The 72,089-nt window shown below is 39.5% G+C and overlaps 2 protein-coding genes across 2 annotated transcripts in view; both read left to right on the top strand.

The window, feature by feature from the left end:
• Positions 1-20,084, top strand: part of SLC47A1 (solute carrier family 47 member 1) — a 47,078-nt gene extending 26,994 nt beyond the window's left edge. The window contains exons 11-17 of the mRNA XM_074189249.1: positions 4,910-5,018; positions 5,203-5,278; positions 6,845-6,914; positions 8,078-8,210; positions 14,626-14,720; positions 17,088-17,175; positions 18,346-20,084. Coding sequence (XP_074045350.1) covers positions 4,910-5,018; positions 5,203-5,278; positions 6,845-6,914; positions 8,078-8,210; positions 14,626-14,720; positions 17,088-17,175; positions 18,346-18,578 — 804 coding nt within the window. The 3' untranslated portion in view covers positions 18,579-20,084. The remainder of the gene's footprint in view (positions 1-4,909; positions 5,019-5,202; positions 5,279-6,844; positions 6,915-8,077; positions 8,211-14,625; positions 14,721-17,087; positions 17,176-18,345) is intronic.
• A 6,560-nt stretch (positions 20,085-26,644) lies between these two features.
• Positions 26,645-71,775, top strand: LOC141488844 (multidrug and toxin extrusion protein 2-like). The gene is made up of 17 exons (XM_074189248.1): positions 26,645-26,894; positions 27,950-28,051; positions 30,039-30,107; positions 42,703-42,851; positions 44,055-44,097; positions 44,633-44,677; positions 45,556-45,653; positions 47,218-47,315; positions 49,607-49,720; positions 50,541-50,608; positions 58,509-58,617; positions 61,595-61,670; positions 62,897-62,966; positions 63,895-64,027; positions 67,157-67,251; positions 69,738-69,786; positions 71,081-71,775. The coding sequence occupies exons 1-17, from the start codon at positions 26,721-26,723 to the stop codon at positions 71,317-71,319; spliced, it is 1,731 nt and encodes a 576-aa protein (XP_074045349.1). The 5' UTR covers positions 26,645-26,720; the 3' UTR covers positions 71,320-71,775.
• The last annotated feature ends 314 nt before the right edge of the window (positions 71,776-72,089 follow it).

The following is a 72,089-nucleotide window of genomic DNA, read 5'->3' as shown; positions in this document are numbered from 1 at the left end:
TCTTGGGCAAGTCACTTAACCCCAATGCCTTGTAAAAAACAAACAAAAAAAAAAAGACAGGAGGCCTATACATGCGACTGGGGTCAGACTAAAATGTAAATGGGAAATATTTGACAAAATAAATATAAAAAATAAATTAAAATACATTGGAATGTAACGGCTATTAATATGTGATTTTCTAAGTCAATCTTCACCTATATAGGGATCCTTTGAAAGGTTCAGTGGCCCAGTTTCTATTTGAATTTACTATCACTGGGGAGAGGACCAAAGGCTGGTCTAGAGATAGGAAGACCACTGCAGATGCTTCCTAGTTACATAGTCCTAGGCAAATCATTTCACCTCTCAGCCTCAGTTTCCCCATTTGTAAAATGAGAATACCAATAACACCCAATTCATGGATCATTTGGAGGATCAAATGAGGTAACATGTACAGCCTTTGGAAAACTTTAAAGCATTATAGAAATGTCAGCCATAATTATTATTGTTACTACTACAAATTATTCTCAATATTGTTGAGATTTTAAGGAACATACTTATATACTTGAGAACAAACTATTTTCTAGAATTTTGTTGTCTGTAACTGCACTGGTAATGATAAACCAGTAGAAAGTCAGAACTGGTTAAGCAGGTATTTTGGAATGCTAGACACAAATCCTTTCCACCCCTAAGACTGTGAGTGTTGAGTATGGGGGTGAAGTGCTAGCCAGACCTGGAGAAAACTGAGTTTAAACCTTACCTCTGACACTTTCCTTATGACCTTAAGAAAGTCACTTAATTTCTCCAAGCTTCAATTTCTTCCTCTGTAAAATGAGGATGATAATAACACTTACTGAGACCAGAGTAGCTTCCAAAATGGCCTGAGTGAGTGGTGGAATAGGATGGGAAAAGGAGAAATGGCTAAATCTAGGGGCCAGCTCATTACTCAGCAATATCTTGACTAGAGAATTTAGCAAGATGGTAAACCATGTATAGCTAGACTTGTGAACCTATTAACTTGGCATCAAAATCTTCTATTCCTCTTATCTTGCTTTTTGCCATCTTTTAGGCATTGTATTTTAGAATATATAATTTATTATATTTTTAAATTTTATTTTATTTTAAATTTATTTTACATTTTAATTAGTTTTAAATTAATTTAATTTTTAGAGTATAGATTAGCGATACAATTAGAGAATTTTATTTTGTTTTGTTTTTTAAAATTATATATTTTATTTTCCAATTAAATACAATAATAGTTTCTACTAATCATTTTTTGCAAGTTTTTGAATTTTACAGTTTTTCCTTTCCCTCCTTTCCCTCTCCCCTCCCCTAACAGAAAGCAATCTAATATAGTCTTTACATTTGTTTCCATAATATGCGAAGATCAAAATTGAATGTGTTGAGAGAAAATATATATATCCAGTAGGAAGAAAGAAAATATTAGAGATAGCAAAATTATGTAATACATAGACAACCTTTTAAAAATTGAAGATAATCTTTGGTTTAAACTCCACAGTTCGTTCCCTGGATACAGGTGGTATTCTCCATCACAGATCCCCTAAAATTGTCCCTGATCATTGCACTGATGGAATGAGCAAGTCCATCAAGGTTGATCATCATCCCATGTTGTTGCTAAGGTATACAGTGTTCTTCTGGTTCTGTTTGTCTCCCTCAGCATCCATTCATTCAAAATTTTCCAGACTTTTCTGAAATCCCATCCCTCCTGATTTCTAATAGAACAACAGATCTAATAAAATAATTATTCTAATAGAATTATAGTTCCATCACACACATGTACCACAATTTGTTCAGCCATTCCTCAATTGATGGTTGTCCCCTTGATTTCCAATTCTTCTTTGTTACTACAAACAGAATTGCTATGAATATTTTTGAACATGTGGGGTTTTTACCCTTTTTCATGATCTCTTCAGGATCCAGACCGAGTAGTAGTATTGCTGGATCAAAGGGGATGCAATTTTTATTGTCCTTTTGGTATAATTCTCCAATTCCCCATAATAATTTTTGTAGAGAATTATATTTAGAGAAATTGTAGAGAATTATATTTTTCTATACTTCAAGGACATGTGATTTTATCAATGTGAATAGCTCCCTTCTTTAGCTCAGATGTGAATCTGTACCTTCTCATGCTCTACAATTCTTGTCCATGTCTTTCTGTGTTTCTATAGAACTTTTTTCTTTCTTTAATTTTTTTATTAAAGATATTATTTGAGTTTTACATTTTTCCCCCCAATCTTACTTCCCTCCTCCCACCCACCCCCATGGAAAGCAATCTGTCAGTTTTTACTCTCTATAGACCTCTTGATATTCTTAGGGTACCAGTGCAGCCCATGAGCTATCTCTCACCCTATGTTTTGGATGCTTGACCAGCCTACCCACTTTTCCTCATTTTGTACTTTCTAAGCATTATCAGAGTGTTTAATGAACTGATCCATTCTCTACCCATCTAGTCTTATCTGTCAGTGCTCCCACATATGGAGATCTGCTACAACATAGAATACCCTTTCTACTAATTTTTCAGCAATTCAAAGGCTTTTTAGAAAATAATTTTGTTAATATCTTTTGTTTGTTGTTGTATGGTTGTTTCTGACTCTTTGTGACCACATTTAGGGTTTTCTTGACAAAGATATTGAAGTGGTTTGCCATTTCCTTCTCCAGTTCATTTTACAGATGAGAAAACTGAGGTTTAAAATATTAAAAAAAAAGAACCCAAAAAACTAACACAGCTGAATTTGCTAAGTCTGACAAGAGTATATACTGCACTCCACATCCATATTTCCCCATCTAGGCAAGGGGAAGAGAATGCCTTTTTCTTATCTTCAGATGCTTCAGAAGCCCAGTGCTGTTTAATTTTGTGTTTATTCTATCCATTTACATTGCTGTGGTCATCATATATATTGTTTTCCTATTTCTATTTACTTTGCATCAATTCACATATCTTCCCATGCTTCTCTTAATTCTTCATATACATCATTTCTTAAAATGATTTAGTATGCCATCATATTCATTCCATTATAATACCACAATTTCCTTAATCATTCTCCAATCTATCCCCATATGCTTTGTTTCTTTTTCTTTGATAACACTAAAAAAAGTGCTTCTTAATGAGATAAAAATATTTATTTGGGGATCCAAGAATCAGCTTTATACAAAATGAACTAAGATTATCAACTTTCCCCATAAGAACAGAGATAAAACTTGTTCATTCCCAGCATGATTATTTAACAAAATTTTAGAAATGTTATCCACAAAAATAAGACAAGAAATAAAGGGAATGATGACAGGAAAATAAGCAACTAACATATCTATTTCAGATGACATAGATGTAAGAATAAACTAAAATAATTTTTTAAAATTTTATTGAAAACTTTTAACACTTAAAAAATTTTTGTTTTCCAAATTCCTCCTCCTCCCCTCCTCCTTAAAAAGGTAAGCAATTTGATATAGATTATATACGTGCAGTCATGCAAAACATTAACCATTGAAGTCCAACAAAATAAGGATAACAAGAAAAGTTTTTTTAAAAAGTATGCTACAATAAGTATTGAGATCCCATCAGTTCTTTCTCTGGAGTTAGACAGCATTTTTTCCATCCTAAGTCCTTTGGAATTGTCTTGGATCATTACATTGCTGACAATAGCTAAGTTATTTACAGTTGGCCATTGTACAGTATTGTTTTTACTGTGCACAATATTCTGGTTCTGCTCATTACGCTTTGCATCAGTTTGTATAAGTCTTTCCAGATTTTTCTGAAAGCATCCTGCTTATCATAATAAAGTAATTTTGATGATAAAACAAAAATTTATTCAATGTCTTCAGAATAAGAGTGTCAATATAAGCACAAAAATTCTCTAACTCACCAAATAGTTTTGTGAACCAATACTGCCAGAGCCAGCAGAATCCATTTATTTAAGAAAATTAGGCTAAGAATAAGGATGTGAATGTGGTCATAAATCTAAGATTTGATGATTATCAATAGACTGGTTAGTTCCAAAACATAATATATCTTTAATAGACAGGATACAAATACAGCTTCTCTTGGGTTTGAGATGATTATGTTGTACAGCATTACCCACTTAATTTCAAAGAAAACTACAAAAGTGAACAAAGGTTCACCATTGATTCTATATTTTGCATACTTTTTTTCATTTAGTCCTCCCAGTTACCCTGCAAGGTAGGTAGTGCAGGTTCTATTATATATGAGGAAGGTGAGAGTTTGTGTGTAAAGTGACTTGTGCCAGGGTCATATGGCCAGAAGGCAGCAGAGCTAAGATAGGAACCCAGATTTTTTTATTTTAGATATCAATTGAGAGCTGTAAGGGAGTAAGGAAGCCAAGGTGGCTGTGACTTTTGTCCAAGGTCACACAGGTTGTGGATTTAGAACTGGAAGAGACTTTGGAAACCATCAAATCCCCTTCTCATTTTACAGATGAGGTAACTGAGGTGTATATTCATTGAAGATGTTCATTGTCTTGTTCAGGATCCCAAAGACAGTCTCTGTCAGAGACATGACTCAAATTCAGATTTTCCTGCCTCTTTTTTTTCCCCCTATGCCATACCAGAGGGAGGGGATATTTGAGAAGAATTTCTTGTAGGATTGTTTCTGCTTCTACAAGTCCTCCAAAAATAACTATTTCCAACTTTTGTCATCTTCTCTGGTTACTAGGCTGTGCTTCCCAAGAACCCAGAATCCTCTTGCTTATGCTTAAGGCTGATATGCTAGCCTCTCATCTATCCTCTGGGTTTATTCATTCAGATTTGGGAGATTAGTGGTTCTCCTGTTGTCCAACTTTTAACTCACCAAATGAAACTCTGCTGGGGGGGATGTCAAAATTGCTTTAAAAAGTTTTTGGGTATTTTGACTCTTTTTTTACTTTTTTTTTTGGTGGGTGAGTGAATTTCTATTTTTCAGATCCCCGCAGGATTCAGTGTGGCCGCCAGTGTCCATGTCGGAAATGCACTGGGAGCAGGGGATATTGAGCATGCCAAGATATCATCAGCTATTTCTCTACTGATCACAGGTGCTGGGTGTTGCGTGTCTGTAGAATGTCATCTCTTTCTCTCATACTGATTCCTTCTTGGAATTTTTTGGGAATTACTAGAGAGAAATGCAATCAGTGCATGCTTGTCCTCTCTCCTCTCTGGGAAAACACCTTGCTGTTCTCATGCATTGGGTGATTTATTTTATTCCCTTTTTTTCTGTAGAAATGTTTGCTATCACCTTGTGCATCATACTTGCAAGCTGCAAAGACATCGTTGGATATATTTTCACCAGTGACAGGTGAGTATATGGACTCCCAATAGTGTGGTTCTTAACCCAAGTTCAGGTTGAGATTTTGGGGGGGTGGGGGCGGGGGTCCATGAACTTGATTTTAAAAGATATATTCACTTTAATAATAATATTTCAATCTAATTGGTTTTCTTTTCAATTTACTATACTTTATACAATTAAAAACATAATTAACGAGAAGGGGTCCATAGACTTTGTTGGGCTGTCAGCAGGGCCTTTGACACAAAAGAGGGAAAGAGACCCTGCCTTCTATGATATTACTGTTTATTCAAGTCTTTAAAAAAACAATTCTTGATACCTTTTGTTTCAGCAAAACAGCTATCTCCTGACAAATAGGCAATTAACACTTTCCTTTCTCCTCCAAGTATATCCCCCCAAATGTGCCAGAATACAATTAAGAACCTGATGTATTTTCCTTTGGTATTTCTTAGCATTTTCTTGCTGCCTTTACTAGAGGCTGAGTGATATGGTTGAGAGTTCTGATTTGAGAATCAGGAAGATCTGGGTTCAAGTCCAGCCTCTTGACACATCTTGGCTGTGTGACCCTGAGTAAGCTTCAATGTCCCCAAGCAACCCTCTAAGACCATAAGTCACAGCTCTGCATTGATAGAGACTTCCCAGAAAATCAGATTGTCCTGACTATTAAATCCAGTCCACTCCCACCAGTACTCTTTGCCTCTCCTGAATTCTCCACTTAGGAAAGCACTTCTTATTGGCCTGGACATTGGTTATTTGTTTGTGTGCATCAGATTTTTACTTTTATCATCAGAAGTATGAGGAGCTCCCAGCATGGAAATCCCTCTCCTAGGACAGATCAACACCTACTCCGATAGTTAGATGACAGGCAGGAAAAGTCAGAAGTGGAACTTGAACCCAGCTCAGCCAGCCAACAAACATTTATTATGCATTTGTGATGCCAAGCATCAGAGATATAAAGAAAGGCTTCCTGCTCTCAGGAAGCTCAAAATCTGAGGGTGGAGCCTTAGAAAGGAAGGGAAGACTAGGACTGGGAGGGATCTTTGGAGGGAGCCCCTTCAGTTGAATGATGAGGTCAGAAACCAGGAAGGAAGTGGAGGTACTATAATGACCCCCCCCAAAAAAAATCCCCTAAGGACCTTGTAACCAATTCCAAAATACAAAATTTTCTTTCTCAAAGGGATAGGTTCACTGGGTGGAACTATTTTGTCATTTAGTCGTTTTCAGTCACATTCCCCATTCGGAGTTTTATTGGCAAACAAACTAGAGTGGTTCACCATTTTCTTCTCCAACCCATTTTACAGACGAGAAAACTGAAGCAAGCAAGGTTAAGTGGCTTACCCAGATCACCCATTTAGTAAGTCCCTGAGGCTGGATTTGAACTTCCTAACTTAAAGCCTGGTGCTCTTTCCACTGGACCACTTGGGTACTGCTTGGAAAGGTAGAGAAGGTGGAATTTTTTTTAAAGAGAATAAATAAAAAGAGTGCACTTTTATAGTACACTCTAATCCTGAGAAGTTAGTATGGACCTGGGAGTTTGTGGTTTTTCACTAATTCCTTTGCTTTTTCTTTTCTTAACAGAGATATCATCACACTGGTCTCCAAGGTCATTCCCATCTATGCCTCCTCCCATCTCTTTGATGGCTTTGCTGTGAGTAGGCCTCCTGACCTTTTTTTTTATGGTTTATTTTTATTCTGATTGCATCAAGGAGAAAAGGGCTAGGAGATACCATCCATGCAGAAGGTTTTCATTCTGCTTAGATCAATGGGTGTTCTGAATTCAGTACTGAATCTTGGTGTTGGTTTGAGCTTAGGAGTTAAAACTTGGAGAGATTTAGAATCATAGATCTGGGCTGGGAAGGGACCTTGTTTAAGTTAAGTGGTGTTCCTAACAGAAACCAGGCTGGAACTAGAAGAAACCCTGGAAGTCATCCTTTTTGGCCCCTTCATCTTGCAGATGGGGAAATAGGCTTACCAGTTAAATGACTTGCTTAAGGTCGCATAGGTAGTAAGCATCTGAAACTTGATGTAAACAGATTTTAATGAGTCTGAGGATTGCTTTTCATATACATTTATAGAAAATAATATTTACAAGTATTTTTACTTTTATTTTGGTTTTTATGTATTTTTATTCACTCATTCATTCATTTTATTTATTCATTCATTTACCTGTTGATCTATTTGTTCATTGTTCATTTATTTATTACAGTGTCTTTATTCACTCCCTCAGCAAAGTATACTCTACTCAGCTGCTTGGTTGCTTCCCCTGACCTTTCCCCTAGCTCTGGATCTGTATAATTTCCAAGGTCCTAGCCATTGCTAATAAGCTATGACTTTCTCCCTTTTTTGGGGGGGGTTAATACCTGCAATTTCATAGAAGGGAGCTTCTTTCTACCAACATATATCTACCTGTTGTGTAATTTTTAGCATCAAGAAAATTACCTGGGGCATTGAGCAAGTAACTTAATTTGCCCAGGATTGCACAGGCAGTCTGGGGGGTGGGGGGGTGAGGAGGCAGGATTTGAACTCAGGACTTTTTTTTGATTCTGAACCTAGTTCTCTAAGCCATGGTTGCTCTCCCGAAGGCAGCATGATACAGTGAACAGAGAACTGGTCTCAGGTTCCATCTCTGATCCTGGACAAGCTATTTAATCTCTCAGGGTGCTGGGCAATACCAAGAACTGCAATCTGCATTACTGAAGGGAGTTTCCTCTGGTGAGAGTTCCCCATGCCAACGACCTCACAGCTCCAGCCCCTATCTCAACACATGCTAATTATAAGCAGTACTTGCTAAAATATCATCCTGCCTGACAGTGTACCTGCGGTGGGATTCTAAGAGGATCGGGAAATCAGAAGGTTGGGGCCATCTTGAACGCCATTGGCTACTATGTCATTGGTCTCCCCATTGGAATCTCGCTGATGTTTGCGGCCAACCTTGGGGTGATAGGTAAGTGACAACTTCCTGTGCCTCAGAATTATCATGATTGGTGAGTAGTAAAACATCACCAAAGAGATAACAGCATCTCGGGGATAACAATTGGGGGATAAAAGTAAATTCGTTGAAGATGTTTGCCAAGAGAGCTAGCATTCATAGGGCACATTAAGATTTGCAGAACACTTTACAAATATTACCTGATGCTATCCCTCACAACAACCTGGAAGGCAGGTGCTATTATTATTCTTATTGATGAAGAAACTGAGGCAGGCAGAGATTGAGCCTCAATTTGCCCAGGATCACCCAGCTAGTAGTGCAAGAGGTTGGATTTGAATCCAGGTCCTCCTGACTCCAGCACTCTATTCACTTCACCACTAACTGCCTCTGGATGAGGTGGTCATTGAAGACTGTGGTGTCTCTAAATAAGAATAGCTCACATCTTTGCAAGGGTGAGCCAACTACAGGTTTGTAATGTTGCAGTAACCCTTTTATTGGGGTGGGGTTGCAAGGCAATGGGGTTAAGTGGCTTGCCCAAGGTCACACAGCTAGGTAGTAAGTGTCTGAGGGCAGATTTGAACTCAGGTCCTCTTGATTCCAGGGCCAGTGTTCTATCCACTGCACCACCTAGCTGCCCTGCAATAAGCCTTTGAGGTAGGAAGTGCAACTATTACATTGGGGCTTCTAGGTGGTGCCATAGCACAGAACTTAAAAGTGACCTTCCAGTTGTATGACCCTGGGCAAGCCAATTCTGATTGCCTCAGTTTCCACTTCTGTAAAATAGTGCCTATAATAATAAATCATAAAGAATAAAATAATAGTACCTATCTCCAGAATCAAATAAGATATGAAAAGCACTCAGCACAGTAGCTCTTTTTATTTTTTTATTATTATGATCATCATTTCCCAAAAGCTGAGGCTCAAGGAGATTAAACAACTTATCCCCACATTAACCCTAAGTGTTAGAAGCAAGATTGCTGGAGGAGCTGAGGCTCCTGGTTCCCAGTCCTCTGCTCGTTTCCTCTCTCCCACATAAATTCTTCCACATTTGGTCTGTGTTAGAACAATTTCCTCCAGTTTTTGAATCTCAGATCTAGGAACTTCAGAAACTGTATGTGAGCACATACAGTTCTTGGGGTTTCTCAGGGGACCCCAGAGGAAATTGTCCAGTTTTCTCCAGGAATCCTAGGACCTAGTATTACTTCTCCTTCACCCAGAGAATTGTGCTGTTGTCTCCAAGATCATAATTTATTCAATAGTTTATTAGGGCCTGCCTGCCTGGGCCAGGCACTCACCAGGCCCTAGAAATATAGAGAGAAAAATGAAACATTCCCTGCCCTCAAGTCTACTTTGGAGGAAAGGGATGGAAAAGGGGGGTGGGGGGGAAACTGTTTATAGACAAATGAGTACAAAACATCAAAAAGATACAAGGAAATTCTCAATATTGAACCATTTTTGCTGTTCAATGATTGCTGGGATGAATTTGTTGTTGGTTTTTAACTTTCATTCATGCCTTTTTTTTTCCCCCATCACATTCACTTTTATTTCTGAATAAATTCCACCCTCCTTCCCTATGGTGAACCTTAATCTAAATTTTTTTTTTCAAGTGAAGTATCCTCACAATTAGAGGTATTCAAAAGTGGCTGCGTTGGGTGGTAGCGAGTCCCCCTTACTAGAAGTCTACAAGTGAGGACTGGCTGGCAATCTTAAGAAACAGGATTCTTGTTTGAGAGGAAGAACAATGTATTGGGGGCTCAATCTATATCTGATGTTCACTTCCTTGGTCACTTCGACCAAATTACCGAACCTCTCTGGGTCACCAATTTCTCAACTAAAATGAAGATGCTAGGCTCTGAGGTCCCAGTTCTTTTGCTGCTTCTTAGCTTCCCCCCAGGCAGGTTAAAAGGTCCCAATGCTCTAGCTATTGGTCTTGCTCTCCACTTTTGAGATGGCAAAGATTGATGTCAGTCAATAAACACTTATTAATCACCTACTATGTGCTACTCAACCTGCTGATTGCTGAGAAAACAAAGACAAACCAAAGTCCCTGAATCTCAAGCATTCGCAGCTACAGTGTAAAATAAGAAGGGTGAGGTCCAAGGAGACTGGGATTGGGTTTGAGTTCTGAGCTTGCAGAGTCTGGGCCAGCCAGAGCTAATAAAAAATATTGGATGAAGCAATACCTGAACAACTCCTTTTCCTAAAATAATAGCCCTGGGATATGCCATGGATAAGTTTATTTGTGATGGGGATGATAAAGAGGGTGTACTTCTGTTTCAGAGCAAATGAGCTGATAAAAGCTTAGCTTGTGCTTAGCCATTCATCTTCACTTACACCCCAGAACTGGGGAAAGAACATTTGATATCTAGAGTCAACGAAAGTCTGATTTGACCTAGCCTCCCCTGTAGATGAAGAATAATATTTTCATGAAAGGCTGTGAGTTATTCAAATAGTAAAGCAGCCAACCTAAAGGATGGTAGGATCCCAAAAATTCAGGGCAAGGCAGGACAGGACTTGAGAATGGGAGACTGAAGGAGCCTGAGTTCAACATCCCACATTTTACGTATGAGAAGACTGAGGCCCAGAGAAGTAAGTGAGAATCACACATGTAGTGTCTGGAGGCAGCATCCTGACTCAGGGGTCCTCTGAAGTAGGAAGTAGCAGAAGAGACTTCCTCAGGAGTTGATGCCACATCACTTTAAGAAAGTGGCAGGATGCCCACTTGCCAGAGAGAGACTAGTGTGAATTAAATGACCACTGAGGTCCCTTCTCTGCATGATCAGCCTGGAAGGGTAGCTGAGAGTCAGATGGTAAAGAGCCTTGAATGTCTGGCTACTCAATAGCCTTTTCATTTGGCAAGCTGGAGAACCCCCTCTAGATTATATAAACAAAGTTGTGACCCAGGACCACGGCCAGGCAATGGGGTGAAGGGTGAACTGAAGATTATGGAATCTCAAGGTCCTAGCTCTAGCACTGAAAGGGATCATTTACAGATGAGAAATAAAGTCATTTATTTTCTCAAGGACATACAAGAACTAAGCAACAGAACCAGAATTCAAACTCGATGTCACTGACCCTAAATTCATTGACCTTCGGAGACCAGGTAGGAGGCCAGTGGTTCATCAATAGCAGCTAATATAGGCAGCTGGAGGTTAGAGCATTGGACCTGGAGTCAGAAAGGCCCAAGTTCAAATCCAGTCTTTGACACATTCTAGCTGTGTGACCCTAGGCAAGTCACTTTAGTTCTGTTTGCTTCAGTTTTCTCGGTTTCCCGATGGAGGACTCTCTGTGTCCAGCTCTCTATCTACTCCCTAGAGCAGAAAGGGACCTTTGAGGTCATTAGCTTCCTTTTAGGTTTTTGGTTTTTGTTTTTTTTTGCAAGGCAATGGGGTTAAGTGGCTTGCCCAAGGCTACACAGCTAGGTCATTATTAAGTGTCTGAGGGCAAATTTGAACTCAGGTCCTCCTGACTCCAGGGTGGTGCTCTATTCACTGCACCACCTAGCCACCCAGAGGTCATTAGCCTCCAACCCCCTTGTTGAACAGATGAGAAAAATGTGGTCTAGAGAGCTTTGGCTGAATTACCAGTCTGGCTTCTGGATCATCCCACCACCTTGACTGTGAGGTAAGATCACAGCTTGGATATCTGCTCTGGGGCTTCCTGGATGTTGTTTCAGAAATGACAGAATGGAGAGCCAGAGATAGTAGTATCAGTATCTGCCTAAGGCAAGAATCAGACCCCAGCCTCCCTGACTCCAGTCCAGAGATGACCTTCCCCAGGTTCTATTTCTATTTACAGAATAGGTAAATCTTTCTTCTGTAAACCCAAAGATCTTTCAGCAGATATGTATTAGATGCCTGTTGCCTGCTAGGAACAGTGCTGGGTGCCAAGGAGCTTCAGAGACAAAAATGGGACTATTACACGGCTCTGGGGGACCCCCCAATTTGGGACTGACTCAAGAAACCTCAGGCTGAGAAGACAGAAGCTAAGGTTGGATGCTGTGATGGAAGGGTGTCATTGCTCCCTTTCTGGTCTTACTTCCATCTACCTCTACCCCGCTTGTAGGAAGACAGAGTGATCACCAGCTCTTCTTGTTAGAATTGTTTACCCCTGGAAACCTTGTTATTCCTGCCCTCACACTGTCTTGGGTTTGCTGTTGGTCACCTCTGGCAGATACCATGGCCAGCAAAGCCAAAAATGTCTCTGTTTGCTGAAATCAGAGCTGACTGGCCCCAAGCCAGGCTGCTTCTTGGCTGCTTCTAACCATGCATGAGTGATGGCCCAGCTGGTAACTGAGCTCCTTTTGGAGTATCCTCTCTTTTATACTTCTTATCTTCTATGTTATATTATTCTTGATAAGAATGATAGACTATTTATAAAGCTCTTTCCAAATAGCATCCCTTTAGGTCCTCATAACAACTCTGTTAGGCAGATACTCATATGGTTCCCTTTTACAGATGAAGGAAACTGAGGCAGACAGAAGTCAAATTGACTTGCCCAAGGTCACACAGCTAGTAGGGATCTGAGGTCTTTGAACTCAGGTCTTCCTGTCTCCAGGTGCATAATTCTCTCCACTGAGTCGCCTCTCTGCCTTACTGGAACATGTTTTACCTCCCCTACAAAGCTATATTGAATGAATGGGCATTAAGAGCTTGTTCCATGCCAGACTCTGGGCTGGACGCTAGAGACATAGAAACAAAAAATGAGACAGTCACTTCTCTTGAGGAAGTCACATTTCCCCCTTGCTCTGCAACAACTACAGATCAACTGCCATCAGCTGTCAGGTGGGCACAGAACAACACCTATGCCCATCAGATGACCAGTCCTGCTTCTGGCTCAGCCCTCATAGCCAGCATCTTGGAAACCAACTCCTAGAGACAGGGTCAGCTTTCCTCAACTACTAAACAGAGGACAGGAAGGCCAGCCTAGCTAAGGCAGCAAAGTATAGTGGGGAAGAGACGGTATCCAGCACAGGCCGGGCAAGCCAAAACACCTCCAACCATCTTAATCATCATCTGACCCCAGACCCTGATGGAGACAGTCCAAGACCCTGAACCCAAGAACCCTGGGAATAACCATGCTTCCAGCCCATTGTCCACAGCCATACTCCTGGGAAGCTGCCCCTGTGAAAATGCAGCTGGTCACTGCCACAGTCAACAAAGTCCTTTTCAAATGGCTAGACATCAGGAACCAAAAAGAATTTATCAGTGGAATTGGATGTTGAAAAAGACGCTTGATGTTGCCCCCTAAGAACCCTGGAATTTTTTCCATTTGCAACTGAAACCTTTCATGTATCGCCTATTAGAATATGAGGACAGGGATATTTTGCTTCCCTACTTGCACCTCCAGCTTAGCACAATACTTTACTCATGAAAGTTTTCATTTATTAATTCATTCTCAAAGGGAATATAGTATATGAACAATAAGGAAAGGTCCAAAGAATCACAGGGATGATGACCCAACAGTCAGCTGTCATGACCTTTCCACTAACAACTATAGTGTTGATTTGATTACTGTGCTCTAAGATGTAGAAAGTAAGGAAACTGAGAAGATAGTAAGGTTAGTCTTGGTGGATGATTAGAGGAAATATGAAGCATGATCTCTCAAGTCTGTTACAGTAGGCTCAGCCCTAGGGCAGGTGTTCCAAATCTCAGCAGATTAATTTCCCAGTGGGGGAAAACGGAGCATAATTTCTAGAAGTCCATTCCAGAAGTAGAAATTTCCTCCTAGTAGGGAGGATCATGGCAGCAGTAGCAGGGTAGATGGCAATGTAGTGAGTGAGTTGGGCTTGCAGTCAGGACGACCTGCAGTAGCTGAGGAACCTGGGCAAGTCACTTAGTTCTCTACCTCAGTTTCTACCTTAGAAAAATGATAATTATAGCACCAATTTCCTAGGATAGTTGTGAAGGTCAATTGAAATGCCGTAGATAAAGCATATTCAAACCTTACATAAATGTTTGCTAACTGGCCTAGGTCAACAGCTGAATACACTGTAAGCTTCCGGAAAGCCAAAAGGTGAGGTATTATTTTTCTCCTTACTCTTCTCAGCCAGTGCCTGGGGCCTCACCGGTAGTTGATAATTGTTCATTGAATTGTTGAATTGAACCTTCCCTCCACAGAGTTATAGATCTGAGCTGAAAAAAGACCTTAGAAGCTATGGCCTAGCCCAACACCTTCCTTTTACAGGTTGAGGAAATTACCACCCAGAGTCAGTGACTTGCTCAAGGTCATACACCTTATCCTAAGTGGCAACATCAGGATTTGAACTCCTCTCTCCTGCCAAATCTCTCTTCAATGTATGCTAATCCCTCACCAATAGTTCCTCAAGCAGACGGACACCTACTACTTATAGGACAAATTGCCCCAGAGGTGAGCAGGCTTTCCGTGATGAGATGTGTATTTACTCATTGATTAATGTTTCCCTTTCAAGGTCTGTGGTCAGGTATCATCATCTGCTCCATCTTGCAAGCCGCCTGCTTCCTGGGCTTCATCTTACGCCTGAACTGGGAAAAGGCCAGTGAAGAGGTAACTGTCCACAAAGGCTTTACCCCATGGAGAATGTCAACAAGGCAGCATTTTTGTGTCTCTCCCTTCTTTGGGAAGAGCTTTTTCTCCCTTTGGGATGGACTTGTCTGTTGTTTTCACTGCATGGAGACTGGTGTAGACAACCAGATGAACAGTTTAAGGTCCACCTTCCTTTGTTTATCCATTGAACAGAAAAATATGGGGTGAGTTTCTTTCCCCTGGTTGGGGAGAGGCTGGAAAGGAGAATCTCAAAAATGAGGCAGATTAGAGTTTGACTTTGGGAGGAGACTTGGGAACCCATCTGCCATTGTCAAAAGTCCTCCTGATGTGATCCAGTTTGGTCTGTATGGTGCCTCTGTTCTTTCTCTCCTTTGTTTCTTCCAGCAGGGTATAAGTTAGGGTTGGAGAGAGTCATTTTTGGTTTCTTTATTTTTTTTTGCAAGGCAATAGGGTTAAATGACTTGCCCAAGGTCACACAATCTGAGGTCATATTTGAACTCAGTCTTCCTGACTTCAGAGCCTGTGCTCTATCCACTGCACCACCTAGCTGCCCTGACAAATCTATCCTGATTCCTTTTCTTTACCTGCCATTTAAACTTTTGGCAGCATTCAGAGATTTTACAATCATCTTTCTATTTAGCCCCTTCCATCATTCAATCTTTCCATTTTATAGACATAAACAGAGATCTAGAAAGGAGAAATCACAGAATGTAAAATTAGGCTTAGGAACCTCAGAAGCTTTATGTTTAACCCTTTCAAGATACCAAGGCCTAGGAAAAAAAAAAAACATATCATAGATTTGATCTGGGAAAGAACCTCTCTAAGAGAGGCCAGCTAGTTCAAATGATTTCACAGATAAGGGAATTGAGGCCTCGGAAGGAAAAAAGCTAGATTCTAGATTTAAAATTGGAAGGTACCTGTGATATTACCTGGAACATCAAATTCAAATAGAAATGGGGAAGAATCAATAAACCTTACATAAACATCCCTAAAGGCTGACTTAGAAAACCAAAATAAATGCAAATATAACAGGTCATATCTAAGATATGACCTGTTATATTTGCATTTATTTTGTTAAATATTTCTCAATTCCATTTTCGTTGACTTCTGGTCTGGGGTATGTTTGACACTTCTAGTGCTCAGAATGAACTGGAAAGGGAAAAAACTTGAAACTGGGAAACCAAAGAAGAGATTGTTGAAAGATTGAAGTCCTGAACTAGGGAGAAAGCTGTATAAGCAGAGAGAAAAGGGATGGATGCTATAGAAATTTGGAGGTAACAGATTGACTCCTAAAAGAGACTGAAGAGTCAAGGATGACTCTGGGCTGCAGATTCATGGAAGTTAAAAGAATAAGAGTATCCTTGGTTTTTTTTTTTCTTTTTTTTAGGTTTTTGCAAGGCAAATGGAGTTAAGTGGCTTGCCCAAACCCACACAGCTAGGTCATTATTAAGTGTCTGAGACCGGATTTGAACCCAGGTACTCCTGACTCCAAGGCCACTGCTTTATCCACTAAGCCACCTAGCTGCCCCAAGAGTGTCCTTGATGGGAATAGAAAACCCATTCTGATTCTTTCCCCTTGCACCTTCTGTTTCAAATATTGTGAAAGAGTACAGATTTTTGAAACTGGGGTCTCAGAGAATATATATATTCAGCTTGGGGAGAAGGTAGGATAACTCACTGGGTCCTCTGATAGCATGATCAGGTCTGTATTACTGCCTCAGATCTGATCTACTTAGGTCTTTCCTGGGGAAATTGCCAACAGCACAAAAGCAAAGGGAAGGGGCTACATGAGTTGGCCTTCCCTCTGACAAGTATCCAGTGAAAACTTTCTTTTTTTAAAATTATAAGTATCTTATTTATTTTCCAATTACATTCATTGTAGTTGGTAGTTTCTACCAATCATTTTTTTGTGAGGTTTTGAATTTTACAATTTTTCTCTCTCCCTTCCTTGCCCCCTGCCCCATCAGAAGGCAATCCGATAAACGTTTTATATTTGCATCTATGATAAGCATAGATCAAAATTGAACTTGTGAGAGAAGAATCAGATCCAAAAGGAAGAAAGAAAACATTAGAGATAGCAAAACTACATATAACATAAGACAACTCTTAAACGTTGAAGATAATAAGCTTTGGTCTTTTAAACTTCACAGTTCCTCCTCTGAATATGGATGATATTCTCCATCAAAAAACTGTCCCTGATTATCACACTGATGGAATGGGCAAGTCCATCATGGCTGGTCATCACCTCATGTTGGTTATTAGTGTGTATAATATAGTTCCTCTAGTTTTGCTCAACCCAGGGAAAATTTTCTAGGGAAATCCTTGCTAAGAAGGGTCAGGGATTGGTTTTTTGCTCTCCCTTTGCAGGCTCGAGTTCGTGCTAAGTTGAAAGGTCAAGTGACCAGGGCTGGGAGCCATCAGGATCAAGTCATCTATCAGGGCCCAATCACATCAGGTATGATTCATCGTCCTTTTCCCCTGAACGGGCCTGTCCGGACCCTTGTTTGTGGAACTTGTCTAGTTGAGCAGCCTTGAATTACCTGTTACAAGGGACTTTAACTATTAGTCATGGCACGGGTTGGGCTTGAAGTTAAGAACACCTGGGTTCAAATGCTGCCTCTGACCCTTATTAGCTGGGAGGACCCTGGACAAGTCACTGAACTCCAAGGCTGTGAAGCTTCTCAAGCTTGGAGTACTGGCCAATTCCTGCCTTCCAGAAGTTTATGTTTCACAGGGGGTGGGAGAGACATTACAATATAAACATGTATAAATAAGTAGAAATATAAGGTATAAGCCTTCTCTTCCTCATAGCAATACCTGTCTTTCTAGGACACCAAGAATGGAAAGGCAAGGTCTGGAATATCTGAATATTTAGAATGCAATCTCTATTTAAACCATCAGGTGGCACTCCAATTCAAGAGGCTTCAGATCTCATCTCCCTTTTACTGCCATTAAGTCATTTCAGTCTGTATTTGACTCTCCATGACCCCAGGATGTTTTCTTGGCAAAGACACACTAGAGTGGTTTGCCATTTTCTTCTTCAGCAACTTTTATAGATTAGAAGATTGAGGCAAACAGGGTGAAGTATCACATGGCAAGTAAGTGAATGAAGCCAGATTTGAATTTAGGAAGATGAATCTTTCTGACTGTGGATAGCCCGGCACTCTATCCACTTCATCACCTAGCTGTATGTGCAAATTTTATGGATTACCTAATTTTCTAGCTTCTACTTCCTTTGCTATCGAAGAGAACCATGACATCAGGAAGGTGATGTGTGATGCTGGTATCTCTGGATAGCCCAGTCTCACTTAAATCCAATTTACTTGAAAGTCATGACATTACCTTCCTGATGTCATGGTCTTCTTCTAGAATGAAAGACAAACAACAGCCACAACTTCCTAGCTGTGTGATCCTGAGCTATTCACTTAATCTCTATCTGCCTCATCTTTTTCCCTCATCAAATAGGAAGAATAATAACAAATAATAGGGCAAATCACTGGGCCTCAGTTTCTTCATCTATAAAATGGGAGTCTCCAAGATTTATTCTAGATCAGTGATCCTTTTACTAGTTTGGGAAAGCACTGTTTGCATCCTAATCAAACTGACTACTTCTTTTTTCTTTTAGTGGACTCAGAACAACAGATTGGTGATTTACTGGGAGATGCAGACGATGTTGTCAACAAAGAGGAAGGCCAGGCAGAACAGCCAGTGAAACTGGAGGAGCCCCTTTCTAGGCCCCATTCAAAAAATAAGACCTTATCGTTGAAAGACTTGGTCCTCCGGAGGGGGTTGGCACTCTTGGCAGCTGTTTTAATCCTGGTGGTGGGCATTTTGGTGAGGCTTTATACAGGAACATAGCCATACTTCAAGGGATTGATGGAAAATGATTCCCATTTCACATTTGAGCCAATGAAGGAATCATCAGTAAATCTCCTTCCCCTTTCCCCCAAAGTGTAAAGAACACTGGTCTTGCAGTCCAGGATATGAGTTCAAATTCCTGGCTCTGCCACTCACTACTACTACTACACTACAAGAACAAATTGTGTTACCTCTCTCAGAAGACCTCTCTGAGTTTCAGTTTCCTCATCTGTAAAATGGAGAGGTTGGTCTCTGAGGTCCCTTCAAGTTCTAAATTTGACTCTGCTATACTTATATTCTCTGAGAACTGACAGGGCAAGTACCTATTTATTGCCTGCCTGAAGAAAAGGAGCTAATCCAAGCTGAAGTGGAAGCCTGGTTCCATCCCTTATTCTGAAAGACTCTTCTGTTAACTCCTCTGTCAATGACTTGGAGAACTTCCGATTTCTGTTTATATATTCATATATATACACACATAAATGTGTATATATATATATATATATATATATATATATATGTTTATAAACTCTGCTATTATGGTAGCTTGCTCTTTTTGTTTTTTGCAGAAAGCATAAACCTATGCATTTTGAAGGGCTTATGGAAATTTTAAAAATCAATTTTCAAAACCCTTCTCTCTCAATAAATCTTACTTTTCCTTTCATATTATCACCAAATTGGTTTGTTCACAGTGATTAAGTATACACTGTGGGAAGAGTCATAGCCTAACCCATGAGGAGTAAAATGGAGGAAATAACCAAAACAAAAAATAGAAGGCAATGGTTTCATAAAAGAAGAATGGTGTTCCAAAAGTACTTTTTTGAAGTGGGTTCTGTCAGTGAGAGCAATGAAGAAGACATCTCAAAGTGTGGGGTGCAAAAATGTCCCATCTATAATTTTAAAAAAAAAACAGTTCTGGGGCAGCTAGGTGGTGGAGTGGATAAAGCACCTGCCTCAGAGTCAGGAGTCCCTGTGTTCAAATCCGACCTCAGACACTTAATAATGACCTAGCTGTGTGGCCTTGGACAAGCCATTTAACCCCATTTGCCTTGCAAAAAAAAAAAAAACTAAAAAAATACAGTTCTGAGCCAATAACCATTTATTAAAGAGTCCTGACCCCTTCAATGAATGGAACCTCAGATCTTCCTCACAATATGAGTTGCCCTTCTGCCTCCAGGACTATGATTTTACTGCGTTGACAAGATGATACAGAATAAAATACAGAATCTCATCAGTCAACAGACTCATCCTTGACCTTCCAGATCAGTCTAGGGTAGATAGGTTCAGGGTCAATAAACTCATGGCCGATAGCGAGTCTGAAATGAATGGGACTGGCGGTCATAGGATGGACAAGGCAAGGCTCACCCATAGATCAAGGATTCATGTCCATTTCTTCATGTTGAACAAGAGAGGAGATTATGCAGAACTAAGGAACAAAAATAAAATGGGCGCTTTTCATGTCATTACACCATGTCCACCCTGCCTAAGTTTGTTCATTATGATTGAACAAATCATGACAAAGCAAAAAAGGTGTGTGTGGGAGTGGGGGGGGGGGGTGTTCCCTAGTTAACTTTCTGTGATTAAACAAGTGAACTTAAAACAAAGCTTCAGGGCCTAATATATAGAACTTTGAGTCAAAGACTTTATCTAATCCTTAAATATAACATATGTAAAATTTGTGCTAATATTAGTGGATTAGATTGACTAAATTTATATCAATAAAGAAAAAGAGACAATATAATAAAAGTAACCACCACCCTTATGGAATCCCACTAAACTGAACGATACTAATTGGAATAACACGGGTTAATAATTTGGCACAAAGATGGGAAGGGCCAAGTTAATGTGGTGGAGATGGAACAGCAAACTTAATTGGAGCAGAAGGCTAAAAAGTAGAATAATAAAAAAATGAGGTAGGGGAGATGAAGGGATTGCAGAAGGAAGAAGTGTATCTGAAAGTTAAACTGAGTAATCTAAGCAGTAGAGAACCACCCATGGTATACAAACAGGCAAAGTTTAGGTCCAGAGGTAGATTTCATCACAAAGGAAACTTAAAGTGAGGAAATTTCCTCAACCAATTTAGATCCCATTCATGTGCTGATTTCCTGGAAGTTAAATGACTTGCCCAGGTCACACAATCAGTATGCTGCAGGAGGTGGGAATGGGTTTTTTTGGTTTATGATTCCCAAATAACCAAGTGCTAAGGTTAACAGAAGGTTGGTTTCAAAGCCAGGAAGATCTAGGTTTAAGTCCCTCTTGAACACATAGTGTGTGACCCTGAACTCACACTCTGGGCAGGTCTTGAAATTACAGAGAAAACATCTACACTGGTAGAAGTTTCCCAACCCAGGAGTTTTTGAAACCAATAAAATTATAGGTCTAGTCCCTTTCTCTAAACTTGGAAATGGTTAGGCAATTTTCAAAAGCAAATCATCGTCATTGGTAGAACCTTCAAAAAGTAGGTCCTTTTTTAGAAACTTAGTGGACAAGAATTTATGAAGTGCTAACTCTATGAACTCTGCTAAAGTCAGAGAAAAAAGGCAACTTTCCCAAAGCCACCCCCAACTCCTGCCCTTCAGGGATATCCTTTTTTTTTTGCATGCTTTAGTCTTTATTTCAAAAATATTAATTCTTTTTTGTGGAGATGGATAGTGGGCTTCATCATGAGTCCTTCAGAATTGTCTCAGGTCATTGAATTGTTGAGAACAGCTAAGTCATTCACAGTTCTTGATCAAACAATATTGCTGTAACTGTAAATGTTTTGTTTCTGTTTACTATGTCAGTTTATGTAAATCTTTCCAAGTTTTTCTAAAATCATCCTGCTTGTCATTTCTTATAGCACAATAATATATTCCATTACAATCATATACCACAGTTTGTATAGCCATTCCCCAACTGATGGTCATAACCTTCAATTTCCATCTAATATTCTTATTGCTCCCAATGGACTAGATATCTATTTGGCAATATTTAGAATACCTGCATCCTCTGGGAGCCCTAGTCAAGGAGTTGTGCCAGGAGACGGGCAAGAAAACTGACGAGAGTGGCGGGGAGATCAGTGATGAGGAAGAAGAGGAAGACAAGCTCCTCAGGAAGTGAACATGAATTCAAAGCTCACTCCATCTCAAGTAATGACTTTGATGGAATTAAGAAGTTACTGCAGCAGCTCTTCCTTAAGGCTGCTGTGAATACTGCTGAGCTCACCAATCTCCTCATCCAGCAGATCCACATTGGGAGTGTGATTAAGCAAACAGATGTTCCAGAGGAAAGTGATGAGGAGGATGGTGAAGAAGAGGAGATCTGGCCCTGGAAGGCCGGTGGTCATTTGACAACTTACCCATGAAACCCCTGCACACAATGATGCTAATTCCAGCCAGCAAGATGAGTGCAGTCATGTAGACACTGAAGGAGCACCTCTCCATCTAACCCAGGGAATGACTCCTTTGGAGAAGGCTTTGGGATAGACTTATTGGAGACATACTCTATTGGAGGCAGATGGCTCAGTCACCGTGGCCTTAGCAGGTGCTTAAAATCTTTTTTTTTTCATTTGGTCCGATGTCCCTTGGACTCGTGAATCATTAAAAGCTCATTACTTCAAAAGAAAACTGAACACACACGTGGGTTAGGGATTTAAAAACTGATGGGGGTGGCTGGGCAAGCCACTTAACCCCATTACCTTGCAAAAAAATAAAGCTAAAAAAAATCTAGAAAGGAATTTAAAAACCGAGCGACTATTTATTATGGTTGCTTTAATGATGTACAAAATATTTTATTTGTACAAAATTATCTTGGCTGGCAATTTGTCTTGCCTCCTGTTAAATCTCTGTACATCTTTTATGTTGATGAATCATTACAATGATTAACTTTGGGGTGTTTATTGCACATATATTTCAGTGTGGACTGAATAATAGAATGAAGACTTGGAAGTCATTGAATAAATGCATCTTGGTCCAGCAGAAGCTTCAGGGCACTCTTCACATAGTTTATCTTTGCTTGTCTTCTGTTCCTTTTTTCATCGTTGAAATGGGTGAGAAGTGATTAATTACTTACTTTCACTAGGAGGCAGATTACTAAAGTAACATGGTGGTGCCAACTGCATAAATCTGAGATTCCAGTGCCTGAAGAGCTACCACCATTTCCCAGTCTTTAGTCGATTCTTGAATGTCCTTCACTAACAAGGTGGGAATCCCAAGCAGGATGGGGCAAGGCGAGACCAGCCCCCATAGAGCCTGGCAAGCCTGCGTGGGAGCCCACTCTCTGCTGCTTGACCATTGCTCAACATCTTCAGCAACTGGAACCTAGGGGTCTGCAGCCTCCCAGGTGTCTCTGGAACTCAACCGGATATCCAATCTAATAAAGGAGATAAATAATTAAATACCTCCAAGACATTTACTGAGAAGATGAAAGAGATTCTAAGAGGGGAATGCATCAGCATGGAAGAGACCTGGGAAGACTAATAGGTAGCAGAATTTAAGATGAATCTTAAAGAAAGGGTGTGGTTGGATTACAAGGTGCAAGGAAAGAATCTAAGGAAAGAATATGAAGAGCTCCAGATGCCAAAGGGGAGAGATTATAACTGACTTCAGGTGGTAATAGTGGAGCACCAGGCCTATACTTTAGGTTTTTGAGTTTTTTTGCAAGGAAAATGGGGTTAAGTGACTTGCCCAAGGTCACACAGCCAGGTAATTATTAAGTGCCTGAGACTGGATTTGAACTCAGGTACTCCTGACTCCAGGGCCCGTGCTTTATCCACTGCGTCACCTAGCCGCCCCCGCCAGGCCTATACTTTAGAAAAATCACCTTGGTGAGTTGATAGGAAGATGGATTACAAAAAGGAAAGAGACTTCAGACAGGGGAATCAGAAATCTAATGCAAGACATGATAGGGGACTGAACAGGGGTGTATTGTGATTTTAATGAGGTTTGAATTCGTCCCTGTAAATGACGCTCTCACGCAGTTGAAAATGAAAGTATTTTAATAATGCAAGTAATAGATTGCTTACAATAATATTCAATACAGAAAATAATATATATATGTGAGAAAGGATTATTAATACTATAACAAAAGTAGAAGAGAAAGATAAAGAAAACATCACCAATTCGGGGGAGCACCAACTCCAATCATCTTTGCTGGGGGATCATGATTCAGCAGCAGCCGTCTTTGAGTCCTGAATGGGAAAGGGCCCCCAGGCAGAAAATCTTCTCCATGGGTGAGATTCCAATGAATGCTTGGAGTTTCAGGATATTTATTAGGGGAGAATAAAGAAGACTAGTTGCCAAATTCAATTGGAAAGGATTCCAGAGTTCTTATCATGAGCGTAGGAAGTCAGTAAATGTTATGATGTTAGGAAGATGTCATATGGGGCCACAAGACACAACATAATTAAGGTCAGCACTGTGAGAATAACCAGTTTTTTTCAGTACTGTCTGTGTTCCAAGGAATGGCTAGTTCCTGGGACTCTAAGAACGTGGTCGAATCACATAGGACATCTCATACAGGCTCGAGAGAACTTACTCATGTAAGAATTTCATTTTCTTATACAAGGGGTAAATCAATTTAACAATTTAAAAGTCAGGATCAGAGCTCAAAGAAAAAAATCCAGTTTATTTTTGTTATTAACAGGAGAATGCTAATATTTAATATTCTGGGGCAGTTATGTGGCTCAGTAGATAAGAGTGCTACCAGTTTTGGAATCAGGGAGACTCACCTTCATGAGTTCAAATCCAGCCTAAGACACTCTCTAGCTATGTAACTCTGGTTACATAGTCACTTCACCTGGTCTACCCTCTGTTTCCTTATCTGTAAAATGAACCAGAGGAGGAAATGGCAAACTACTTCAGTATCTCTGTCAAGAAAACCCCAAACAGGGACAGAGCCAAGATGGCAGCATGAAAGCAGGAATTCCCAGGAAACTTGTTCCCCCCAAAAGTCCTCAAATTATGACTAGCCAAAATTTAGAGGGGCAGAACCCACAGAAAGACTGAGTGATACAACATTTCTCAGTCCAAGACAACTTAGAAGTTCCACAGGAAAGGTCTGTTTCACCAGGACCGGGAGTTGGAAGGAGCTGCAGTGCAGCCTGGTTGGAGCCAACAGCCTGTGGGGCACCTGGGTCTCTGGCAGAGGGGGCAGTTTCTAGACATCTTGGCCCAGGGACCACCAGGGACAGCTTGAAGAAGTGGTGAGAGAACTCTGTTGCACCAGGGTGAGTGCCTCTATGCAGGCCTCAGAGCAGGAATGAGCAGAACCACCCAGCCCTGGGAGTTGGAGGGAGACAACAGGGTCTGCTCTCCCTGAAGCAGGACTCTTCGGTTTGTCTACACTCAGATCTGGGTTGCAGTTTGGGCTCCCACACCACCATAGCTGATCAGGGACCCTTCTCACAGCTCCAGGGCAGAGGGGAGGGCCTGTGATCATGCACAGGCAAAAGAGCAGTCAGGGCCTCTCATAAGACCTTGGAGGAATTAAGGCCCTGTGGGGTGTCCCCAAAACCTCCAGAAGTGTTGTAAATCAATCAGAGGCCGAGGCAATGAGCAACAGAAAAAGAAGAATTTGACCATAGAAAATTACTTTGGGCTCAGGCTATGGATGAGCTCAAAAAAAGACTTTGAAAAGCAATTAAGGGAGGTAGCAGAAAAATTGGGAGGAGAAAGGAGAGCGATGCAGATAAATCGTGAAAACCAAATCAGCAGCTTGGTGAAAGAAATGAAAATAACATGTTAAGTCCAAGTGCACCCATGCGCTGGTCATGACGTCACCCCTACACGCGGGGTCTTCTTCTGGAAGGACAAAGGTCACGCTGTTGCAGCCCAGGGAGGCCCGGGCCAGGCCTGGGAGTGCCCCCCGCCCCGGGCGGCCTGGCTGAGGCGAGGCCAAGGAGCCCGGGGGGCGCTGCCACTTCCAGCCGCCGCGTGTGGGGAGGGGGTCCTGCCGCCTTCCCCGCCTCCCCTGCCAGGGCCGGGCTCCGGGGCGGAACTCCCGGGCTCACCCCGCCAGCGGCCGGCGCCCCAAGCTGCCCCAGTGCCCAGAGCTGCCCCGCGCCCCGAGCTGCCCCAGTGCTCAGAGCTGCCCCAGTGCCCAGAGCTGTCCCGCGCCCCGAGCTGCCCCAGTGCCCAGAGCTGCCCCAGTGCCCCGAGCTGCCCCGCGCCCCGAGCTGCCCCGCGCCCCGAGCTGCCCCAGTGCCCCGAGCTGCCCCAGTGCCCCGAGCTGCCCCGCGCCCCGAGCTGCCCCAGTGCCCCGAGCTGCCCCAGTGCCCCGAGCTGCCCCAGTGCCCCGAGCTGCCCCAGTGCCCAGAGCTGCCCCAGTGCCCCGAGCTGCCCCAGTGCCCAGAGCTGCCCCGCGCCCCGAGCTGCCCCAGTGCCCAGAGCTGCCCCGCGCCCCGAGCTGCCCCGGCGCCCCGAGCTGCCCCGGCGCCCCGAGCTGCCCCGCGCCCCGAGCTGCCCCAGTGCCCCGAGCTGCCCCAGTGCCCGGAGCTGCCCCGGCGCCCGGAGCTGCCCCGGCGCCCCGAGCTGCCCCGGCGCCCCGAGCTGCCCCGCGCCCCGAGCTGCCCCGGCGCCCCGAGCTGCCCCGGCGCCCCGAGCTGCCCCGGCGCCCCGAGCTGCCCCGCGCCCCGAGCTGCCCCAGTGCCCGGAGCTGCCCCAGTGCCCGGAGCTGCCCCAGTGCCTGGAGCTGCCCCAGTGCCCCGAGCTGCCCCAGTGCCTGGAGCTGCCCCAGCGCAGGGCCGGGGCTGGGGGCGGGGCCGGGGCTGGGGGCGGGGCTGGGACAGGCCTGGGGAGCCACTGGTGAGAGGGCGGAGTCTAAGGGCCGAGAGGGGGCGGGTCCTGAGGGGTGGGGCAGGGCCGCGCTGGTGGGGGACTCACGTGATGGGCGGGGGGGGGGCCTGGCGTGGTGGGCGGGGCCGCGCTGATGGGCGGGACCTTACTGGTGGGCGGGACCTCACTGGTGGGCGGGGGCCCTCATGTGGTGGGCGGGGCCGCACTGGTGGGGACTCACGTGATGGGCGGGGCCTCACGTGGTGGGCGGGACCGTGCTGGGGGAACTCACGTGATAGGCGGGGCCCTCACGTGGTGGGCGGGGCCGGACGCACGTGGCCGCGGCAGCATCTCTGGGCGCGCGCAGCTGGAGCTCGGTGAAGAACCGTCCGGCATGGAGCGCCCGGCCCTCGGGGCCCCGGGGGCGGCCCCGCAGAGGCGCTGGCCCGGGCTCCGGCGCCTCCTGGCCGCTCTCCGGGAGGCCCGCTGCCTGCGGAGGGTCCGCGCCGCTCTGCCCGCCGATACGGGGCGCGAGGCGGCCGAGCTGCTGCGGATCGCGGGGCCCGTGGTGAGGAGCCCGGGCGCGGCCTAGGCCGGGGGCTGGGGGCCCCTGCAGCCTGGGCCCCGGGCCCCGCCCCCTCTGCCCTTCCCCTCCCCCACCGGCCGCTGCCCCCTCGGACCGCAGTCCAGACCTACCTTTGAGCCATCCGAGGAGCCTGCGGCCTCCCAGCAAGATGGCCGCTGCCCCAGGCCCCCCCCCCCACCGCCCTGCACGTGGCTTTTTTGCCTCTTGTTCCTTCTCATCTCCCTCTGTCTCTGGGCACATGAGGACATCTTGAATTTGAGGCAATTTTTCTCCCCCCCCCCAAAACCCCCAAAGATGGGCACCAGTGAGCAGAATTCAGCAGTCAGAGTATTCTCTGTACGAGATGCCGACAGGTGTCTCAGCAACACAGTGATTCACAGGATCTCAGAATTAGAAGTTGGAAAGCACCTGAGACCTTGTTCCCTGGTGGCCAGTTAATTCAGAAGATGACATTTACTCCTTTTTAAAAAAATTATTTTTCCAACTACATATGTAGTTTTCAACAACCATTTCCTTGTAAGGTTTTGAGTTCCATGCTTTTTCTCTCCCCCCTTTCCTCCCCCACGTGTAGACAGAGAGAATCTAATGTTAAACATATTTCCATATTAATCATACTGTGCGCTCCTTTTGACACACAAACTCAAGCTTTATTTTACCTTGAAGATCATCTGGTACAATCTCTTCATTTCACAGAGGAGCAAACCAAGACCCAGAAATGGGAATTTAAAGCCATCCATCCAGACCTTGTAGTTGCAAAGCCAGTGCTAGGAACATATTGCTGTAAAGGACTCTTGAGGGCTGTTTCCTTATTTTATCCCAAGGAGCTTGTTTGAATTTTGAGACCACTTATGAAATTATGAAAGAATTCATACGTGAAATGAATTCAGTTACTGGTTGTTATGCCTGCTTAACTCTTTTCAAGGCTAATTCATTTACATTAGTAACATGACAACATGATGGGAGGGCAGTGGATGTGAACTCTCTAATGTGACTTAACCACTTTGTCTTTTCTTGGCCTCCTATTCCTGATCCTCTAGTTTCTGGAGCAGTTGATGGTCTTTCTAATCAGTGTCGTGAGCTCCATATTTTGTGGACATTTAGGGAAAGTTGAGTTGGATGCCGTTACACTTGCTTTATCCGTATGTATTCTTTAAGTTTAAACATATGAGAATAAAGGATTTTAAAGTAGAAAAATCACCCAGTCTGATGAGGAAACTGAGTCTGGAAAAGAGAAGTCATTGAATTTCAGTCCCTGTTTATAAATATTGTTAAGAAAGAATGGTTTTGAAACAGCCAGTTATTATTATGCATTATGAGGCAAGATGGATCATAGGAAGGTCCATCCCTCAGTTTGACTTCTTGCTGTGATGCCACTCTTCTTGTTATGACTATCTCAGAGAATCATTTTTCAATTCTAGTTCACGTATTCAGAGTAGAACAGGTGATGAAGTGTAAATAATGGTTAAAAAGAGCTGTCTAGTCAATAGAATTGAATATTTGTAAAGCCCACCACTCAAACAGCTTATCACCATGCTTCTGAGTCCTTCTCCTTACTTGGTATATGGTCTTTCCCATTGTCAAGCTCTCCTTTTTTGTCTTGTCTCATCCTATAACTATTTAAAATCCCATCTGTTATTAAAAGTCTTCCCCAGCTCCTAATTCTAATGTCTCCCTGTGGTAATAATTTCCTTTTTATATAGTCTATAGCTTTTTATATATGTATTTGCATTAGATTGTAAGCTCCTTAAGGGCAGGGACTCTTCTTTGTGTATTCCCTTAGCACAGTGTTTGGCATAGTGGATAGATCCTTGGAGTCTAGAGGACAGGAGTTCAAATCAGGCCTCAGACACTTGACACTAACTGTGTGACCTTGGGCAAGTCATTTAACCCTGATGACTTAACCAGAGTTCCCCCCTCACTCAAATCCATTTCATGTGCTTGTCATGGCATCACTTCCCTGAATTTATGGTCTTCTTTGAGAATGAAGGACAAGCATCATCAGCACAGTGCCTAATAGATTTTTCATGTTCCTTGCTCTTAATTTAAATGGTTTTTTCCCCCCTCAAAGTAGAAGAAAAGGTTCAATTCTCCTGTTTTTTTTTTAATCTGGCTGTTGACTGTATATTCACTCATATTTCACTGTATTTTATAATGACTATGTGTGAAGTAGGTCCTATGACTATTATTGAACCCATTTTTTTACAAATACAATTCAGAGAGGTGGTAACTTGTCCAAGGTCATCAGTTTTCTTTATTAAGTGGCAAACCAGAGCCAGAAATCTCATCTTCTAATTCCTAATCCACCTTTTTACTACTTTTACTTTGGTTAAAAACCACAGATTGAATCTCCAGTCTGATATCTATCCTGGTCATTGGTCCCAAGGGCCACTAAGTGAAATGAAAGTCAGTTTATGGATCAGCATAAATGTATTCCCACTCCTGGAAAACAGCTCAGTATTGTCCAGTTGATATCATATCCATGTATGAAACAGTGTATTAATTTTTACCTCTTGTTTATATGGAATTCAGCAAGCATTTATTGAATGACTGCTTTTTTTAAGGCATTCTGATAGGAGTTAAAGATACCAACATGAAAAACAGCAGCCTCTCTCCTCAGATAGTAATAGGGGCATAGAACCTGGAAGAAAAGATGAGACAGACTAGAAGAAAGGAAGAAGAAATCTAATCATAGTGGTTCTAGGGAAAGCCGGGAAGATTACAAAGACTTCATGAAGGACATGGAATCTGAACTGGGTCTTAAAGAAAGATAGGAAATGGATGGGAGGGAATATGTGGTAGAAATAGGGGATGCCCTGTAGGGAATCTAGGGTTTTCTTAAAGTAGAAAGATATAGCTTCTAGAATAAAAATTGAGAACTGACATGGATGAATTTCTACCTTTGCAATACAGGTAAAAATTATATATATCCATATATGTATACTTATAATCACTTTACAATGTAGGATCACATTTGAATTATATCTTCTAAGTATAAAATACTTGAAATTGTTCCCAGAAGTCTCATTTTTTTTTGCTATTCCTCATTTTGAAAGGGTATGTAACTGGTATTTGAGTCTTGTTCCATGTACTGTCCATCCTTGACCATTTATTCCATATTTATTTTAGGTTGTGAATATAATTGGTATTTCAGTTGGAACAGGTTTAGCCTCAGCATGTGACACATTAGTATCTCAGGTAAGAAACAACTTTCTTCCCTTTAGTTTTCTCTTTTTTTTTAGTTTTTTTAAAAGCAAAAAAAAATTATTTAAAAAACTTCTTTGGAGATGGCTAGGTGGTGCAGTGGATAGAGAACTGGCCCTGGAGTCAGGAGTACCTGAGTTCAAATCTGGCCTCAGATACTTAATAATTACCTAGCTGTGTGACCTTGGGCAAGCCATTTAACCCCATTGCCTAGCAAAAACCTAAAAAATAAAAATAAAATTAAAAACTTCTTTGAAGGGGAAAATCAAAGTACAGTTATTTTCCATGTAATGTCATCAGTATGTATTGTGACTTTCTAATTTCTAATAAGTTTTATGGATGAGTTTTTCTTTCTAGAATAATGCAATTAGAGATGTCATAGAGAAGAATAAGTGTGTGTGATGGTTATATTGTAGATTATGAGATGTGCAAATACTGCAATATTCTTTAAAAAATGTTGTTATCTTTCATTTTTACATTACCTTCATTCAATGTCTACTCTTTCCTCAGCAAGGTAGTATAATGGAGTCAGGAAGCCTGGAGTCAGGAAGACTTGAGTTCAAATCCAGCTTAAGACAATTAGTAGTTATGTGACCCTAGGCAAAATATTTAATCTCTGTCTTCCTCAGTTTCTTAAATTCTAAAATGGAGATAAATAATAATATTTAACTCCTAGGGTTGTTGTGAGGATCTTATGAAATAATATTTGTAAAGTACTTAGCATAGTGCCTGGCATGCAATTAATGCTTAATAAACAGCTGGTTCTTTCTTTTGTACTTCTTCATTCCCAACCTCCTTCTCTCCTTTTCTCTCCTCCCTTTTAGTAGAGATTAAGGGAGACTAAGGGGAAGAAAAGTAGTTCAACAAAACTAACCAAAACACCAACCAAATTTGACAAAATATATTTCTTCTTGTTGTTCCACTTGACCTTCTTATTCTAATTACATTAATTTTTTTCAGGGAAAAACTTCTGAATTTCATGTAATTAAAGTTATCTGTTTTGTCTTTTATCTTTTTCTATCCTTTGCTCATAAATTTTTCCCCACTCATAGTTATGAAAGGCACCTGATCTTCTTTCCTTCCAGTTTTTTAATAATGGAAAATTTGATTTTCAAATTGCAAATAAGCTTTTTTTTAGGGTTTATGATATAAGGTATAAAAAGAGACTTACCAAAAGGCAGGCTACTAATAGGTATAAAGCAAAAATTACTAAAAGAGCAGGCTGGTTTTCAAAGATGCAGAGGAACTAGAGAGCTAAACTCCAGAGGAAGCAAGTGTCTAAGCCAGGAATAGGAAACTTTTTTTTTTTGGCAAGGGCCATTTGGACATTTATAACATCATTTGCCTGCTATATTTGGTCAAATATTTAATTAATTTATTCCTAAAAGTCTTTTAGATTTATTGAATTTAAAGTTCCACCTGTGGTTGTCATGGTAATTGACCCATGAGCCAGAGATTTACCACCCCTGATCTAAGCCCTGAAGCCCAGTGAAAGTCAGCACTAAAACCCAAAACCCCAGTACCAAAACCTCAGTGCAGGACCAGATTCTCAAAAACCAGAGTCTCAGACCAGTCTCAAAAAAAACTAAGTCATTGAAAAAAGGCAAAAAAAATGAACAACAGCAAAAAGAGCTTGACTATAGAAAGTTACAATGTGATTGGGAAAATGAAGATATAAGCTTAGGAGAGGATAAGAGAGTCAAAATGGCTACATGTGAAGCCTCAGAGAAAAATTAATTTGCTGTCAGGTCCAAAAAAAGAATTTATGAAAAATCCTAAAAAATGATTTAAAAAAAGGCAAATTTGAGAAGAAGAAAAATTGGAAAAAGAAATGACATTAGAAATGAGAAAAGAAATGCAAGAAAGAGAATGATGAAAAAAAGAGTCAATAGCATGGGAAAAGATAAGCAAAAATTTACCTAGGAAAATAATTCCCATAAGCAATAGAATTGACCAAATGGAAAAGGAAGTACAAAAGTTCATTGAAGAAAATAATTCCTAAAAAATTAGAATTGAACAAGTAGAAAGTAATTATTCTATGAGACATCAAGATATGATAAAAGAAAACCACAAAAGTAGGGGGGAAAAAAGAAAAAAATGTGAAAATTTTTCATTGGAAAGATTAGAAAATAGATCCAGGAGAGATAATACAAGAATTTTTGGACTATCTTCAAAGCCATTTTAAAAAAATCAACGAAAATGGCCTTGCTATGATAGAACTAGAAGCAAAATAGAAATTGAAAAAATCCTCCAATCGCCACTTGAAAGAGATCCCAAAATGAAAACTCCCAAGAATTTATTAGCTAAATTCCAGAGCTCACAGATCACGGAGAAAGTATTGCAGACAACTAAAAAAATAATTCAAATATCATGGAGCTACAGTCAGGATTATATATGATTTGGCAGCTTCCAAATTAAAGAATCAGAGGACTTGGAATATTATATGCCAGAAAGCAAAAGAATTAGGATTGTAACCTACTGGAATGTAATCTTTCGGGGGGGGGGGGGGGTAAAGGATATTTAATAAACTAGAGGACTTTCAAGCATGTGTGGTGAAAGGATCAGAGCTGAATAAAAAAAAAATTAATTTCTAAATATAAGACTTGGGAAAATGAAAAAAAGATAAAACAAAAAAACAAGAAAGAGAAAACAAGAACTTCAGTAAGGTTAAACTGTTTATATTACTATATGGCACAATAATATTTGTAGGGGCAGCTAGGTGGGGCAGTGGATAAAGCACCAGCCCTGGAGTCAGGAGTACCTGGGTTCAAATCCAGTCTCAGATACTTAATAGTTACCTAGCTGTGTGGCCTTGGGCAAGCCACTTAACCCCATTTGCCTTGCAAAAACCTTAAAAAAAAAGAAAAAAGAAAAAATAATATTTGTAACTCTATAATCATAAGAGCAATTAAAAGGAATATATTTAGTCAGAGTTTGTGGATTAAAGTGACTTTAAAACAAAATAAAGGATTGAAAAAGAAAGTTGCACAGGAAGAAGGATGGGGGGATTGAATGAGGTAACTTATCCTACATAAAAGAGGCATGAAAGACCTATAATGATGGAGATAAAAGAGAGGGGTGGGGGTAGATAGTGGACAAAGCATAAACCTTACTCTCATCAAAAGTGGCTCAAAGATGGAATAACATACACACTCAGTTGTAAATATTTAACCCTATAAGGAAGTAAAAAAGGATGGAGATGATATAAAGGGGAGGAGGGATCAGCAAAAGGGAGAGTATATTGGGAAAATCTGTGATCAAAAGTAAACTGCTTGTGAGAAAGAGGGGAATAAATAATAAAAATTAGCATGGCAGGAAATACACAGTTATCATGACTATAAATGTGAATGGGATGAACACTTATTATTCTCTTATTAGAGAAAAAATACCAAACCAAAATCCTATGATAGTTGTTTAAAAGTAACAAATTTGAAGCAAAGAGACTAAATTTAAAGAAGGGACTGGAGGAGAATGTATTATGCTTCAGCTGAAGCAAAGAAAGCAGGGGGTAATAATCATGATTTCAGACAAAGAAAAAGCAAAATTACATCTAATTTAAAGAGATAAATTATCTTGCTGAAAGGTACCACAGATAATGATATATCATTATATGCATCAAATGGTATATCATCTAAATTTTTGAAGTAGTTGAATGAGTTGCAGGAGGAAATAGATAATACAACTATACTTGTGGGGGGAACCTTAATTTTTCCTCTCAGAACTAGTTAAAACTAAACAAAAAATAAGAAAAATTAAGGAGGTTAATAAAATTCTAGAAAAGTTATGTGTGTTAGATCTCTGGAAAAATTAAATGGGAATAGAAAGGAATATACTTTTTTTCAGCAGTATATGGCATCTACACACAAATTGATGCATGTATTAGGACATAAAAATTTCACAACTAGTTACAGAAAAGCATATCACAATGCGATAAAAATGTTATCAACAGTGGAAAATGGAAAGAGATTAAAAATTAATTAGAAATTAAAGAATTTAATCCTAAAAACAAATGGATCAAAGCAACATATCAAAATTTATGGGATACAGTCAAAATGGTATTTAAGGGAAGATTTATATTTCTAATTGCTTACATCAATAAAATAGAGAAAAAAATAGATCAATGACCTCGGCAAACAATTAAAAAATTAGAAAAAGAACAAATTAAAAATCCCCAATTAATCCTGAAAATCATAGGTGAGAGTTATAAAATTGAAAGTAAGAAAACTATTGAAATAAAACTGGCCGGTTTTATGAAAAAACAATAAAATAGCTGAGCTATTAGTTAATTTGCTTTAAAAAAAGGAAAGAAGAAAATCAAATTACTATTATTAAAAATGGTGAATTCACCCCTATCAATGAACAGGAAATTAAGACATTTGTTAGAAGCTATTTTGCCTATATGTATGCCAATAAATTTGACAACCTAAATTAAATAGATGAATATCTTTAATTTTAAATTACTCAGATTAACAAAAGAAGAAATAAAATACTTAAATATGCAATCTTGGAGGAAAAAAATTAGACAAACCATCAATGAACTTCCCAAGAAAAAAATTCCCAGAACCAGGTGGATTTATAAGCAAAATCTGCCAATCACTTAAAGAACAATTAATCTCAATGCTATATAAACTATTTAGAAAAATGGACAAGGAGGGAGTCCTACCAAGTTCCTCCTTATGACACAAATTTGGTTCTGATACCCAAATCAGGAAGAGCCAAAACAGATAAATTTCCCTAATGAATATTGAAACAAAAATTTTAAATCAAATTTTAGCAAAGAGAGTACAGAAACATATCACAAGGATCATACACTATGACCAAGTGGGATTTATACCAGGAATACAGGACTGGTTCAAGATTAGGAAACTATCAGCATCATATCAATAATAAAATAACAGAAATCATACCTTTATCTCGATAGATGCAGTAAAACCATTTGACTAAATACAGTACCTATTTCTATTAAAAGCACTAGAAAGCATAGAAATAAATGGAATTTACCTTAAAATGATAATAATTGGTAATAAAATATAATGATAAATGATAACAAGCAGTATTTCAGGAAATGTTATTTGTAATGGTAATAAGCTAGAAGCCTTCCTAATTGAAGCAGGGATGCCTATAATCACCTCTGTTATTTAATATGTACTAGAAATCTTAGCTATAACTCTAAGAGAAGAAACAGAAATTAAAGGAATTAGAAAAGGCAATAAGTAAACAAAACTATCACTATTTGCTGATGTTAGAAAATCCTAGAGAATCAAGTAAAAAACTATTTGAGATTATTAACAACTTTAGTAAAGTTGTAAGATACAAATAAACCCACATAAATCATCAATATTTTTATATATTACCAACAAAGTCCAACAGCAAGAGATGGAGAAATTCCATTTAAAATGACTGTAGACAATATAAAATACTACCTGCCAAGACAAATTAAGGAACTGTATGAACACAAAACACTTCACTCAAATAAAGTCATCTAAATAACTGGAAAAATATTAATTACTCAAGGATAGGCCAAGCCAATATAATAAAAATGACAATTCTGCCAAAATCTATTCAGTACCATACCAATCAAATTATCAAATTATCTTTTTAAAAAATAATAAAATTTATCTGGAAGAACAAAGATAAAGCTATCAAGGAAATAATGGAAAAAATGTGAAAGAACGTAGTCTAACTGTACCGGATCTTAAATTGTATTATAAAATAGTCATTATCAAAATACCTTGATATTGGCTAAGAAATGGGATCAGTGAAATAAATTAGTTACAAATTTATTATTTATTTTTTATTTTTATAATTACATGTTATAAAAATTTTTTCAACATTCATTTATTTGCATATTTATAAGGTATACATTTTTCTACTACCCTCCCTTTCCACCCCCCCTCCCCTTAGTATCAAATAGTCTAGTAAAAGTTGTACATATACATCTGTGTTTAACATGTTGACATAGTAATCATTTTGGTAATGGGGAAACTAAGAACTAAAGGAAAAGAAAGAAAACCATAGGATAGGAAAGGAAAAGATAAGAGAAGTTTTTAAACAAGTGAACATAGTATTCATTCATATTCTATGGTGGTTTTTTGTTTGTTTTTTTTGTTTTCCTCTGGATGAGGATGGCATTGTCCATAACAGGTCTCCCAGGGTTATCCTATATCTCTCAACTAGTGAGAGGAGCTGCATCCATCACAGTTTGTCGAATCACAATGTTGTTAATGTGTACAGTGTTCTCTTGGTTCTGCTTCCTTGGCTTAGCATCAGTTCTTGTAATTCCTTCCATACTTCTCTAAAGTCTGATCATTCATGGTTTCTCATAGGGCAATAGTATTCCATAACATTCATACACCACAACTTGTTCAACCATTCCCCAGTTGATGGCATTCCTTCAATTTCTAATTCTTTGCCACTACAAATAAAACTGCTATAAATATTTTTGAATATGAGAGACTTTCCCCACTTTTAAAATTTTCTTTTGGATATAGGTCTAGTAATGGTATTACTTGGTCAAAGGGTATGGTGTTTATTGCTTTTGTTCCATATTACACTCCAGAATGGTTGAATAGATTCACAACTCTAACAGTGCATTAATGTTCCAGTCTTCCCACAACTTTTCTAACATTGATCATTTTCCCTTATAGTCATCTTAGCCAATCGGATAAGTGTGGGGTGGTACCTCATTGTTGTTTTAATATGCATTTCTCTAATCAATAAGGAATTAGAGCATTTTTTCATAGGATTATAAATAGCTTTAATTTCTTCATTTGAAAACTATCTGTTCATATCCTTTGTCCATTTCTTAATTGGGGAATGACTTGTAACCGTATAAATTTGATTTAATTCTCTATATATTTTAAAAATGAGAGCTTTATCAGAAACCCTAGCTATGAAAATTGTTTACTAGCTTTCTGGTTTCCTTATCATGCATTAGTTTTAGTAGTGCAAAATTTAATTTAATTTAGTCAAAATCATTCATTTTGTATTTTATAATGTTATTTATTTCATATTTGGTCATAAATTTCTTTCTTTTTCATAGATCTATGTTATTAGCCCTTTATATCTAAATCCTGTATCTATTTTGGCCTTATTTTGATATAAGGTATGAGATGTAGGTCTATGCCTAGTTTTTGCCATACTATTTTCCATTTTCCCCCAGCAGTTTTTGTCAGATAGTGAGTTCTTATTCCAGAAGCTAATGTCTTTGGGTTTGTCAAACAGTAGATTACTGTAGTCATTTACTGCTTTATCTTTTGACCTATTCCAATCCACTGATCCATTCCTCTATTTCTTAACCAGTATCAGGCAGTTTTGATGACTGCCACTTTGTAGTATAGTTTTAGATCTGGTATAGCTAGACCACATTCCATTGCATTTCTTTTCATCAGTTCCTTTGATATTCTCGACCTTTTGTTGCTTCAGATGAATTTTGTTTCTATTTTTTTCCAGCTCTGTAAAATAGGTTTTTGGTAGATTGATTGGTATGATACTGAATAAGTAATTTAATCTGGGTAGAATAGTCATTTTTATTACATTAGCGCAACCTCACCATGAGCAATGTACATTTTTCCAGTTTTTTAGATCTGATTTTATTTTTGTGAAAAGTATTTTGTAATTGTTTCTGGAAGGTAGATTCCGAAGTATTTTATGTTGTCTACAGTTACTGTAAGTGGAATTTACTTTCCTGTCTCTCGACCTTGGGTTTTGTGTGGTTTATGTTGGTTTATTTTATATCCCGCTACTCTGCTGAATTTGCTAATTGTTTCAAAGTTTTTTAGTTGTTTTTCTAAGGTCTTCTAAGTAAATCATCATATCATCTGCAAAAAGTGAAAGTTTTGCTTCCTTCTTGCCAATTCTAATTTTTTTCAATTTTTTTCTTCTTTTCTTGCAAAAGCTAATATTTTTAATTCCTTATTGAATAATAGTGGTGGTAATGGGTATCCTTGTTTTATCCCAATCTTATAGCTAGTTTATCCTCATTACAAATAATGTTTGCTGATATTTTAGATGATATTGCTTATTATTTCAAGGAAAATTCCATTTATTCCTTTACTCTCTAGTGTTTTTAATAGGAATGGATGTTGTATTTTCTCAATGGCTTTTTCAGCATCTGCTGAGATAATCATATGATTTCTATTGGTTTTGTTATTGATATGTTCAATTATGTTGAATTTTTCCTAATATTGAACCATTCCTGCCTACCTGGTATAAATCCTATCTGATCATGGTGTATTATCCTATTAATAACTTCTTGTAATCTCTTTGCTAAAATTTTATTTAAGATTTTTGCTTCAAGGTTCATTAGGGAGATTGATCTATAACTGAATTATCTCTTTAATTTGTTTTTCATTGGTTCATGCTTTCCATTTTTGATACTAATAATTTGATATTGTTTCTTTTTTTAATCAGATTTAATCAGAAGGATCTATTTTATTGTTCCTTTACCCTTATTCTGTGGGTATCTCTCTACTTCAAATGTGTTTCTTATAAACAACATATTGTAGGATTTTGGTTTCAATCCATTCTCTTATCTGTTTGCATTTTATGGGAGAGCTCATCCCATTCACATTTACAGTTAAGATGACTAATTCTGTATTTCCTTCCATTCTATCTTTTCCCATTTACACTTTCCTCTTTCCTTTCCAATTATTCCTTCTCACTAATGTTATGCTTCTTTCCCCTTTAACATTTCTTTTAAATTTAACTTTTAACTTTACTTTTATTTTTCCTTCACCTTCCCTTTTATCAGTCCCTTCTTCCCCTTTCTTTCCATTCTTCCCCTCCATCCCTTCCACTTCCTTGTAGGGTAGGATAGATTTTTAAAACCAATTAGGAATGTATATTAGTCCCTCTTTGGGCCGAATCTGTTGAATAGAATTTGCTCAATGTTGACTCCCTCCCTTCTTCCCTGCTACCATAGTAGCTCTTATGCCTCTTCAGCTGGTGTTATTTATTCAGTAATGGATTGCCTTCTCCTAGTAGTCCTTTTTTATGTTTTTATTGTTTCAATTCTGTCTTGTACTTACAGCTCCTTTGCCAAATATACTCATTTTATCTGTCCTGAAAGAAATACTATTTTCAAAGGTTGATTGCTTATGGAGTGAGTGATAAGCAGCATTACTTCATAAGTCACTAAGTACCCCTCCCTTCTTCTGTCTCATTAGAAATACATTTCTTGGGATGGCTAGGTGGTGCAGTGGATAGAGCACCAGCCCTGGAATCAGGAGTACCTGAGTTCAAAAATGGCCTCAGACACTTAATAATTACCTAGCTGTGTGGCCGTGAGCAAGCCACTTAGCCCCACTGCCTTGCAAAAACCTAAAAAAAAAAAAAAATACATTTCTCAAGAGTCATAAATCACATTAAATTATAGTCACTTTATACCATGCCCTTTTTTCAGGTAGCCTGAACATGGCAGAATCATAATAGCTTAAAGGAAACTTGAGATGCATAAGTTTAGAGTAAACACTCCCAAGTGTTGACTTGAATGATTTGTGCCTAACCTGTGGTAGAGCATTTTGAGATTATATTGATCTGATCAGCCACAGTTGAACATGCTGTACTTTATCTCAAACAGTACTGTCATTTTGATCTTCTTTGTTGTCAAAGGACAAGAACTAACCCTAACCCTACCCATATCCTTTAAGTAAAATCCCTTCAACTATATTGACCCCTTTAACTAACTTAAGAGAAATACAATTCTAAAGAGTTACAAGTGTTATCTTCCCTTGTAAGGATTTGTATACTTTGATTTTCTTGACTAGCATTTGTTTTTTTCCATTTTCCATTTACCTTTTTTTATGCCTCTCTTGAGTGTTGTATTTGAAGATCATATTTTCTGTTCAATGCTGGTCTTCTAATCAGAAAATTTTGGGACGTCCTCTGTTTCATTGAATGTCCATCTTTCCCCCTGATAGAATATGCTGAATTTTGCAGGGTAGTTAATTCTTGGCTGTAATCCAAAGTTCCTTGCCCTCCAAAATATCATATTGTAGACCCTCTGATCCTTTAATGTTGAAACTGATAAGTCTTTATGTATTTTTGATTGACTGCCTTTGAATTTGAATTACTTCCTTTTGGCTGCTTGCTGTATTTTCTCTAAAGGAAAATTCTGGAATTTTACTGTTAGTCCTTAAGAGTTTTTATTCTGGGATCTCTTTCTGGAGGTGTTCTGTACATTCTTTCAAGGGCTATTTTGTCTTCTTGATCAAGTATATCAGGACAGTTTTCCATAATAGTTTCCTGAAAGACATTTTCTAGGCTCTTTTTTTGATCAAGGCTTTTCAATGAACAATAATTCATAAATTATCTTTCCTGAATCTATTTTCCAGGTTTTTTGTTTTTCCTAAAAGGTACTATTTGTTCCCTATTTGTTCAGTTTTAATTTAGGGGGTTCAATTTTCTTCAGTTAGTTTTTATATTTCCTTTTCCAGTTGGCTAATTTTACTTTTAAATGAGTTGTTTTCCTCTTACAGTTGATTAATTTTTTCTTTTGATGAGTTGCATTCACTTTCCAAATGGTCAATTTGATTTTTAGATGAGTTGCATTCTTTTTCCAGTTTATTGATTTGACTTTTTTAATGAATTGCATTCCTTTTCCAGTTGGTCGATTTTTTTTAATGAGTTACATTCTTTTTCTAGTTGGTTATTATACTTTTAATGGAGATGATTTCTTTGGTCAGTTTTCATAATTTTCCTGCAAGGCTCTCATTTCTTTTTTTCCATTTTTCTTCTTCAGCTCTTCTTTAGTTTTTAAAACCTTTTTTTTTATTTTTGCAAGGCAATGGGGGTTGAGTGATTTGCCCAAGGTTGCACAATTAAATAAGTAAATATTAGATGTCTGAGACCAGATTTGAACTCAGGTCCTCCTGACTCCAGGATGCTTTATTCTCTGAGCCATTTAGCTACCCCTAAAATCATCTTTAAGCTTTTCTATGAGGTTTTGGAATTGAGTCCAATTCATAAACTCTTTTGAGACTTCCTATGTAGGTAATTTGTCACTGCTTTTTTCTTTTGAGATGTTATTTTTATCATTTTTATCTGAATAGTAGCTTATATGGTTAGCACTCTATTTGTTATTTTACTCATTTTGATATATCTCATTTGCTCCTGAAATATAAGAATAGTGCCAAGCTTATTGTGCTGGGTTGGTCCCTGATTTATCACTTGCAAAAGTGTTGCCTAAGCAGCCCAGTTAGTGCCTATGCAGAGGTTTATTACCAACCCAGTTCTGTCTGTGACCCCAGGGTTCCCAAGGCACAAATTTTATCTGGGATTGGGACCCTCTCTGCTAGCCTGCTATCTAGCTGAGCTGGGACCTGGGCTCTTCTATGACTTTCCTGCTCTCCCATCTCTATTTCCCCTTTTCCCCCAAAGAGAAAGATCTCCATTGAAGATCATTTGTGATGTCTACAGTTCAGAACTTGCTTTTGCTCTTTTCTTTTTTTAGTGGGATCTATAGATTTAATATCTATGTAGAGATTTCATTTAATGTTGCATAAGGGAATTCCAGGAACATGCTAGCTTCATGCCACAATCTTGGATCCACTCTGGAAGTCTTCTACAAATTACATTATAGTAAATGACAATAGTAATCTAGTATGTGATATCCTCAAAGATCCAAGTTTTTGGAAGAAAACTCATTATTTGACAAACTGCTGGAAAAACTGGAAAACACTGTGACAGAAACTAGGTATAGACCAACATCTCACACTATATAACAGATAAGGTCAAAATGGGCACATGATTGTACAGACTGATACCATAAGCAAATTAAAAGGCCATGAAATAGGTTATCTGTGAGTTTTTTATTTTATATAAGAAAATTTGGGATCAAAGAAGAGGGTTTTTTTCCACAAACAAAATCAATGCAACCAAAATTATAAGAAAAGCAAAAAAACGGGGGAATTTTTGCAGCAAGTATCTGATAAAGGCCTCGTTTCCCAAATATATAGAGAATCAAGGTAAATTTATAAAAATACAAGTCATTTCCCAATTAGATAAATGAAGAAAGGATATGAACAGGCAGTTTTCAGACAAAGAAATCAAAATTATCTATGTCATAAAAAAATTACTCTAAATCACTATTAATCAGAGAAATGCAAATTGAAACACTCTGGCACACCACTTCATAACTATCATAGTGATTAATATGACAAAAATGGAAAATGTTGGATGTTAGAGGGAATGTGGGAAAACTGAGACACTAAAACTGTGGATATCCTTTAGTCCACCAATACCACTGTTACATCTATATCTGAAAAAAAAAGTAAAAGATCTATTTGTACAAAGATATTTATAGCAGCTCATTTTGTGGTGGCTAAGAATTAGAAATCAAAGGGATTCTCATAAATTATGGAATGGCTAAACAAGCAGTGAATTTTAAGGAAATATTATTGGCTATAAAAAATGACAAACAGGATGATTTAAGAAAAGGTACAAAGACTCACAAGAACAATGCATAGTGAGGTGAATAGAACCAGTAGGATGTTGTACATAGTAATACAGTATTATTCATGAAGAATTGTGAATGACTTAGCTATTCCCAGTAATATAGTTATCTTTGTATTGTTTTTTCTTCTTCAAGACATTTGGAGCCAAGAATATGAAACTTATTGGTATCATCCTTCAGAGGGCAATCCTTATTTTGTTACTGTGCTGCTTTCCTTGTTGGGCCATCTTTATTAATATTGAACCCATTCTCCTGTTTTCCAAACAAGACCCAGAAGTCTCCAAGTAAGAATCTTATCTTATTTTATAACTCTAATCTCCATGGGAGGGTGAAAGATCATCCATTATCTTCTCTATATTGACTTCTCTTACTCTTACCGTCTTATGAAAATGGAAGTTAAAGAGTTAGCATTGTATCTCTTTCTCCATTCATTTTGGTCTCATGGATTCTGATTTTCTCATGGAGTTTGAATTGGAATTTCAGCCTCCAAAATGCTTTCATCTTCCTTTTTTAAAATACATTCCTGCAATTTTATAATGCATCAATGAGTCTTTATTAAGCACTGTGTTAGGAAACTGAACATAGCCATATTAATAAAGACCAAGTATATGTAAGCAATCAATCAATCAATGTTAATTAAATGCCTACTATGTGGCAGGCACTGCATCAGAGCTGGGGAAGAAGGTGACTTGGGAAGGGTCTCTTGTCAGAGGTAGTGTCTGAACTGAATTTGGAAGGAAACCCAGGGTTCTTTTAGGGGAGGTTGTTCCAGGCCCAAGGAAGTAGCAAGTTTGACCTCACTGGGGAGTGTGGGTGGTAGCCTGGAAAGGAAGCTTGAGTCTGATTTTGAATGACTTTAATATTATTTATCCTGTGAACAAGAGGGAGCCAGAGAAGCTTCCAAAGTAGGAGAAAAAGAAGAGTTATTAGCATGGGCTAGTTTATGGTTTGCAGAGAGCTTTACACACATTAACTCACCACAACCCTGGGAGGTGGATGCTGTTTACAGATAAGGAAACAAAGGTTGAGTGAAGTTAAGTCCAGTCCCCAGAGCTGATAGTGCCTGAGCCTTGATTTATAGTCAGGTCTTTCAGTGGTCAGGCCAATGCTTTAGCAATCTCACTAGAAGGGGAGACCATTGGGTAGAAGAAAAGGGAAGAGCTTTCGTCATCCTGAGTGCAAGATTCCTCTTTTATCATTCCAAGCCTCCCTGATTCCTTTCTAATAGAATACTCATTTTGCCCACCTGGGAAGTTTGTAATCTCTTGTCTTGAGAGTTAGGAAATTCATTAAACGAGATCAACCTTCCTAAAGTAAAACAGTTGGTCAGATTAGATTGATAACACTGCTATGAAATGATGTTGTAGGATGTGATCATTATAGGAGAGATATTCTCTGCAGTTTTATTTTGTTAAAGTGTTAGTAGTGATCTTTTGTTTCCCCTACAGCATGAACTAAAGGAAATCTCTTCTTTCTTTTTCTCCCAGATTAGCCCAAGTTTATGTGATGATTTTCCTTCCTGCTCTTCCTGTAAGTTTCTGTGTTCTTAGAATATAAATTACCATTGTGAACCAGTACACATTTAACTTTTGCTCTGTTTTAACTAAAAATTTTTCATGTAAAAATTGAAGCCATTTTATCACTCAGAGCTCCTTTTAACTCTGAACACTCCCAGTTCAAACTAACTCTAGAAATCCCTGAAAGAAAGGAAGGAAAGCAGCTTCTCTCCCCAATAACTCTTGGGAAACGAGGAAGCATCCATATCCTGAGTGTTTGTGACTCTCATGGAACTGGCAACAGGCTAATCCTAACTGCCTCATGACCCAGACAGTTTTTCTTCTGACCAGCTGGAACTGCTATGTTACAGGATTCAAACAGCCCCTACATAACCAATACTCCAGGGGACTGGTTAGCCCACATCTGACTCCATTGCCCTCGAGTTAGATAGTGGGGAAATTTCTCACTAAGCCTTCTTGTTCTAGAGAGGAAGTCCTTTGTGATGACCGTGATTTTGTGTCCTCATATTTCACATTAATGAGTCAGATTTTTCTGTCTAATCTTACAGGCAGCATTTCTATACCAGCTGCAGACAAGATATTTAAGAAGCCAGGTATAGATTGCTCTTCGTGTGATTGTGTATATTGCATAATGGCAGAAGATGGTATTGTTTTATGTAATTTGATTCTGAAATGGTATTAGATGGACTTTGCTAGTTTTGCATTTTTAACCTCCCTCAGAATTAGATCCAGGCTTTGTTTTTAAGGTACATGGGAGAATCATTGGAAAGGACTTGTTCCAGCTTGGAAATAGAAGCCCTATCTAGTGGATTCCTCTTTAACTTCAAGCCACAAACTATGTGTTCATTCCAGTATGCCATATAGAACAAGACAACATTGTATGAAGTCTTAGGTTTGGGTCTTTGAATGCCTTCTAAAGGAACAAGGACTAGGCAGCAGCTCCAGTCCTTGCTCATTCCCTGTGTTGCTGGAAGTCATATAGGGAGCAGAACAAGGAAAGAAGGTTTTAAATTCCTGGGGTAGAGGGAGAAGAGGTGAGGCCCAACTGATCTTTACTGCCAGATGTGCCCTTTACTCCCTAATCTAGCCACTGATTTGTAATATCATGTTCTGCCCTCACCAACTCTTCTGATGGCAGTGAGGCTTCTCTTTCAAAGTAAAAAAAAAATTGATTGGGAAATTATGTATGAACCTTTTTGACATCTCAGAATAGACCGGAGTTGAATTTTATATAAGAAAAAAATAGGTCCATCAATATGTTAGCATAAAGCTCAAGGACCTCATTTGATCTTTCTCATATCTTATTAGTACCCTTCCCTGCTTTACTGTTTAGTCAAGTCTTGTCTACATAAAGTAATCAAAAACAACCTTAGGAATATCCACTTAAGCAATTCATAATGTTGACTGTTCAGATACTTATTATATTCTGGAAAGGAGTGAACATTTGTCATGGTTGGCTTTTGAATTTTAGGGCATCACCATGCCTCAAGTTATTACTGGAATTGCAGCCAATGTCATCAATGTGGGTATGAATGCTCTCTTCCTGTATGCACTGAACCTTGGAGTGCTGTAAGTAGTGATGCCAGGCAGAATCTGCCTGGATTTCTGAAAGTAGCTAACTCTGGTGGGTCACCTGTTCTTCTGTACTATTGGGGGAGCTAAGACACTCTGTAGGTTCAGTCATCCAGTTGTCATCTGTTCATCTGTGGTGATCAGATCTGAGATTCTCTTTAGTTTAGGAACAAGTTCTGAGCTGATATTTTTATTGATTAAAAGATTATCCCTAACAAATAATTGCTAATGGTCTTTGGACTTGGTTGGGAATAAATCAGCTCCTGTGGGGAAAGGAAGAAGGAAAATGGTAATGAGGGGGAGCCTTGAATTTAGAGGGGAGAAAAGGAAGAGACCAGATTCTCTAAGCTCCAGAAGCCTACAAGGAGCCCTAAGAGATGATCTGAGAGGTCTCATCCTATCTGAGAGCTGGTGGCAGGACTTTTACTGGTGAGAAGGCTGCCGAGTGAGGCTTCACTGGAGGAGAGTGAGGGAGCAGAGAGGTGAAATCAGAGGACAAAAGGCAACCAGCAAGGGGGGGGTCTGAGGGCAGAAGTCCTAGGCTTGAACCCTGACTCTAGGTCTCTGGGCTTCAAGGACCTCTAAGGTCTCTTTTAGCTTTAAGTCTATGATCTTGTGAATGATCAGGAGTCAGAAACAGATGTTTATGAAACAGCAGAAACTTATTTCACCAACTTAGGGTGGTTCTTCTTATTCATTGTCCAAAGGTGAGACAGTATGGTCCTGAATAATAATAATGGCTAGCACTTTGTAAAATACTTTCCAAATACTATTTCATTCCATCCTCACAAGTGTTATCCCTATTTCATGGTAGAGGAAATGGAGGAAGGCAGAGGTAAAGTGACTTGCCAGGGTCACCTAGCTAGTAAGCATCTTGAGTCCAGACTGAAATTCAGGTCTTCTTGACTCAGGATCTGGTCCCTCTAGTTGCCTTGTTTCATTAAAGAATGGTGCTCTGCAGAGGGTCATTAAATGCTTGCTAATGGATGTGGGTGACCTTGGACTGTCGTCTCCCCTTTATGGCACTTTTCTCATCTGTAAAGTTTTTGACTGGATGATCTCTAAGGTGCCTTTTGTCTGCATGCCTTTTTTTTTTTTTTTTTAGTTTTTGCAAGGCAGTGGGATTAAGTGGCTTACCCAAGGCCACACAGCTAGGCAATTATTAAGTGTCTGAGGTCAGATTTGAACTCAGGTACTGCTGACTCCAGGGCCAGTGCTCTATCCACTGTGCTACCTAGCTGCCTCTGCATGCTTTTTTTTTAAACCTGTGACTATATTCAAGACATTGAATGTCTTTTAGAGCAGCTTTTTCTCTGAAGGGACAATTGATCTTATCTTTTCTCATTAATCATAGGGGGAGAAAGAAAGAACATGGGCCCCAGACCAGATTTGGGGAGCACTGGTGGGAGATGGGGAGCTCAGCAGTTCTGAGCCTAGAGAGTGATGCCCAGGAGCAGTCCAGAGCAAACTGCTTAAGGACATGGGGCTGCTTGACCAGGATAGGAGGTACAGATTATGCTGGATAACTATTGGATAACTATTGTCACCTCATCTCCTGCAGGGGCTCTGCTTGGGCCAACACAACATCTCAGTTCACCCAGGCCTTTCTTCTTTTCCTCTATGTATGGTGGAAAAAGATCCATGTGGAGACCTGGGGAGGTACGATCACTTCTGTATATTGCAGGATCCTTTTTTGTCTTTCTTAAAGAGATGGTTGTTAACTAAGAGGGAGTTCTTGTCATTTTTCTCAGTGGAGCCCCTAAATAAAATAAAATTCTAGTCAGTGGACTTTTCCCTCTTAATCCTGATGAAATAAATATTGCTTAGAGGAAATTTAGGGTTTTTTTCTTATAGAAAGACTTAAATCTTTGGTTGCCTGAATAAATTAACTATGCAGCAAGGGGGCACAGTCACTAGACCATGTGGCCTGGGATCAGGAAGACTAGAGTTTGAATCCTACCCAGACAGGTACTAGCTGTGTGTCCCTGGGCAAGTCACAACCCTCTCTGTGCCTGTTTCCTCATCTGTAAAATGGAGATCATAATCACAGCTCTCTCACACAGTTGTTGTGAAGATCAAATGAATTAACATATGTAGAGAACTTGGCCTTAGAGTACAAGATAAGTGCTGGCCATTTCATATATATATATAAATATATGAGTAAGCAATAGCTTGCTATTGCTACATATTTCTATAAAAACTTAAAACTAAGAGATAAAAGAGTAAGTTATTAAATTTATTTGTTGGAGAAGGAAATGGCAAACCGCTCAATTATCTTTGCCAAGAAAACCCCACATGGGATCACAAAGAGTTGGGACATGACTGAACAACAATAAGATGCTTTGAAAGCTCTTAAGGTTTCCAAACCAAGTCTGTTCTTTGATAAAAGACATAAGCTTCTTGGACTGTATCGTGGTGTGACTTCAGACTTTTAAGCTTCAGACTCTGTAAAAGGCCGGCGGGAGTAGTAGGAAGTCAAAGGGGCTTATGGGTGTGGGGAGGGCAGTCCGTAGCTATACATCAGGAGTACTGTCTTTCGAAACTAGGAAAGCAACGGGGGAGAAAGCCAGCATTTGGAACCTGTCATAGGAAATTTTGTTCTGGCAAAAAAAAGATATTAGGAGGTCTGTCCTAATTTAAAACAAGTTCATCATTTTAGCTTCTTAATGAGAGATTACAAGATCATCAGAGGAAAAGGCAGAACCCCCATAGGAAACAAGAATTCTAGAAGAACAAACAGAGGCTGGCCTTTGAATAAGCTGTCACAGCTTAAAGATGAGGATTATTAACAGTCCTTGCTAAAGGCAGAACAAAGCAATAACTAGCTCAAAGGCTGAGAAGCTGTTGGAGGAACATGAAATCCCAGAACTGGTTCAAACAAGCCCTGGAGGCCCAGCTCTAAAGAAGCATTCTCCCATGTGACTGGGGCCAAGTATGAGTCTGTCAGCAACCATTGATTAAGTACCTCTTATGTGACAGGAACAGATTTAGAATGGTGCTGATCTTGAAATGATGTTCCCATGGGAGGTGATGCGATCACTGTGAAAGATGGGAGGGAGAAGGGAAGAGGGCCCAGAACAGGGACATTCCATGCGTGGAGGGAGATGTTGATGAAAGCTCCCTGAAAGATGCTGAGCAAGAAGGGTACAATGGACCAGAGCAGAACCAGGCAGGAGCCAGAGAGCAGAGCATGTCCGGGAGCACAGGGTTCTCTGCCACAACACATGCAGCAAAGGGGTCAATGAGTCAGCATCCATATACCATAGGGGCTTCTGGGGGAAGGTGCTGCTATTTTGGTCTCTTGTGTCATCAGCACCTGCCCTGGGTCTTGCCCATAGTTGGCAGTTAATAAATGTGAGTTGGATTAAGGATGAGTGAGCAAGGATCCAAACATAACAATGCCTTGCTCTTCGCACTAAGAAGCCTTGGTCATGCAACTAGTAAGAATCAAGTGTCTGAGACTGGATTCAAACTCCCAGATAGCTCCAAGGCCAGTGCTTTATCCATTGAGCCAACTAGTTGCCCCATTATACCACTGCTGATCATTTGGTGTCATGGAGGCAAAAAGAAGTTAGCTTCGTGGTACAGTGGATAGAGTATTGGATCTAGAGTCCACTCTCTCAGGACAGGATAGTTGGACTAATGAAAAGGAGGAAGGCTAAGAAGATGGGCTGGAGTCTCCTTGGTCATTGTACCGTGTGACGGAGGCATCCAGCACCATCTTAGGGCCAGAGGCTTATTTGAGGCTCACATTTTGCAGAAAGATAAATCCCCTTGAAAGTTAAGTCTGTCGTAGCAGTGACTGTTAAAGAATTGCTGCTTATGGGGCTTCCACCTGTCATTCCAATGAGTCCATAGTCTGTTGACTGTACTCAGGCTCCTCTGTCTAGAGGACGAGGGCTGATCTGGAGGCAAGAACCTTGGTACCAGGCTTTCCTTCTCTCCTCCAGGTTGGTCTGCTGAGTGTTTTCAGGAGTGGGGTGCCTTTATTCAGCTAGCTGTTCCCAGCATGCTCATGGTGTGCATTGAATGGTGGACCTTCGAAGTTGGAACCTTTCTCACAGGTTAGTCCACAATCCACAATATGCATCTCTCCTCAGCTATGCAAATTACTATGTCTCTGGAGCCTTAAAGAAATATAAACTTGGCTTCTGCTTCCTTCTGCCTTGTATTAGATTTCCATGGGTATTTGTGTCTGCCTGTGTAGAAATGACCAATTTTTTTTAGTCAAACTGGGCTTTGGTAATCCTTAATAGGTAGCTTCTGCAAAATCATTTGGAGTAGTGGTAGAGATCATCTGATTTTAAAACAACTCAGAATCCTGATTGACTCTTTTTTGGGGGGGGTCTGAGTTTTTCAGAGCCTAAACATGACCTCAGCCTCCTTTAGGAATTGGCTACACATGTGTACTTGTGTCCTTTCACACAAGCTGTAGGAGACATGGGGGGATGAGATTCATTTATGGAACTAGGGAAGACTTATATCCAGTGCTTAGATGTGTATGGATAGGTTCTTATTCATTTTGTTTGCCTTCTGTGACTGGGCAGAAGGAACACGAAGGCCTTGTCAGAGGCTTCTTTTAAGCCTGATTGCTTTTGTCCTTTGGTTTCTTGCTTCAGCCACAGACCATGCCCAGTAGATAACAGTGATGACTGTATCACCCACAATTTTGTTGACCTAAGAACTCCTTCCTTTAAAGAGATATGTGAGGTCTCAAAAAGGCACTTGTCCCATGCAGCCACATCCATTGGGTTTGTATTTCTGAGCAGTTGTCTGATGCAGTAGTCTGCATCCTTCTCACCTTCCGAATTAGGACAAGCCTTCTCTCCACAAAAATATTTGTTTAAATTAACCGAAAAAAATGTGACTATGTCCTTTTCTTAGGAATGATTAATATGACAACACTTGGAGCCCAGGCTATCATCTATGAACTGTCCTCTGCAGCCTACATGGTAAGATTTCAGGGTCAGGGATCAGGCCCTCCCTTATACAGGACTGTGGGAGTCACACTCGGTTCTATGATTGCAAGTTGGTGAAGCTGTCTCCTGATGTCCAGGACGTATGCTAGCAGCAAAGTCCCACCTTGTGCTAATGACTGTTTTATGAGTCAGAACAATTGTGGTAGTGTCAGGAAGTTGTTGATTTTGCTGAAAATAAAATTATTCTGTACTTAAACACCCCCCCCCATTAGCACTTTCATATTCACAGCAAAACACAAAAGTGAATTATATATTTAATTGTGAATCTGTATTTCAGACTGCTAACTATTTTTAAGTGTTTAATTCCACATGCTATTTTCCCAAATGTTCTATTTGTCTGTTTTCATTTGTAAAAAAATTTTTAATAACCCTCTCTTATTGTTTCACTGTTACTAGCTTCTCTCCCATCAAACTCACAACTATACCCCTAATTAAGAAAGACAAAAACAAAAAACAAAAAAACCTGGTAACAAATAAACATAATATAGCAAAACAAATCCATATATGTCCAAAAATTTCTGTACCTTGAGTCCATCATATCTCTGTCAGGAGGTGTGGGTAATGTGCTTCATCATTCATCTTCTTGTGATATTAATTAGTCCTTGCTTTGATCAAGGTTCTTAAGTCTTTAAAAATATTTAATACATTATTATTGTTTATAGTATTCTCTTGATTCTTCCCACTTCGTTCCTATTTTAGTTCTAACTTACCAGAATTTTCTGAAGTCATCTTTTTCATATTCCATTACATTTATATGCTACAGTTCCTCAATCATTGGGCACCCCCTTAGATTCCAGTTCTTTTCTCTTTTTTTCTCCTTTTTATTCTTCCTTTCAAGATTAGGAAGTTTATTTTGCTTGCCACTATTTCTCCCTGGTGTTAACCCTAATTCTTCTTCTTTTCCTGATCTCCACTTGTTCCTTTGTTGAGGTGGATAAATTTCATTTATTTATTTATTTATTTATTTATTTATTTATTCATTCATTTATTTATTTGTTTATTTATTTATTTTTAGGATTTTGCAAGGCAAGTGGGGTTAAGTGGCTTGCCCAAGGCCACACAGCTAGGTAATAAGTGTCTGAGACCACATTTGAACCCAGGTACTCCTGACTCCAGGCCCAGTGCTTTATCCACTGCGCCACCTAGCCGCCCCGATAAGTTTATTTCTATACCAAATTCTGTGTGTGTGTGTGTGTGTGTGTGTGTGTGTGTGTGTGTGTGTGTACTGTCTTCCTTTGTCCAGTGTAAATAAGAGCAAGGGTCACCTGATACCTACTCTTCCCATCGCTTTCCCCATATTTCTATACTTTTCTTTTACAAGGCAAATGGGGTTAAGTGGCTTGGCCAAGGGCACACAGCTAGGTAATCGTTAAGTGTTTGGGCCCAGATTATACTTTTCTTTTTATACATCTCAATTATTTACAAGTTTCAGAAGGTACCTCTTTTCTACAATAGTATATTTTAATGTGCAGCCAGGATCTCTATTTTTTCTTATTTAACTCCATCAGTGCCCTTTGAAGTTATTAAGATTATGGAAAATTTGATTTTTTTTTCTTCCCCTTAGATTGTTGGCACTGTATCCTAATATAGCCCTTTCCAGTTATTCAAATATATTTACTTTTCTAGGTTTCTCCTAATTCTTGTGTTTGCATTTCAAAATAGTTTCCTACTCCACTCTTTCATGAAAAATATTTCAAAGCCCTTTATTCCTTTAAAGATTTATTTTTGCCCCTGTAAGATTATACTGAGCTTTGTAAGTTAAGTAATTCTTGGTTATAAGTCCTATTATACTGTTTGGATTTTTTGTCCTTCGTTCTCAAAGAAAACAGGGGAAGGGGGTGCTGTGCTAAGTCACCAATCTCACTTTCTCCTCCTGAACCATCTGGATCCAGTGGCCAGATATGAATCAGGCCGACTGGAGATAGACCTGGCTGCAAAGCAGTCAGGGTTTAAGTGACTTGTCCAAGGTCAGATGACTAGTAAGAGTCATATATCTGAGACTGGATTCAAACTCCCATCCTCCTGGCTCTAAGACCAGTGCTCTATCCGTTGAGCCACCTAGCTGCCCCATTATACTATGCTGTTGATATTTGGTGTCATGGAGGCAAAGAGAAGTTAGCTTCATTGTACAATGGATAGTGTTGGATCTAGAGTCCATTCTCTCAGATTTTTCCTCTCTATGCTTATTTTCCTCTCTATGCTTTATTTTTAGTGATGCGTATACTTCAATCTTATTTTATAATCAATCAGTAAACATTTATTAAGCCCCTACTATGTGCTGAGCCATGGAGGCATGATATTCCCAACTATTTCTTTAGGAATTTATCTTCTCTTTTGAACTGGAATAATTATTATTCCACTTAACTTTAATCTTTAATTCTTTGATTTCTGAACTATCTCATATTTAGTTGAACATATTCTGAATTGACTTTTCCAGGCTGATATTTAATTGTTCCAAAAACTTTTATTTCTTTCTATATTTTTATAAATCTATTATAAATATATATAAATATTGTATAATTATAAATATATTATGTATAAATATAGAAATATTATAAAATATTAATTTTGCTAAGATATTTCATAGGTCTGAGTGAATAACTTGTAAATATTTATTAAATAAATTGAATTGATCTTTCTGATATCATAGTATTCCATTTGCTTTGTGTTTAACCCAAGATCAAATGGATCTGATAATTGTTATGCTTTAACACATATAATTGTGAAACTTTGGGGTTCATAATGATACTGAGATCATTTTTGCCTGTCCCTTTAAGTAATAGTTTGGAAAACTGAGGCATCAAGATGTGAGATAACCCACCCAAAGTTATATTGTAGTGATAGGGTTTAGACTTGAACTTGGGCCCGGATCTTTTTTTTTAGTTGTTTTTTTTTTTGCAAGGCAATGGGGTTAAGTGGCTTGCCAAAGGCCACACAGCTAGGTAATTATTAAGTGTCTGAGGCCAGACTTGAATTCAGGTACTCCTGACTCCAAGGCCAGTGCTCTATCCACTGCACCACCTAGCTGCCCCCCCCCCGATCTATTTTTGACTCCCATCTTCTAAAATTTGATATAATGAATTTGTCATATTTTCCTTGAAGAGTTTTTTAAACTTTTAAAGATTTATTAATGTCTTTTATTTTCACATCACTTTCATTTCTAAATATATTCTTCTCCCCTCTCCTCCTCAGCAAGCTATCTCATGTAAGAAAGAATAAAGCAGAAAAGGGAGAGGGAAAGCAGTTCAGTAAAATTAATCAATGGTACATGCAGTGCTCCACAGTCATAATTCCTCAACTTCTGCAAAGAAGGAAGGAAAACTATTTTCTCATATTTTCTCTGATGCCAAGCTTGGCCATTATAGTTATATATGGTGAATAGTTTTTGTGTTTTTGTTATCTTTCCATTTACATTGTGTCTACAGTTTTCTTGAATCTTACTCACTTAACTTTGTATTGTTTCTTGTACTTGTGTGTTGTTTCATGTTCTCATACTTCTCTGAATTTTTCACATTTATGTCTTCTTGAGTGTAATATCCCATTATATTCATATAGCATAATTAACCATTCTCTTATCAGTGAGCATGTACTTTACTTCTAGTTCTTTGCTATCACAGAAAATGCTTCTATGAATATTTTAGTGTGGGACTTTCTGACTTAGATTTCTTGAGCTTTCTGGATCAAAGGGTATGGGCAGTTTAGTAATTTTTCAAATTGCTTTCCAGCATGGTTGGACCAGTTCACAGCTCTACATAAAACAAATTCATGGGTCTGAATTCAATCCCTTACCATTGATACTCCTTACCTTTTTTTTTTTTGCAAATTGGCAGGATGGAGGATGCAGAGTTGTTTGATGTGCGCTTCTCTTATTGGTGACCCGGAACAGATCACAGGGGTAAATGTAATTCTGCCTCTGTGAAATGCTTTTACATAGAAATACATAACTGTTGATGTCCCTACCCTCTTTTTCATCTGGGTGAACTTCACAGCAGTTGGCCAGAAATAATTTGGGAACTTAAATAGTCTTAGATTAAATCTATATGTTAACTGAGGAAGTAGAGCCTCATCTTTAGGGGTAATATGACATTTTGGAAAGATTTGGAATGAGAAGATCCAGGCTTATATCTCTCCTCTGGTAACCTGGAATCCATGATTAAGACTACAAATAATTGAAGTACCATGCTCAATTATTTATATTCACATTTCTGATGCTTACAATAAATTCACCTATGTATTATTTGAAATAGCCCAAGTAACTAACTCTAATAATGTACTGTCCTAGTATTATTTCTAAGTGCTGGAGGTTCAAAGAACCAAGAAATGGTCAAGAGGAATGAAAGGAGGCCTACTGTCTTTGACTGAGGACAGTCCAAAGATGAGGGACACTAAGATGGATTTTAGGTATAGACCATTTGAGGTAGTTTTCCAGGCATGTCTGATTCTTTGGGATTCCATTTAGAGTTTTTTTTATGGTTTTACTTTTTCCATTTCATACACAAAGACATTGAGGCAATCAGAACTAAGTCCCTTTCCCTGGGTCATACAGTTGGTAAGTACCCGAGGTCAGATTTGAATTTAGGAAGATGAAGCTGCTTATTCCAGGCCTGATTGTATCCACTGTACCATCCTGCTGCCTCATCTGGGCTAGAAGGAACCTTTAAAAGAATCCCAGGGGCAGCTAGGTGGTACATCGGATAGAGCATTGGCCTGGGAGTCAGGAGAACTGGTGTTCAAATCCTGCCTCAGACACTTAATAATCGCCTAGTTGTGTGACCTTGGGCAAGTCACTCAAACCCCATTAAATAAATACAAAAATTTTTTAAAAAAAGAGAATCCCAGGCCAATTCTGTCCTTTTATTTGGGAGGAAACAAGCCTGTTTTTTAAAAATAAGAATTGAAAAGGCCTCCTTTGGAGTGAAATTTGAGTCAAGTCCCTCTAATTGATACCTGTTCAGGCAGGCTTTTCCTCTGAAAAACATCTTTTCCTCTTCTGATGCAGTCTGTTCATTGAATTAGTTTGATTTTTCAAATAGTTTTTCCGAGTACTAGGAAAAGACTTCTTTGATTCTTATTCATCTGAAATTTATGGCCTAATTGTAAGTTACTAAGTTGCCTCCATAAGACAAAGGAGAGTGGAAGCCACTGCTAAATTTGGAGTGAGGCCTGCATTCAAATGCTGATTCTGACTTACTCCCAATCAGTTTAATCTCCCTGGGCCGCCATTTCCTCATCTATAAAATAAGGGGGTTGGACTAATAAATCAGGGCTCATTAACCTGGATCTGTGAAAACCGAGTCAACATGACCGGTTTCCTTTGTGATGCTGCATATTTTGTTTTATGCGTTTAAAAGCCTTGTTCTGAGAAGGGGACCATTACCCAGAGTTCATCAGAGAACTCCAAGGTCTGTCCAGGCCCTGCTGACTCCAGTGCAAACAGCCCTTGTAGTTAGACTTTTTTTTTAAGAAAGATTTTATTTATTTTGAATTTTACAATTTTTCCCCTAATCTCACTTCCCTCCCCCCTCACCCCACAGAAGGCCGTCTGTTAGGCTTTACATTGTTTCCATGGTTTACATTGATCTAAATTGAATAATAGTCTTTGGTCTTTATTCAAACTCCACAATTCTTTCTCTAGATACAGATGGTATTCTCTATTGCAGATACCCCAAAATTGTTCCTGATTGTTGCACTGATGGAATGAGTGAGTCCATGGAGATTGATCATCACCCCCATATTGCTGTTAGGGTATACAGTGTTTTGGTTCTGCTCATCTCGCTCAGCATCAGTTCATGCAAATCCTTCCAGGCTTCCCTGAATTTCCATCCCTCCTGTTTTCTAATAGAACAATAATAATGTTCTATGACATACATATATCACAAGCCATTCCCCAATCAAAGGACATTCACTTAATTTCCAATTCTTTGCCACCACAAACAGGACTGCTATGAATATTTTTGTGCAAGAGATGTTTTCACCCTTTTTCATTATCTTTTCAGGGTACAGACTCAGTAGTGGTATTGCTGGATCAAAGGGTATGCACATTTTTGTCGCCCTTTGAGCATAATTCCAAATTGTTCTCCAGGAAGGTTGGATGAGTTCACAGCTCCACCAACAATGTATTAGTGTCCCAGATTTCCCACATCCCTTCTAACATTGATCATTGTCCTTTCTGGTCATATTGGCCAGTCTGAGAGGTGTGAGGTGGTATCTCAGAGATGCTTTAATTTGCATTTCTCTAATAAGTAGTGATTTAGAGCAATTTTTCATATGACTTTGTATTGTTTTGATTTCCTCATCTGTAAATTGCCTTTGCATATCCTTTGACCATTTGTCAATTGGGGAATGGCTTGTTTTTTAAAAAATTTGACTCAGTTCTCTGTATAATTTAAAAATGAGTCCTTTGTCAGAAATATTAGTTGTAAAAATTGTTTTCCAATTTACTACATTTCTTTTGATCTTGGTTACAATGGTTTTGTCTGTGCAAAAGCTTTTTAATTTAATGTAATCAAAATTGTCTAGTTTGTTTTTAATGTTGTTCTCCATCTCTTCCTTGGTCATAAACTGCTCCCCTTCCATTGATCTGACAGGTAAACTAGTCCTTGATCTTCTAGATTGCTTATAATATTGTCTTTTATGTCTAAATCCTGCATCCATTTGGATCTTGTTTTGGTATAGGGTGTGAGATGTTGGTCTAAGTGGAACATGAGGTTCTCAAGGGCCTTTTCAAAAAGGGCTTTGTTGATACACCCAGTGTTTGATAATTGTTGCACTGACTCCTTTTCTAACTATTAATAATCTACCCCTTTCTCCTGCCAAGCAATCAATACCTTTTATATATGAATTAATAAGGGGCAGCTAAGGTGGTACTGCGGATAGAGCACAGAAGGACCTGAATTCAAATCCTGCCTCAGCCATTTAATATTTACTTAGCTGGGTGAACTTGCCAAAAAAAAAACCAAAACCAGAATAAGAGGTGTCTTTGTCACATAGGGGTCCCTTAATGAAAGGAACCACTGCCCTTCGTGACTCGGCACTCATATAGGCTTATTGTTGTTCAGAAATCACACTTCCTGGAAATAAATGATTAAGTATTAAGCCCCTCCTGTATACCAACTACTGAGGACACCAATAGAAAAAGCTCCATCTGCTCTCAAGAAGCTGGCCTTCTCGCTGGGTGAGGTGGGCCCTAAAAGACAAGAAGATCCAGGCCTTCTTGACCTGAGGACCCTAGGAGGCTGGGACAGGGGCCTTGCATGTGGTTCTCGGTCTGTGAGCAGCTCCAGTGGGCTAAAGGGAGGAAGCACCAGGAGACCGAGTGAAAGGGAGCAAGACAGCTGCCCCCAAACCCACCCAGGGTTCTTGTAGAAAAAGTCCTGAGGGAACCTTTTACTTGCATTGGTTGGGAGGGCAGCTGCTGGAGGCTACTCCACAACACCATAGGGAGATGGTGACAGAGGAGCCATTAGAAGGAAATTGTCATTCATAAATAGTTATTTATTAGTCTCAGTTTTGGAGGTACAAAACAAAAAGTAAACCAGACCCTGACCCATAGGAGCTTAATGGAGATAGAGGGGTGTTTGTGCATGTAGAGGTATGTGCAAGATACAGAGAGAAGGCACTGTGAGAGGAGATGGCCCCAGCATTAGGGGAGGATGGGGCATCGGGAGAGAGAGGAGAAAAATATATCCAGGCAAGTTGCATTGATGTCCAGGCAAGGCTGCCTGCTGAAGGGGCTTCAGCATTCTTTCCTCTCTATTGTGTAGTTTTTTTCCTGTCATACTGTGCTGGGCCCAGGCAGGATCTGTAAGCTTGGACTTGGGTAATCTGGGGCATGCCTTTGGTTTTGATGTATGTTTGGTCTTTTTCATTTTAGGTGCCACTTAGCCTTAGTGTGGCTGCCAGTTTCCGAGTGGGCAATGCTTTAGGGGCAGGAAACACAGATCAGGCATGGCAGGCTGCTGTCATGGCATCGCTCTATACAGGTAGGTGGCACTTCTACCTGGCATGTGTCCAGCTTGGAGATGTGCTGCTTCCTGATTTAATTGAGTGGGTCCATCATAGATTGTGACTCTCAGACTTCAGAATTTCCTTAAGGAACTGATTCATGTCCATAATCTTTCAAAAAACTCAATAACCTACTTTTAGTCTCTGGATTGTCGCTGATCTGATGCAGTATGTTCACATAAATGATTAGTACTGTTTTCTTCATTTCCAATCTTAATTTGATTTGTTACTGTTAACATCACACAGAGAGCCACCTCATAGCTGTAAACTTTGAGATCACTTTCTTTAAAGGCTTCTCCTATGTTCTTTTTCAGTTATGCCCTCTGAATATCACTAGTCTTAATGTTTTGAGAAATCTGGAAGTATTCATTTATTTATCTATCTAGTAGTGTGTAGAGCACTGGCTTGGATTCAAGAGTTGTATGACCTTGGGCAAGTCATTTAACCCTGATTGATTCACATCCAGGATCATCTCCAGTCATCTTGATCCATATCTGGTCACTGGACTCAGATGGCTCCAGAGGAAAAAGTGAGACTGGTGACCTAGCATAGCACTCCCTCACTCAACTCCAAGTCATGTGCTTGTTATGGCATCACCTCCCTGATGTGTCATGGTCTTCTTTGAGAATGAAGGACCAACATTATTATATGAAGGCATTGAATTCTCATGGATTCCAGGTCTTCTGACTCCATCTCTATCATCCTACTTTGTCCATCAACCTCTCCTGGTAGTTACTGAATAGCTCTTTTCTAAGCCTCATTGTCTTGAAGAGATGAGAAGGAAACCTACAAAAGCTCGGATAAAGAGAGAGAAGGATAAAGATATAGAAAGCAAACCTACATTTGTCCAGAGCGCGCGTGCACACACACACACACACACACACACTCTCCATGACCAGTCAGGCTTCAGAAAGGAATTCAATGCCTTAGAGCCTTGAGTTGGAACCAATGACATAAAATTGAGCAGGGGTAAATCTGAAGTTCTACTTTTGTTTTTTAGGGGGAAAGAAAATTTTACTTACAAAATACCCCATAGTTATCCCTCTTCCCTGATTCATTCTGTCCTTCATATTTCTATTAATTTATGTTTACAAAATTACCTTTCCTTCACACCTGTTCTTCCCAACCCCACCCCAACTTTGAACAATAAAATAAAAAAAAACTCTTTTAACAAATATGCAGAGTCTAGCAAAAACAAATTCTCATACCAGCTGGTTGTGTTCAGATCTATATCTTACTCTGAATTTTAAAACTATCACCTCTTTGGGGGCAGCTAGGTGACACAGTAGATAGAGCACTGGCCCTAAAGTCAGGAAGACATGGGTTCAAATCTTCCCTCAGACTTACTAGCAGTGTGACCCTGAGCTAGTCACTTAACCTTGATTTTCACACACACACACACACACACACACACACACACACACACACACACCTCCTCACATCTATCAGATTGGCTAATATGATAGAAAAGGAAATATTGGAGGGGATGTGGGAGCACTGAGACACTAATGTACTGTTTGGAACTGATCCAACCATTCTGTGGAGCAATTTGGAACTATATCCGAAGGACTATAAAACTGTGCATACTCTTTGACCCAGAAATATTACAGATCTGTATTCCAAAGTTATCAAAAAAGGGAGGGGAAAAGATACTCATATATATTCCTAGCAGTTCTCTTTGTATTGGCAAAGAACTGGAAATTGAGGTAATGCCCGTCACCTGGAGAATGGCTGAACAAGTTGTGGTATGTGAATGTAATATAATATTATTGCACTATTAGAAATAATGAGCAGATGGATTTCAGAAAAACCTGGAAAGACTTAACATGAACCAATGTCAAGTAAAGTGAGCAGAACCAGGAGAACATTGTACACAGAAATTGCAACATTGTGAGATGATCAGCTGTGATAGACTTAGCTCTCCTAAGCAATATAGTGATCAAAGAGAATTCTAAAAGACTCATGATGGAAAATACCAACATTTTCACTTTTTTATTTTGCTTTTTGTTTTTCTTTCTTGTGTTTTTTCCCTTTGTTTCTTTTTTATTCTGATTCCTCTTTCACAACATGATTAACGTGGAAATATGCTTAACATTATTGTATATTTATAACCTTAAAAGACTATTACCTCTTTGGCAGCAGGTCGGAAATGTGTTACCTTTTTGGTTCTCTGGACTCATGTCTTATATCATTGCATTGATCAGAGTTCTAAAATTTTTCTTTATATTGTTGTCATGGTATTAATTGTTTTCCTGGTTCTATTCACTTTATATTAGAGAAATCTTCCCAGTTTCTTAAACAATCCATTTTGTCATTTCTTATGGTGCTATGCTATTCTCTCTCTCTTTTTTTAAGGTTTTTGCAAGGCAGATGGGGTTAAGTGACTTGCCCAAGGCCACACAGCTAGGTTATTATTAAGTGTCTGAGACTGGATTTGAACCCAGGTACTCCTGACTCCAGGGCCAGTGCTTTATCCACTATGCCACCTAGCTGCCCCTATGCTATTCTCTTACATTTATAATCCATCATGTATTTAGCTCTTCCTTAGTAGATAACCAAGGGTAATTATGAGAACTGTCCTTAAGTCCTCAAAGGTGATCTAGTAAAGTGATCGCTGCTCCAGAGATCAGAACAAAGACCAGAAAATAAGGAAGCAGATTTTTCCACATGTGACATTTCTGCCAACAGTACTCTGACAGTGGAATGGGCTGCTAAGAGAGCAGATTTCATTTTTTGAATAACAGGCAAAGACTGGAGGTGCATTCCTTCATCTGCAGGGTTGGAGAAGGGTTCTTGCCCTGTGAGTGAAGGCAAGCCCCTCAGATCTGAAAGTCTTTTCCACTTTGTTGTCCCATGAGTCACTCTTGGAACTGTTAGATTTCTTCAATGATTGTATCCTCCAAACCCTTTATCCTAGACCAGTGTCTAAAAATTCTGTTGTTCTGTCTTTTTCAGGAGTTTGTGCCATCATGATAGCCATCATGTTTGCAGCTCTGAAGGATGTGGTGGCTTATGTGTTTACCAGCGATAAGTATGTAAATCCTGAGAGAATAGCTTCAGTTTTATGGGCTAAGCCTTGCTTTGTTGAGGATGAGTATTATCTAGATCAGAGGTGTCATACACAAGGCCAGGGGCTCCAGAGAACAGACTAAATCAGAACCAAATGAAATTGGGAAATGTCTGGCAACATGAATAAAATTACAATACAACATAGATAATTGTGGTTTTCTAAGTTAGTATGTGGCCTGCAAGTCCTTGAGTTTGACGCCACTGAGCTACATGAAAGTACTTCCAAAAAATGCAATATAGCAAAAACCTTGTGTGCCCAGACTCTCTCACATGGGGGTAAAGTTGGACTACTCTACTCTCACCCCTTGCCCGAAAGATCTGAAGTCCTTGGAATTATCCTAGTATTGTCATGCCTGTCTTAATCAAAGAATTTTATCTGTCTAAATGTGTCAGATACATGTGCTAGACATCTCTCAGTGGCTGGGTATAGTGCTATTAATGAGAGGGCCACATTTAGTTTTGTTGATCTTCAAATTTTACCTTTTTTGTAGATGTCTTTTGTTGTAAAACATTTCCCATCTTTTCCTTTTTCTCCCCTCCCCTCATCTCTTGTACCAGATTTAGAAGGAAATGAAAACAAGTTCAGCAAAACTAACCAAACCAATGATCATAAATAACACTGTGTAGTTTCACACCCATATCTTCCCACCTTTGCAGGGAAGGAAAAGAGGCTCATTTTTTCAACTCTTCTGTAGAGCCAAGCTTGGGTTCAGAATGCATTTTCAGTTTTTGTTGATTCAGTCTACATTTTTATAATTGTTGATTACATTTCAAAAGGCTAGAGTGCTCCAACATCCTTTATTATTTTATTCTTACAACCCTGTGATGTGGGAGAGTTTCAAGTTACCATCTCCATTTGATAGATGAGGAACTGAAATTCAAAGAGATGATGTTTTGGTCAAGGCTTCTATTAATTGTCACTAGTCACAAGGAAGTTTCAAACTAATGTTTTTCATTGTTTTGCAAAAAAAAAATGATAATTCACTGTTGAGTTTACAGTTGTCATTTTGTTAGCAGTATGTGCTCTTTAAAATTTCCTTGACAATTGTTTTATTGGAATCGTTTCAGTGCTATCTAGTTTGGAGACTGACACTCTAGTCATGGCAGTACTGGCCATCAAAAAAGTTGCTTGAGTAGTGTGTATAGGCCTAGCCCAGGGCTGATATTTGCTTTGTCTTCTTCCCACAGAGACATCATCGCCGTGGTGAGTCAGATGATGCCTATATTTATTCCTTTCCACCTATTTGATGCAATGGCAGTGAGTATTGACACCTGGCTCTCTATCTGAAGGGCAATGTTTTAAAAAGTGGGTTTGCATTTGTTGTCCTCTAGTTCATATGTTCTTCATGAATCTGGAAGGCTAATGATTCCAGCATCCCAGACCTTGGCCAAGAATGATCCCTTCTTAAGTTGCCTTTCCTGCTGATCTAAATTAGAGGTCATCTCCTGATTCCCAACTCTTTTCTCCTATATTCCCACTCAGAAGTCTGAGATACTTTAGGATAAGATGGAGCTTGCTTTTCTCTCCACTCTCTCTTTATGGTTATATGTCTTATATTTGTGTTTTCTTGTTTTAGTAATCAGAAGTTTCACAATGTTAATTCTTTTTGCCAACTTTAATTTGGAAACTGAACTATTTTGGGATACTGATAGATCTTAATGTCCTTCTTAATTGCTCTATAAGAGTCTCAGACTCATAAGATCTTAGGTTTAGAACTGAAGGGACCTCTCATCCAAACCCTTCTTTGTACATAAGTGGCAGCTAAGGTCCCCAAAGGTAAAGTGACTTGTTCAGGGTAACAACAGCCAGTTTGTGGCCACATCTTAAGGTTCAGGTGCTCAGGGGCAAAGTAACCTTGACCATATTAGAAATTATCAAATTTCTGGTATATTACTGGACCTTAAAGTCCAGATAAGCTATTGCTCAGATCACCCCACTTCTGCAACCGGGTGGCGCTATGGATAGAGTGCTGGTCCTGGTCTCAGGAAGATCTTGTCTCAGATATTCTAGCTGTGTGATCCTGGGCAAGTCCCTCACCCTTTGTCTGCCTGAATTTACTCAATGCTAAAAAAGGGATTAATAATAGCATCTCCTTCCCAGGGTCTCCATGAGGGGATATTTTTAAAGCAGTTCACAAACTTTAAAGCATTAGTTAAATGCTAGTTATTACTCTTTTCTTCTTTAGGCAACCTGTAGTGGAATCCTGAGAGGCTTAGGAAGGCAAAAGATTGGGGCTGTTTTGAGTGCTGTCGGCTATTATGTTATAGGTTTTCCGATGGGAGTATCACTGATGTTTGCTGCTAAACTTGGGATAGTAGGTACGTGTTGGAATACTCAGTGATTCACTCTTAACTGAACCAATGAACTGTGGAAATTGCCTTTTTTCCCCTCTTTTTATCCTCTGTGATAAGGGATGGCCTTTCGAATAGAAAGAGAAGATACGTGTTTAGAAGTGAAGATGATGTAAAAACAATTTATCAGTGAAAATAAAATAGGGGCAGCTAGGTGGCGTAGTGGATAAAGCACTGGCCTTGGAGTCAGGAGTACCTGGGTTCAAATCTGGTCTCAGACACTTAATAATTGCCTAGCTGTGTGGCCTTGGGCAAGCCACTTAACCCCGTTTGCCTTGCAAAAAAAAAAAAAACCTAAAAAGAAAATAAAATGGAAAAACTATATGAAATATAAAGAATCTATTGGAAAACAGAAAGGCCAGACTGGGTTAGTTCAGGGCTTCTCACCCTGCTATCCCCGGGTCCTCTTCAGCTCTGATCTAGATCTCACAACACCTCAAGACTCTTCCCATCCAGGCTGTCCTTATGCTGCCAAAGTAATTTTCCTCATGCACATATTTGATCCCCTCTTCAAGCAGCTCCAAGGTTTCCTCTTGCTCTTAGAATAAAATGGAAGCCCTATGTAACTTGGCCCCAAAGTCATTGGATATTATTCTCCATCTTGCCCTTTGTGATCCAGCCAAATTGGCTTCCTCTTCCTCTTACAGGACACTCATCTCCCATCTCAGCACCTTTGCCCTGGCTTTCCCATATGTACTCTCTCTTTACCTCTCTATTACAGTGTCACTGTTGTCCTTTGAGAACAAATTTTGTACGTGATGCCTTTTCTTGGCCCCTCAACTGCTACTTTCTTCCCAAACTTCCTTGGAGTTCATTGTGTTTGTTTTTTGTATTTATTGCATTTGTTCAGTTTATATTTGTGCTGTATGCATTTATATCCATCCTTGTCATCTCTCTCCTTAGAATGTAAGGCCTTGCAAGCAGATGATTTCATTTTTTGATTCTGGATCTCCAATACCATACCTACCACATAGAAGGGGTTTAGTAAATATTCATTCATTTTCAGAGGTTCCTAGAATATCCCTTCATTTTGAACCTTCATCCCCCTGTAGTTAATTGTTATCCCTGTCCAAAAGAGCCAATATGGATAGTCAGTACATTGAGTAATTTGTACCTAGGTTCAAAATTCAGACCTGATGATTGGTAGGTCTGTAACCACTAAGTAAATTTCTTAACTTATCCGAACCTCATGCAGGATGACTATGAGGAATGCTTTTAAAATCCTAAAAGTACCACATCAAGGGGAGTCATTGTACTGTTATTACCTTTTTCTAAGAGACTAGATGAACAGACTCTAGAGAGGGACCAGCAACTATTGATTCATCTTTCTCTTGGGTTTTTTCCCTTTTGGTGGGGATGATGACATAAATTACATTGGTGCCTTTACATCTAGCTAAAATATATAAATAATGTCTCAGACAGCCTGAAATCTTGATTTTATATATAAATAATACTGTAAAGAAATGAAGGAAGGGGTTGGCTAGGTGGTACAGTGGATAAAGCACCAGCCCTGGAGTCAGGAGTACCTGGGTTCAAATGCGGTCTCAGACACTTAATAATTACCTAGCTGTGTGGCCTTGGGCAAGCCACTTAACCCCATTTGCCTTGCAAAAACCTACAAAAAAAAAAGAAAAAAAAAAGAAATGAGTGAAGAAGAATTTATTAAGTAGTCCTTATGTGTCAAGTACCAGGAATACAAAAACCAATTGAAATGCCCCTGATTTAAACCCTGTAGTCTAACAGGGTCCAATAGGAAGAGCCGATTACAGGGCAAACAGGTGTGTGGATTATATTTACAAATTTAAAAACATTCATAAATATTATATAGACAGAGGTGGAACTGTGGATAGAGCACCAGGACTGGAGTCAGGGAGGCCAGAGTTTGGCCTCTGACATTTACTAGCTGTGTGATCCTGAGCAAATCACTCTTTTTTTTTTTTTTAGGTTTTTTTTGCAAGGCAAATGGGGTTAAGTGACTTGCCCAAGGCCACACAGCTAGGTAATTATTAAGTGTCTGAGACCGGATTTGAACCCAGGTACTCCTGACTCCAGGGCCAGTGCTTTATCCACTACGCCACCTAGCCGCCCCGAAAATCACTCTTACCTCAAATTCTTCATCTGTAAAATGGGAATAATGGTACTTATTTCCCAGGGTCTGAGCATTTATAAAAAGCTCAGGGCTCAGGGCCTGGTATTTGGTGGGTGTTATATAAATGTGAGCTATTTACACACCCACACACCCACACACACACACACACACACACACACACACACTCTCTCTCTCTCTCACTAACTCTGCATTATAGGTTCTATATAAGTCAGTCTAAAAGGATGAAAATCCTGCCTTGAATTCTAGAATGTCTGTGGTTTACTCTGCCCATATTGCCTCTTTCCTCACTTGACATGGCCATCTCAGTCCTATTTGTCTTGAAAGCCCAGTTCAAAATGTTCTCACAGCATGAAGACTTTACAAATTTATCCCACCAACAAAAATTTCTCAGTCCTGAGAATTATTCCAGCTCTTTGCCCCTAAAGCAAGAGGTGGGGAATATTTTTTCTGCCAAAAACCAGCTGGCTATTTAAAATATCATTCACTGGCTATATTTTGTCTAACATTTAATTAATTCACCCCTAAAAAGCTACTAGATTTATTGAATTTCGAGTCCCCACCTGTGGTTGCCTTGGCAATGCCAGACCACTACAGCCTACAGGTTGAAGTTCCCCAACCCTGCCCTAGAGGAAGGTCATCACTAGAAGGATGTTCCCTACATCTCCTCATCCCTGATTGTTGTTCCATTTCCCTGATAGAATGTAAACTCCTTGAGGGGAGGACTACTTGTTTTAGTTTTTCTCTTGGTATGGGTAATAACTTGTAGCACATCTCACCTCTTAGACTACATTCTTTAAAAATGCTTGTTGATTGAGGCCTGACCTCTATTCACGTTATGAGGAATTATGATTCTAAAAGCCCTAAATCTGACTTTGTGATCTTGACACAGCACAAGAATGACCATGAAAATGGGAGGAAGCCATAGTGTTTAAGAAACAAAATATGTCAGTTTAGTTCTTAACAGGAATTCTTCTTTTCTCCCATAGGACTGTGGTTGGGATTGATAGTCTGTGTCTTCTTTCAAAGCCTCTTTTATTTCATATACATTCTAAAGACAAGCTGGAGTCAAGCTGCTGAGCAGGTAAATGGACAATAATGCTTTCCAGAGCTCCCACTCCCTGTCATATGGTGTTGAGAGGCCAGGCTGTCCCAGCAGCTTAAGCAGAGAAAGTTTTCATACCAAAAAGTTGAACAGAGAGACGGGACTCACTTGTGCTTTCAAAATGGAGTCTCTTTATTCACTTTTCTTACAATCTTTTGTACCCTCAGACCACATTCTTTTCCTCATTCCAGTCATTCCTCTATGCTAAACAGTACCTCTTTGTTCCTTACTCTATATCAGACCACGCTTATCAAACCACATCTCGTATGATATGTTACACAGAGGCTGGAGAACTGATCCAGGCCTGATAGCTGGGCCTCTTGGAATGAGATATTTTAATATAATTTCATCCCTGAGGTCCAGCTGCCTGTGGTCCTCGATGATACGGTTGCCCAGCTCAACTGTTGCCATGATGCTGGGTGGTCTGGGGCTTCAACCTCAGAAGCTACAGGTATATAACTGCAAAACAAATGAAGGCTGCAGTGGTCATACTTGGCCCTCTCTACAATATAGTAACATGTTAGTGTCCATTAATAATTGTGACAATTGGCATTTTTATGGAGCTATTGCAAATACTCAGAGCATATAGCTGTGTGATCCTGAGCAAATCAGCTCTTACCTCAAATTCCTCATTTGTAAAATGGGAACAATGGCACTTATTTCCCAGGGTCTGAGCATTTATAAAAAGCCTATCCCTATGAGCTAAGCAGACTGGGGATGTCATATTATTCCCTTTCTACACTTTCTGAAACAAGTAAAACTTGACAGTGGTTTGAGTCTGTCAGCTTCTTCGTGGGTGGAAGTTCCAGTAGCTTGGGGTTAGACTCAACTCGTCAGCCCACTATAAAGCTCAGCAATTTCAGAGCTTCCAAAATCCAGGCTTCTCTTTGCCCTGAGATTCCTATCAAAGTTATTCCTCTACATGCTGCCATCTGGACTGGAGGCTAGAGTTGAGCTGCTATTCTGTTCTTGGGATCAGTCACTGGGAAGGTAAGCAGTCTGATAATCAGTTATACCTGTGAAATCATGCAAAACATTTCTGTATTGTCTCACCAAAAACCAAGAAAAATAAAGTGAAAAAACCAAGCTTCTGTTTGTACTCAGAGTTTATTAGTTTTCTCTTGGGAGGGAGATAGCGTTTTTTCATTATGAATCCTTTAGAATTGTCTTGGATCATTGTACTGATCTGATTAACCAAGTCTTTTACAGTTGACCATCATTATAACATCTTTGTTCCTGTGCATAGTGATCTCTGGTTCTTCCACTTTGCCTTCACTCTGCCTCAGTTCATAGTTTTATGTTTTTATAAAACCATCCTTCCTCCTCATTTCTTATAGCACACTTGTATTCCATTCAGTCCTCTACCACATCTTGTTCAATAATTCCCCAATTCCTCAATTTCTAATTTTTTCCACCACAAAAGCTACTATAAATATTTTTGTACATATAGCACCTTTTCTTTTTTCTTTGATCTTTTTGAGATACAGACCTGGTAGTGATATTGTTGGATAGCACTTTGGTCACAGTTCCAAATTGCTCTCTAGAATGGTAGGATCAGTTCACAAATCCACCAGCAAGTCATCAGTGTACTAATTTTTTCCTCATTTCCTCCAGCATTTGTCATTTCTGATTAGGCTGAGGTGGTTTCTCAGAGTTGTTTTAATTTGTTATTCTCTAATCATTAGTGAATGAGACTATTTTTCATAGGAATATAGATAACTGATTTTTCTTTGAAAACTGCCTGTTCACATCCTTTGATCAATGGGGAAATGGTTCTTAGTTTTTAAATGTTACTTATTTTTTTATGTAGTGGAATTCTGGGATCCCTCATATATGTATCCCTTGGCTGATCTTTGCTCATACTGGCCCCTTACCCCACCCCACCTCTTCCTTTCCTTTAAGACCCTCCACATACACCATTTTTCCCATGACACTTCCCCTCTGATGACATTGTGATGATACTGATTTCTGTTCATCACTTTACCAGGTCTCCTCTTATGCCTCAGGTCACTCCCTCTCATATGATAGTCATGTCTACTTTTTGTTCCTTTAATTAGATTGTAAATTTATTGAAAGCACAGTCTGTTGTTCCAGGTTTCTTCATATCCCTCCAAAGGCCTTTCCCAGCGGCCACTGAGGAACTGCTGAATTCAATTGGAATTTCACCTTCAGGGCCATGGGAGGCAGACACCACAGCCCTGCTCTGAAAATTTAGGAGTTTAAATTCAGAACCTGGGGTGGCTAGGTGCGCAGTGGATAAAGCACCGGCCCTGGAGTCAGGAGTACCTGGGTTCAAATCTGGGCTCAGACACTTAATAATGACCTAGCTGTGTGGCCTTGGGCAAGCCACCTAACTCCATTTGCCTTGCAAAAAACCTAAAAAAAAATTCAGAACCTTTCATCAGGACTGTAGTGGAGAATTTCCATTTAGAATCACATAGATGGTTGTGATTTTTTTTTTTTAGGCACAAATCCGGGCTGGGCTGAAAGAAACAAGTCACAGTGCTAATACAGGTAACTAAATGCTGCCTTCTTATTTGTTGTATTGCCCTCTCTAGGAGAGATAGACAGAAACAAAGAAAGACAGAGAAAGAGGGGGAGGGAGGAAAAGACCAAGTCAGAGAGGCAGAAAGAGAGGGGGAAAGGATTTCTGTAGACATGGTCTACTACTTCCTGATTATCTGCCCTAATGAAAAGTTTGGTCATTTTAAGGCAGAAACAAACTTTTCACCCAGTTCAGTTATCACCTAATTGCAGGAATATTCCAAGTCTCTGTTCTAGGCAGTTTCTCATTTGGGGACCTTGCTCTACCAGTGTGGTGATTTTGGTAGAGACCTTAGAGATCATGGAGGAGGGGGAAGTGACTGTCCAAGAACACACAGGAAGTAAATGTCCTAGATGAGATTTAAATCTGGGTTTTAGCCCATATACCCCTAGTCTAGTTAATCATGATATTCTCATTTTACAAATAAGAAAGAGGTCCAGAGAGGTAGAAAGTGATTTACTTCAAATCACATAGCAAAGGGGCTCTCTATCATTAAAGAAAGAAATGGGGGCAGCTAGGTGACGCAGTGGATAAAGCACCGGCCTTGGATTCAGGAGTACCTGGGTTCAAATCTGGTCTCAGACACTTAATAATGACCTAGCTGTGTGGCCTTGGGCAAGCCACATAACCCCATTTGCCTTGCAAAAAAAAAGAAAAAGAAAAAGAAATAAAATACCTGAAAATGGCAGTTGTTCTAATATCTAGGATTATTCAATTTGATTTATTTTTTTAATGACTCAAACTTGTGATTGTATATGAAAACAGTAGATGTGTGGTTTGTACAGCATAGTTTGTAGTCAATCTGAACAAAAATTAATATATCTGCTGAATAATACCATGACAGTATCAACAATACTAAGTTACAAAAGCTAATAGTGTTAGAGCATAATTTCAGGGTTAAAATGAGAAGTTTTCTTTCACTGTTCATGAGATTTTGTCCAGTGATACATGGATGTGAGGCAGAACATTTTACAAAACCCCCTTGGCTTATGGCATCTGGTAATATGAATCCCAGGTCCAGACAAACAATGCTTGGAAACTACATGCATGGTGTTAATTGGAATTCATGGCCTTAAAAATCCTTTGGCCAGTCTCCCCCATTCATTGTCCAACACCCACTAGAAACATTTGGATGACCTTTACCCTGACAAAGCAGATGCTATGTGCCAGAGATTATATAGATGGCATCTCTTGTGGTTGAGAGTGATAATTGTGACAATGAGTGTACCTTGGCCAACCCTGATGTCCTCTTTGTCACTACAGATGCACCAGGACTAGAATCAGAAGGCTTCACAGAACTTATTTTGTCTGATTCCATTAGAGCTGAGAATCAAACTGATGAGCTCATGATGCTGGAAGAAATGTCCCAGTGTTCCGTTTCAACAGTTGGGGATCTTTTGACTGTGAAACAGTTGGCCTGTCGACGTGGGATAGCTTTTGCCATTGCCTTTGGTACCTTGATAGCAGGAATTGTAATAAGACATTTAGTAGGTAATGCCTAAATAGAATGTCTACTTCTAGCCCTGAAGACATAAGGTCCAGAAGGAGCTAGCTACCCCATGGTTTGGACAGACTTCAGTCTGGGGAGATGGCAGTAAAATCCTTGGCTTGGAGTTTGTCTTGGTTCTACAGACCAGTCGTAGCATCTGAGTTAGGATCAGGAAAGGAACTGGAAGGAGAAAGGAATTTTGTTTTTCTCCCACATGGTAACTCAATATCATGGTTTCCAAATATGATTTGTCTATCTTGTAACTTTTGTCACATCCCAAATGTCTTCTCTTTTTCTAAAAAAGATCAATCTGTTTCTTGAAAAATTGCAATTAGTGGCCAAATACCTTGTTATTCATCAGTTTCAGTGTTTGGTCTTGATCTGTGACTAGTGAATGTACTGAGTACATTATATACCTTCATTGTATATTGCCACATCATCTTTTTTCAAATAAATTCCTTAAAATTAAGTTTATTATATCATTTCCTTGCTGTTATTGAACATATATGTTTTTTCTTTTTTTAAAAAAATATTTTTTTCATTTTTTAGGACTTGTAGCCCAATTTTTTATTGTGACAACTTTCACATTAGTTAGAAAATGATTTCTGAACTGTAGGTGATATCTTACATGTATATAGCACCTTATTTTTAATATGCTTTGGACTTCTATTATCTCACTGTGGGGTAAGCAGGGTAGAAATTATTTTCATTCCATAGTTGAGGAAGCCCTAATCCAAGGAACGTAGCTGACTTGTTAAAAGTCACAGAACTATCAGCAGCAAA

Source organism: Macrotis lagotis, chromosome 5 (assembly GCF_037893015.1).
Source record: "Macrotis lagotis isolate mMagLag1 chromosome 5, bilby.v1.9.chrom.fasta, whole genome shotgun sequence".
Taxonomy (NCBI): Eukaryota; Metazoa; Chordata; class Mammalia; order Peramelemorphia; family Peramelidae; genus Macrotis; species Macrotis lagotis.
The sequence above is the reverse complement of the archived record's forward strand: the minus strand, read 5'-3'. Positions and strand labels throughout refer to the sequence as shown.

Excerpts from the sequence above, each read along its gene's own strand:
- LOC141488844 (XM_074189248.1), top strand. The coding sequence starts at position 26,721 with ATGGAGCGCCCGGCCCTCGGGGCCCCGGGGGCGGCCCCGCAGAGGCGC. Across the intron at positions 49,721-50,540 it reads AGTTGGAACCTTTCTCACAG|GAATGATTAATATGACAACA; the intron begins GTTAGTCCACAA and ends TCCTTTTCTTAG. Across the intron at positions 58,618-61,594 it reads CATGGCATCGCTCTATACAG|GAGTTTGTGCCATCATGATA; the intron begins GTAGGTGGCACT and ends TGTCTTTTTCAG.